This window comes from Carcharodon carcharias, chromosome 9 (genome assembly GCF_017639515.1).
Source record: "Carcharodon carcharias isolate sCarCar2 chromosome 9, sCarCar2.pri, whole genome shotgun sequence".
Lineage (NCBI taxonomy): Eukaryota > Metazoa > Chordata > Chondrichthyes > Lamniformes > Lamnidae > Carcharodon > Carcharodon carcharias.
Window position 1 is genome coordinate 104,066,411 of NC_054475.1, and position 72,089 is coordinate 104,138,499.

General features: G+C 42.7%; 2 protein-coding genes across 7 annotated transcripts; one reads left to right on the forward strand and one right to left on the reverse strand.

Moving 5' to 3' along the window:
* Positions 1-21,382: 21,382 nt before the first annotated feature.
* Positions 21,383-50,454, reverse strand: pla2g12a (phospholipase A2, group XIIA). Of its 5 annotated transcripts, none has more exons than XM_041195028.1 (6): positions 50,320-50,454; positions 44,927-45,050; positions 44,511-44,754; positions 29,969-30,045; positions 24,708-24,873; positions 21,383-21,707 (listed from the first exon to the last, which is right to left on the reverse strand). In XM_041195028.1, exons 3-6 carry the CDS (start codon positions 44,707-44,709, stop codon positions 21,589-21,591), a joined length of 561 nt encoding a protein of 186 aa, XP_041050962.1. In that variant the 5' UTR covers positions 44,710-44,754; positions 44,927-45,050; positions 50,320-50,454; the 3' UTR covers positions 21,383-21,588. The 5 variants fall into 5 exon arrangements, with proteins under 5 accessions (XP_041050962.1, XP_041050960.1, XP_041050964.1 ...); XM_041195026.1 differs by having other exon boundaries at positions 44,511-44,776; XM_041195030.1 differs by having other exon boundaries at positions 50,221-50,353.
* pin4 (protein (peptidylprolyl cis/trans isomerase) NIMA-interacting, 4 (parvulin)) lies at positions 49,046-57,559 on the forward strand. Of its 2 annotated transcripts, none has more exons than XM_041195031.1 (4): positions 49,046-49,371; positions 54,244-54,311; positions 56,102-56,221; positions 57,079-57,559. In XM_041195031.1, exons 1-4 carry the CDS (start codon positions 49,320-49,322, stop codon positions 57,235-57,237), a joined length of 399 nt encoding a protein of 132 aa, XP_041050965.1. In that variant the 5' UTR covers positions 49,046-49,319; the 3' UTR covers positions 57,238-57,559. The 2 variants fall into 2 exon arrangements, with proteins under 2 accessions (XP_041050965.1, XP_041050966.1); XM_041195032.1 differs by lacking the exon at positions 49,046-49,371 and adding an exon at positions 50,510-50,646.
* Positions 57,560-72,089: the final 14,530 nt, after the last annotated feature.

The following is a 72,089-nucleotide window of genomic DNA, read 5'->3' on the forward strand; positions in this document are numbered from 1 at the left end:
GGAAAAAGTGTAAGGATGGGGGAGGATGGGTGGAAAAGTGGGAGGATGGGGGGAAAAGTGGGAGGATGGGGGAGGATGGGGGGAAAAGTGGGAGGATGGGGGAGGATGGGGGGAAAAGTGGGAGGATGGGGGGAAAAGTGGGAGGATGGGGGGAAAAGGGAGAGGATGGGGGGGAGGGGGGAGTGGGGGAAAGGGAGAGGATGGGGGAGAGAGGGGAGTGGGGGGAGTTGGGGGAGGATGGGGGGAAAAGTGGGAGGATGGGGGGAAAAGTGGGAGGATGGGGGAGGATGGGGGGAAAGGTGGGAGGATGGGGGGAGGATGGGGGGAAAGGTGGGAGGATGGGGGGAGGATGGGGGGAAAGGTGGGAGGATGGGGGGAGGATGGGGGGAAAGGTGGGAGGATGGGGGGAAAGGTGGGAGGATGGGGGAGGATAGGGGGAAAAGTAGGAGGATGGGGGGAAAAGTGGGAGGCTGGGGGCAGAAGTGGGAGGATGGGGGGAAAAGTGGGAGGATGGGGGAGGATGGGGGGAAAGTGGGAGGATGGGGGAAAAGTGGGAGGATGGGGGGGAAAGTGGGAGAATGGGGGGAAAAGTGGGAGGATGGGGGAGGATGGGGGGAAAAGTGGGAGGATGGGGGGAAAAGTGGGAGGATGGGGGAGGATGGGGGGAAAAGTGGGAGGATGGGGGGAAAAGTGGGAGGATGGGGGGAAAAGTGGGAGGATGGGGGGGAAAGTGGGAGGATGGGGGGGAAAGTGGGAGGATGGGGGGAAAAGTGGGAGGATGGGGGAGGATGGGGGGAAAAGTGGGAGGATGGGGCGAAAAGTGGGAGGATGGGGGGAAAAGTGGGAGGATGGGGGAGGATGGGGGGAAAAGTGGGAGGATGGGGGGAAAAGGGAGAGGATGGGGGGAGAGGGGGGAAAAGGGGGAGGCTGGGGGGAAAAGGGGAGGATGGGGGGAATGGGGGAGGATGGGGTGAGGGGGAGGATATGGGGGAGAAGGGGAGGATATGGGGGGTGAAGGGGGAGGATGGGGTGAGGGGGAGGATATGGGGGTTAAGGGGGAGGATATGGGAGGAGAAGGGGGAGGATATGGGGGAGGATGGGGGAGAAGGGGGAGGATATGGCGTGAGGATATAGGGAGGATGGGGGGAGGATATGGGGAGGATGGGGGGAGAGGGGGGAGGATGGGGGGAGAGGGGGAGGATGGGGGAGTGGGGAGGATGGGGGGAGAGGGGGGAGGATGGGGGAGAGGGGGGAGGATGGAGGGAGTGGGGGAGGATGGGGGGAAAAGGGGGAGGATGGGGGAGAAGGGGAGGATATGGGGGGAGAAGGGGCCGGATATGGGGGTGAAGGGGGAGGATGGGGGAAGGGGGAGGATGGGGGGTGAAGGGGGAGGATATGGGGGTGAAGGGGGAGGATATGGGGGGAGAAGGGGGAGGATATGGAAGGAGAAGGGGTAGGATACGGGGAGGATGGGGGAGAAGGAGGAGGATATGGGGGGAGAAGGGGGAGGATGGGGGGAGAAGGGGGAGGATGGGTGGAGTATGGGGGGAGAAGGGGCAGGTTGGAGGGTGAAGGGGGAGGATGGGGGTAGAAGGGGGAGGATGGGGGGAGAAGGGGGAGGATGGGTGGAGGATGGGGGGAGAAGGGGCAGGTTGGAAGGAGAAGGGGGAGATGGGGGCAGGATGGGGGGAGATGGGGGGGAGTGGGGATGAAGGGAGAGATGGGTGAGAAGGAGGAAATGGGGGCAGGATAGGGGGAGATGGGGGCATGATGGGGGAGAAGGGGGCAGGATGGGGGGAGAAGGGGAAGATGGGGGCAGGATGGGGGGCGAAGGGGTAGGATGGGTGGAGAAGGGGGAGGATGGGTGGAGAAGGGGGAGATGGGAGAGCAGGGGGAGATGGGGGGATTGGTGGAGATGGGGGGAGAGGGCAAGATGGGGCAGGGGGGTGGGCAGGGGGGTTGAGATGGGGGAGTTGGGGGGAGGGAGAGCGGGGGAGATGGAGGGAGGTGGAGGGGGAGGAGATGAAGGGAGAGATGGGTGAGAAGGGGGAAATGGGGGCAGGCTGGGGGGAGATGGGGGCAGGATAGGGGGAGATGGGGGCATGATGGGGGGAGAAGGGGGCAGGATGGGGGGAGAAGGGGGAGATGGGGGCAAGATGGGGGGATAAGGGGGAGATGGGGGGAGATGGGGGGAGAAGGGGGAGGATGGGGGGAGATGGGGGAGATAGGGGCAGGATGGGGCGAGAAGGGGCAGGATGGGGGGAGATGGGGATGGGGGGATTGGGGGAGATGGGGGAAGAGGGCAAGATGGGGGAGGGGGGTGGGGGAGGGGGGTTGAGATGGGGGAGTTGGGGGGGAGGGGGAGCGGGGGAGATGGAGGGAGGTGGAGGGGGAGGAGATGGGGAAGGGGGAGGAGATGGGGGAGAGTGGAGGGGGAGGAGATGGTGGAGATTGGAGGGGGGAGAAAGGGGAAAGAGGAGGGGAGGGAGAAGGGGTAGTGAGAAGGAGGGTGGGAGAAGGGGAGATGGGGAAGAGGGAGGGGAGGGAAAAGGGGGGCGGGATAAGGGGGAGAAGGGGGAAGGGAGAAGGGGATGGAGAAGGCAAGGGAGAAGGAGGGAGGGAAAGGGGCAGAGTGGGGAGGGATAAAGTGGAGGGATAAGGCGGGAGGGAAAGGGGGAGTTGGGTGGGAGATGGGGAGGGATAAGGGGTGGATGGAGAAGGGGGGAGAAGGGGTGAGGGAGGGGTGGTGGAGAAGAGGGGAGGGAGGAGGTGGAAGGGAGGGGGAGGGGGTGAGGGAGAGGGGCTGGAAGGGGAGGGGAGGGGGTGAGGGAGAAGGGGGAGCAGAGGGGGTGAGGGAGAAGGGAGGGGAAGGGGTGAGGAAGAAGGGGAGCGGAGGTGAGGGAGTAGGGGTGGAGAGGGGGTGAAGGAGAAGGGAGGGGGAGAGGGGGTGAGGGAGAAGGGGGAGGGGAGGGGTAAGGGGGGAGGGGGTGAGGGAGAAGGGTGGAGAGAGGATGAGGGAGAAGGGAGGGGAGGAGAGAGGGTGAGGGAGAAGGGGGAGAGTGGGTGAGGGAGAAGGGGGTGAGGGGGGAGGGAGAAGGGGGGAGAAGGAGTGAGGGAGAAGCGGTGGGGAGAATGGTGACGGAGAAAAGGGGAGGGAGGAGGGGGAAGGGAGGGGTTGAGGGAGAAGTGGGGAGGGGGGTGAGGGAGAAGGGGGACAGGGGTGAGGGAGAAGGGGGAGTGGGTGGGGGAGAAGGGGTGGGGGAGAAGAGGGGAGGGAGAAGGGGGAGAAGGGGGAAGGGGTGAGGGCGGAGGGGAGGGGTTGAGGGAGAAGGGGGAGGGGAGGGGGTGAGGGACAAGGGAGGAGAGGGGGTGAGGGTGGGGGAGAGGGTTGAGGGAGAAGGGGGAGAGGGGGTGAGGGAGAAGGTGGGAGGGGTTGAGGGAGAGGGGGTGGGGGTGAGGGAGAAGTGGGGAGAGGGGGTGAGAGCGAAGGGGGAGAGGGGGTGAGGGCGAAGGGGGAGGGGGGTGAGGGAGCAGGTGGGATGGGGTGAGGGAGATGGGGAAGGGGGTGAGGGCAAAGGGGGAGAGGGGGTGAGGGCGAAGGGGGAGGGGGGTGAGGGAGCAGGTGGGATGGGGTGAGGGAGATGGGGAAGGGGGTGAGGGCAAAGGGGGAGAGGGGGTGAGGGAGAAGGGGGAGGGGGGTGAGGGAGCAGGTGGGATGGGGTGAGGGAGATGGGGAAGGGGGTGAGGGCAAAGGGGGAGAGGGGGTGAGGGAGAAGGGGGGAGGGGGTGAGGGAGAAGGGGGGAGATGGGTAAGGGACAATGGGGGAGAGGGGGTAAGGGAGAATGGGGGCGAGGGGGTGAAGGAGAAGGGGGGAGAAGGGGTGAGGGAGAAGGGGAGCGAGGGTGTGAGGGAGAAGGGTGCGGGAGAAGGGGCAGGGAGAAGGGGGGAGGGGAGGGAGAGGGAGGGAGAAGAGGGGAGGGAGAGGGAAGGATAGAGGGGGAGGGGAGGGAGAGAGGGTAGGGAAAGTGTGGGAGGGGGAGGGGAGGGGAGGGAGAGGGGGAAGAGGAGGAGGGGAGGGAGAGGGGGAGTTAGAGGGGGAGGGGAGGGTGAGGGGGAGGGGAGGGGGGAAGGGGGAGGGAGAGGTGGAAGGAGAACGGGGTTGGAGAGATAATTGGGGAGGGGGGGAGGGACTGAAAAGTGAAACAAGTGGCATGGTGGGCAAAATCACATGCTCTATGGGAGTGTGATCTTTGGGTGGACAGAGATGCAGCTCAGCTCAGATGGACAACTGAAAGTGAACTTCAGCAGGCAGCATTCAAAATGCTCAGGACATTGAGATGAGTGTGAAACGTGAAGGATCCGCCTGCCTGGGAGAGTGCTTGCACAAGGCTCCGAAAGGCCCTACCACATTCACTTTTCCCTCCAGAATCATTTGCGGGCCAGCTACCCCCTCTGTGGTGACATGTCTTCAGGGCTGCTTATTTCCACTTCTTCACTGGAGGCGGAGTCCTCTTGGCTGCAGATGAGGGCATGGATGAAGTTGAGGAACTGGCTGGCTGAGGGTGTCGGTCTCTTGGCAGAGTTCCCTGTGAACCAAAGTAGAGAAAAGTAGTGAATGGCAGCAGAGTCAAAAGCAGGAGAGAGAGCACTCATAGTTGTGTAGAGGGAGGGATGATGTGGTGCAGGATCCTCAGGAGGCTGTTCACTGCTTACCTCACTGTTACCACAGACAGGGTCTACATCCTCACCAGTCAGCAAGATGGCATGCTCCTCAAAGTGAGTGAGTGAGGGGCCTAATCTGGGCCACTTCATTCCCGGTCTGGGATCTTTCCCTGCTGATGTGAGCAAGCTTCTTCTGCAATAAAACAGATGGGTGGAAACAGATGGAGAGAGTGTGAGCAGGACGCATGGCACTGCATGGAATGTTTGTAAGGTGTGCAGAGCCATGGACTGAAATGAGGATGTGAGTTCGAGAGGATATGAGTCTGATGGAGATATGAGGGTGTGTATGAGAGTTAATGGTGTTGTCCCTTGAGGTGTGAGATCCCTGTGGATGTGTGATGGGTTTGTGAGTGTGAGAGTTGAAAGTGATGAGTGAGTTAACCTGGCGAAACAAATAATTAATCCTGTAGCAGCACTGGGTGGCTGTGCTCTTTTGCAGGGCATTGGTGCTGACCACCGCCTCACAAGCCTGATTAATAACGTCGCTGTCCATCCTGAGGCCAGAACGGGGTAAGATGACATCGCTGCGGGCCTCCACTGCATCCAAAACGCGTTCCAGTGACGTAATTAAACCTGGGGGCTGCAGTCTTTTTGCCTTTCATGGACATCTTCCCTGCAGTAGTCGTGGGCTGGAAACACTGAGATGTGTGTGTGTGGCAGGACTTTAAATATGGCACCCATTGCTCGCTCGCCATCAAAACTGCGTGTTCCCCGGGAATGCGTAAATAACGTGGAGGGATTAGGATGATTCAGCATGAAAACCCGCCATCGCAGCCGGCATGTAAAACATCATTTTACCCACCCGCTGCCGCACAGTGCAAATCTGGGACGATTCCGCCCTCTACTGGCTCCCCTTTATCCACTGCACATGTTACTCCTGTAAAGAATTCCATATTTAACCAATTTATTGATTTCCCTATCACAAAATCATGCTGACTCTTCCTGATCACCTTGTGTTTTTCTAAATGCCCAGCTATAACCTCTTTAATGGTTGACTCTTAACACCTTCCCCACGACAGACGTCAGTTAACTGGCCTATAGTTTCCTGTTTTCTCCCTCCCTCCTTTCTTGAATAGAGGGTTTATATTTGCTAATTTCCAAACTGATGGAACCTTTCCACTAACTAGGGAATTTCGGAAAATTAACACCAATGCCTCTACTACCTCATTAGCCACCTCTTTTAAGACCCTAGGATGAAGTCCTTAAGGACCTGGAGACTTGTCAGCTTGCAGCTCCAACAGTTTCCACAGTACCACTTCCCTCCTGTAATTTCACCAAGTTCCTCTCTTCCCTCTACCTCCTGATTTATAGTTATTACTAGAGTGTTTTTTTTATATTCTCTATAGTGAACTTGGTAACAAAATATTTGTTGATTTCATCTGCCATTTTATTATTATCTACTAGTAATTCCCCATTTTCACTCTCTAGAGGACTAACACTCTATTTATCTACTCTTTTCCTGTTAAATACCTGTAGAAAGTCTTGCTATCCATTTTTACTTTTCTAGCTAGCTTCCTCTCGTACTCTAGTTTCTTTCTCCTGATTAACCTTTTTGTCATTCTCTGCTGTTCATCTGACCTGCCATTCATCTTTGTGCACTTATATGCTTTTTCCTTAAGTTTAGAGCTTTCCCTAACTTCTTTAGTTAACGATGGATGGTGGGTCCTCCTTTTAGAATTTTTATTTATAGTAGGAATATAATTATTCTGAGTATTCTGAAAAATTCCCTTAAATGGCTGACACTGCTTCTCTATTGATCCACCTCTTAGTCTAGTGTCCCAGTTAACTTCAGCTACCTCAGCTTTCATGTCCTCATAGTTGTCCTTATTTAGGTTTAAAATACTAGACTTAGACCCGCTCTTCTCCCTTTCATACTGGATATAAAATTCAATTATGTTGAGATCACTGCTACCTAGGGATGCCTTTAACCTGAGGTAATTGATTAACCCTGTCACATTACATAATACCAAGTCTGCTCTCTGGTTGGTTCCAAAATGTGCTGCTCTAAGAAACTACCTTGAAAGCATTCCATGAACTCCTCATCCAGGCTACGTGGACCTTCACAGACCTGAGTGAAGTTGTACTACATAGCGATCCAAAAATGAAGCCCTCAAAATTAAGGTTGAAGCTCTATGATGGCACTATGGGAGAACAAATTTGCCTGAAAGCCCAATACAATGGCAAGAAGGAAGATCTAGAGTTCTAGATCATAGATGAGATGCAATGGCCACTCACCTGAAGCAAATCTAAAACTTGGACTGGTAACCCTGAACACGCTAGCAGGGTAGCAAAAGACCCCAGAGAAAGGGCAGCAAAAGACACCAGAGACAGGGGAACAGAAAACTCCAGAGAGAGGAAAACAAAAGACTCCAGAGTGAGGGAGACAGAAGATCCCAGAGAGAGGGAGGCAATATTCAAGTAAACCACAAGATGGTTGCCGACCATGTCAGCGCAATGAAATGGACGAGCCGAAGGTAAATGAAGCAGTTCTGCAGGAAAATGTTCACATTAGAGTTGAACTGGAAGCTTTGAAGCACAAGATTCAAGCTGAGTATTGTTACGACCCACTCCCATGTGACGTTCCATAAAGTTGTTGATCGAGGTGAGACCCCTGAATTTGTCACCATCTGGCTGGGGCACCCCAAAATTGTTATTCCCTGGGCAAGGGGGGAATGAACTGGCTCAATGTCATTATTCAGCACCCCCCCGCCCCCCCCCCCCCCCCCCCCCCCCCCCCCCCCCCCCCCCCCCCCCCCCCCCCCCCGCCCCCCACCCCCTGCCTCCGGCCCTTGTTAATCTAAAAACGATTCTTTTAGCAGATACCTTTTCCCAGACCCAATAGTTCTGGTTTTGAAGGAGCAAATTTGATCAGACTTTCTTGAGTTAAAAGTTAAGAGTAAGTTTATTAACTACTAAAGGCAAGAAAGGATAAAACACATGCATATACTGGTTAAAAGTAAGAATTTAGCTCAAAGTAAGTGAATATATATTTTATATATATATATATACATGTACATATAAGGTATACGGAACAGTCCTTGACTTGTGGGGTGTTGGTGATTAAGTGTTGCAGCCATTGCGATTCGAGATTCCAGTAGAATTGACTCTGGTAGGCAAATAGTCAGTATTGAGGTTCCAGTAGTGTTGAATTTGGTAGAGAGGAAGAAAGATCAGGATACCTGCAAAATGGCGACTTGCAGGGGTAGTGTGTGTGGCTGTTAGTTCTGAGTCAAACCTCTAGCACTTGCTCTCTCTCAGAACACCCACCATCAGGCAGACACTTGGGTAGCTTTTCAGCTCACTTTTAACTCCTTCTTTGTATATTCCAAGTGGGAAACAAATTCACAAACCTGTCTGGGCATTGCTCACAGGATTTCTTGATGAAATGATACTCATCTCTCATTATCTCTACCTTGTCTGGCAACAGGGTGGCGTTCCATTACCTTTTAGGGAGTCACCCTACAGCGTTCCAGCCAGTGGCTTGTGTGCATTTTAAAACTCAAGTCTTATTTTTAAAGTCCAATATTTCCAGACATAATTCGGTATTCTTCTTTCATTATCATGACAGTATATACCGTCGAAAACGCACGATAAACTGAAGTCTTCAATGAGGCAAGCTGTGCAAGATCGGAACAAACAAATTTCAGAGACAGCACAAAGGTACTAGGAGGAAATAATGATTCTCAATTCCACAGTTGGCAAAACAAAGTGGGAGTTGGAAAAACTCAACCACGTGTACAGCCAGGCAGGCAGCAACGGCACACAAAGAAGTTGCGATCCTGAAAGATTCCTTGAAAAATTTATATGTAGCTATGGAAAAAATGAGGAGCTAAAAAGGATGTTGAAAATGTGAAATCTTCCAGATTCAACAAGAAGCAGCAGTCCGACATGATCTGAAAGTCATCAAACCAGCAGAGACTGACTAGTAGAACAAACAGTTGTTACTGCCTGAGAACAGTGGGTGTATAGTGGGTACCTTGGGTAACTCTTAGTTGCAAATTTGTCTTGTTTGTTAGGAAAAAAGGGGATGTTTGTATCTTTGTTTGGAATGAAAAGGGGGATGCTTGGGTTAGAAATGCAATCCGTTCTACATGTCCTACCTGGCTTGCCATTGTCATGTGACCTCTACGATGAGGCAGCTCTCTGGAGGCTTGAGCTTAGTTCAATAAAGACCTACAATGAGAAAGCACTGAGCTCTGCTGTATTTAATTACAAAACAGGCCTCACCAATTCCCTGTAAGACTTCTTCACCTACATATATGCCAAACAACATTAACAAAAGCTAACATTTGCTTAACTATTTGCCTTGCTAATTGCTTGCTGAACCTGCATGTTAACTTTCTGTGATTCATGTACGAGGATATCCAGAAACCTCTGAATGCAAACATTTTCCAATCCCTCACCATTCAAAAAATATGCTGCTTTTTCAATTTTTCCTCCCAAAAAGTGTATAACTTTACACTTTGCCACATTGCATTCCATCTGCCATGTTCTTGCCCACTCATCCAACCTGTCTATATCCCTCTGCAGCCTCTGCGCATCCTCCTTTCGGCTTACTTATCCACCTAACTTTGTATTGGCAGCAAACTTGGATACGTTACACTCAGTCCCCTCATCCTAAGTCATCAATATAACTTACAAATAGCTGAGGCCCAAGCATTGATCTTTGCATATGCTACTAGTTACAACTAGTTCATTGCATCATATTGTGAATTTTTTTTGTCTTAATTTCTGATTTTAAGCAATTAAGGCGCTTACAGTTGTTCCTTTGAGAATGTTTTAGTTTGAGGCCTACTTTTAACTAAGCTTGATAGCAGACAGAACTGAGAGGTATATCCTGGAGTTCATGGCCTGAATTATCAGCTTGACAGGCGGGCACGATCAGCAGGCCGTGAAACGGACCGCGATCGGCCCACGACTACAATTTCACGCTAGCTGGCAAATTAATGACCCACTGGTGTGAAATGCATGCTGAAAAGTTCAGCGCTGCTGGGGTGGAGGTGGGAAGAGGGTGGGTGATGACATCAATGCTGGCATTGGCCAGTGTTGACAGAAAGCTCCCTGAAGGCAGAGAACTGCCTCAGGGAGCTGAAGACCTGAAAAAGCAAAAATAAAGGTTTCAGAAACTGAAAAAGTGTCCATGCATCATAAGCAATCACCTCAAAATTTAGCTAATGAAAATGTTGTCCATAGAAATTTATATATATCTTATTTCCTCACGGAAATCTAATCCCGCTTGTGGATAAGGCTTGATGAAAAATGCAAAAGCCGCCTGGCCAATTCACCCATCTGCCACTGTAAGGTTGGACAGGCAAAGGAAGATCGGAGTCAATTGTGCCATTAATGGGCTTAATTGCCCTCTTAATTATCGACTGGTGCACTTCCAATTTTTGGGCACACCCGCCAACCGAAAATATCGCGTGAGTGCAGGATGACATTGGGACATTCGTCCAATGTCATCTTGTGTTACTTTATGCCCGATCAGGTCGGGTGCATGCGTGCCCATGAGGCGTAAAATTCAGTTCCATATCCTCACTTCCTCCACCCTCAACTTCCTCTCAACCAGTAACCTACTCTGAGGTAGCCCTGTATGTTCTTCCAGAAGGCACTCAATCCTGACTGTTTCCCCCACTCATTTTATACCATGAACACTGAAGTTGGCTGTGATATCCTTCCTTAGTGTTGCCCGTGCAGTTTAGGAATCTCAACACAGACAACAGATGGAACTGAGGGCTTCTTGTGTGGCTGAATCATACTCAAAAGTGCATTTATTTACTGGCCTTCTTACTCATTGTTAAAAATTGCATATTTTTGCACCTCCCATATTGCATTCCTAATTGTAGCCATCCACTGTAGATGCTTCCCCACGAGGAAAAAGCAAGGACTCTTTTGTAGTAAATTGAGACTAGCCAATACTATACTATCAGTAAGCTGAAAATCAAGCTAATTGCTTTAGATTCTGATGATTTATGTTAACTTTGTCAACTTTAGAAACTATTAATAACAAGAGTTGCTGACACAAGCCTTCTAAATCATAAAAAGCACAATTTATAAAACTAATTAAATTGATTTTTGAATTCTCATAATAATTTGGTAAATGCATTTTGGAATATGAAATTTCCTCTCATTTTTTGAATCATCCACTTACTGCAAACAAGAACTTCTGTTAAACTGCCTAGTGGGTAAACTCATGTAATCGAAAATGGTATTTCAGCAAAACCAGAGCTTGTTAAGAACTGGACTCCCACTAAAATGGTCCAAAAGGTGAATCTTTTTTAAACTTGTGTTTCATGCCGCAATATCAGGTACTGTTCAAAATGACTTAGCCAATAGGATTTTACACATGGGGTGTGTAGTATATTTAAACTAGACAGATTTATTATTGAAATATAGCATAGAAAAAGCACTTAATGGGTAAATGTAGGATTATGCTGTGCTTGGCAATAAGCTAAAAACTGAAAGGAGAATTTTAAAAAATAACAAAATTTAATAACATCAATCCTTTATTATTTGGTTGTGTACAATAAACGTGTGCATATGCCTACTTCAATGCCAGCTTCCTTCCAATCTGAAATAGTCATTAATACTCAATTTCAGAGCTCTTTTCTATAACTACTTTAGTGGAACAGATAATCCGCTGCAAACCATTTCTCCTTTAGTACATCTGCTACACAATACTTGATGGGCCAGGAATTGCTGGGAATGTAACGACAAGTTTAATCCGCACACCATTATTAGTGTGTAAATAACCCAACAATTTCCGGCAAAGTAGGGATACCTTGTATGTTGCAAATCAAGAGCCTTGTCACAAATTGCTGGATAATTTGTACCGCTACTCCGTTAGCCTCATAAAAATAGCAGCGCACCATTGACATCCAAGAGTTTTTTTTAAATATTGCATTTGTGCTGTTGGAACAAATTCACCAAAAAAAGTTAATCCTGATACTTCACAGAATTGCTATGGCACAAGAAAGAAGCCATTTAGCCCATTTTGTCTGCACCGACTCTCTGAATGAGTAACCTAATGTTGGCATTCCCCTGCGTTCTCCACGTAACGCAGCACATTCTTCCTTTTCAGCTAACTATTAATACCCTTTTGAATGTCTTGCACTGTACTCTTGCAGCGTATTCCAGATCGTACACACTCACGTGAGTTTTTCCTCATGTCGCCATTGTTTCTTTTGCCAATTTCCTTAAATCTGTGCTCTCTCATTCTCGATCTTTTCACGAGTCGGAGCAGTTTTTCTCTCTATATTCTGTCCAGACCCCTCATGGTTTTGAATACCCCTATCAAATCTCCACTCAGTCTTCTCTTCTCCAAGGAAAATAGTCCCAACTTCTCCAGCCTATCTTTGTAACTCAAAAAAAAAATTTTTTTTACATCTTTTATGCTCTCCCCACCCCCACTAGAGCTATACCTTGAGTGCCCTACCATCCATTCTTAATTAGCACATTCGTTTAGATAATATCACCAACTTTAACTTTAACACCTATGTGTTCTTTTGTATTATTGTTGTTGACATCTTTTGATGATCTGCTTCTATCACTGCTTGTTTGTCCCTACAACCACACCCTCACTCCACTTCTCTCTCTCTCTCCCCCACCCCCCCAACACACACCTTAAACCAGCTTATATTTCAACTCTTTCTTGGACTCGAACTCAAGTTCTGTCGAAGGGTCATGAGGACTCGAAACATCAACTCTTTTCTTCTCCGCCGATGCTGCCAGACCTGCTGAGTTTTTCCAGGTAATTCTGTTTTTGTTTTTGTTTTGTAACTCAAGTTCCTCATCCCTGGAACAATTCTTATGAATCTCTTCTGCATTCTCTCCAATGCCTTCACATCTTTCCTAACTTGTGGCACCCAAACTGGAGGCAATACTCCATTTCAGGCAGAACCAATATTTTATACAAGTTTAACATAACCTCCTTGCTCTTGTACTCTATGCCCCAAATAATAAAGCCTAGGATACTGTATGCTTTATTAACCACATTCTCAACCTGTCCTGCTGCATTCAATGACTTTTGCACGCATATAACTTGGTCTCTCTGCTCCTGCACCTCCTTTAGAACTGCACCCTTTATTTTATATTGACTCTCCACCTTCTTCCTACCAAAATGAATCAGTGCACTTATCTGCTTTGAATTTCATCTGCCACTTGTCCACCCTTTCCAGCAACTATGTAATTTGAAGTTCAACACTACCCACCTCACAGTTAGAACCATAGGAAAGTTACAGCACAGAAGGAGGCCATTTCGCCCATCTTGTCCATGCCAGCCCGAGTACACCCAGGTGCCCTTTCTAATCCCACCTTCCTGCATCCGGCCCATAGCCCTGCTGCTTACAGCACTTAAGGTGCAGATCCAGGTACTTTTTTAAAAGAGTTTAGAGATTCTGCCTCTACCCCACCAACTTGGGCAGCGAATTCCAGACACCCACTACCCTCTGCGTAAAAAAGTTCTTCCTCATGTCCCCCCTACACCTTCTGCCACTTATCTTGAATCTATGTCCCCTGGTTCTAGAATTCTCCAGCAAGGGAAACAATTTTATCCTGTCCACTCTATCTATTCCCCTCATAATTTTGTACACCTCAATCAAGTCACCTCTCAGCCTTTGTTCTAAGGAAAATAACTCCAACCTATCCAATCTCTCCTTGTAGCTACACTTTTCTAACCCTGGCAACATTCTTGTAAACCTCCTGTGCACTCTCTCCAGAGCTATTAAGTCCTTCCTGTAATGTGGTGACCAGAACTGCACACAATACTCCAGTTGTAGCCTCACCAGTGTTTTATACAATTCCAATATTATAGCCTTACTTTTATATTCTATACCTCTGCCAATGAAGGAGAGCATTCCAAATGCTTTCTTTACAACCTTGTCTGCTTGAACTGCTGCCTTCAGGGACCTGTGTACACAATGCTTTCAAGTTTCATATCATTGCAAACTTTGGAGTGTGTTCTATACACCAAGGTCCAGGTCATTAATATATATCAGTAAGATTAAAGTCTCAACACTGATCCCTGGGGACTCCAGTACAAACCTTCCTCTGATCTGAAAATCATCCATTAACCACTACACTCCTGTTTCCTATCACTCTAATTTCATTTCCATGTTGCTACTGTCACTTTTATTCCAACAGCTCTAACTTTGCTCACAAGTCTGTTGTGCAGCACTGTATAAAATGCCTTTTGAGAGTCCATGTAAACCACATCTACAACTTTACCCTCAGCAACCTTCACTGCTACCCCTTCAACAAACTCCAGCAAGTTGGTTAAACATGATTTTCCCTTAACTCCGTGCTGGCTTTCCTTAATTAACCTACATGAGTCCAAGTCACTATTAATTTTGTCCCAAATGATTGTTTCCAGAAGCTCCACTATCATCGAGTTAAACTGACAGAGCTGTAGTTACTGAGCTTATCTTTCCACACTTTTTTGAACAAGGGTGTAACATTGACAATTGCTAGTTGTCTGGCACCATCCCTGAGTTTAAAAACGACTGGAAAATTACAGTCAGTGCCGCCACAATTTCCACTCTCACTTCCTTCAGTGTTCTTGGATGCATCTCATCCAGTCCTGGTACTTTAAAAAAATTATTCTTCCATGAGATGGCAAGGCCAGTATTTGTTGCCCATCCCTAATTGTCCTCAAACTGAGTGGCTTGTTATACAACTACAGAGAGCAGTTATGAGTAAACCACATGGCTATGGACCTGGAGTCACATGTAGGCCAGATCAGGTAAGGATGGCAGATTTCCTTCCCTAAAGGACATTAGTGAATCAGATGGGTTTTTACAACAATCAGTAATAGTTTCATGGTCACCATTACTGGAACTAGCTTTCAGTTCCAAATTTACTAATTGAATTTAAATTGCATCAGTTCCAATGGTGGGATTTTAACCCGTGCCCCACAGCATTAGCCTGGACTTCTGGATTATTAGTTCAGTAACATTACCACTATGCCACTATCTCCCCTTTAAGTACAGACAGCCTATCCAATACATCCTCCTTAATATTTTTAAATCTTTCTAGTGTATTAATTACCTCCTCTTTCATCATGACCTGTGCAGCATCTTCTTCAGTAAAGACAGATGCTTCACCTCTTTGGCACATTTGTGTAATTCATAAGGCTTAAATTACCAAATTGTACTGTACATAAACTTAGTGATAAAAAGTCTTAATTTTAATTTGTATGTATGTTTAAGATGATTCGTGAATTTTAAGGTATGTTGTTAAGAAAGTCTTAAAGTTGGCATCTCATTAAGTGCCAAATACCGTGACGTAACTTTACGAAAGAATACATGGGTTCTTTGGGGTTGAACTGAAGTTATAGCTAGGACACATTTGCATATTTGGGTACCAGTGAGTCTAGCTTAGCAATAAAGAAAAGTCAAACTTACAATGTGGATTGGCCAGGAAGATGGCCTGAGGGCTAGATGTTCCAGGGCCTCTAGTAAAAGATACAAGTTATAGTTTAGCATTTTGCAGTAAGAAGAGACGTCAAGACTGCAAAGCTGATTGGCTAGAAGCATAGCCTTGGGCCTAGAATGTTCTGAAGACTGCTGGTTAGATTTATGTGATGAAAGTATAATCATTTTCATAATATTTTATGGTTTATTGTGAAGTAGGTTTATGGGGGTAAGTAGAGTTGGGTCTGTCTGTGTGATTTAATTATATTTGGAGTCAAGTAGACTGCAAGTTTGAAATTATCAAAAGAAGCTATATGCTTGACATGCTAATGAGTAAACATGGATGCTGGCTTAGCATGTAAGGTGTAAAGGGAATTTGCAATTTTAGATAAATGAAGGGACTTTGATTTCAAAGGGACCTTAGTTTGTTTACAACTAGCCAGATAAACAAGGCTAAAGTGTGTGTTTATTTTTCTCAAAGGTTACTGACAATATTGGCAAAATGAAAGTTTTATATTATGGGAAAGATAGTTTCAAAGACATATGAAACAATAGAATTTACATATTAAAAAGAGAAACAAATATAAAGGAGAATGAAATGCTATATGTAAGGAAGGCCATGTAAGATCTAACAGGAGTGTGTGAAATAGTCTTAATGAAGCCTCCAGCCACATGTGCATAAGTCTGCTATATAACAGAACTGAAGTTGGGCAAAAGCCATTTGGAATTCCATTGTCAAGTGGGTACTATGTTAACTTGATAGTTCTGTTTTAAATCCAAAATCTATTTGGGACCATTGCCTTAAAGTGGGTGTAACTGGGGGTCAGGTTAATTAGGTATTTTAGGAGTTACTATAGCAGTAATTGTGGTCTTATGTGCTTGAAATCTTTTGTTAAAAAATACTTTAATTTATTTTTTTAAATCTCTAAAGGTCTTGGTGGACTTATTACTTCTGAATTCAATGCCCACATCTTCTCGTTATAAATACCAATTGCAAAACCGTTGTGATAGTGCAACCAAGTTTCCCTTGTGGATTTGGTCTGCCTAGTACAAATCATCTGCCATGTCATAACAGATACAAATTAAGGTTAGATTGTTGTGGGGACGTTAGGAGTGCTCTTCCCATTGGTCAAAAATTGCAAAAAAGTTAGAAGTTAGTTGCGTTGATCCAGGTGCACATACTTGGGCTAAATGTTGCAAAGCTACCTGCCAAAAGAGTATAAAAATAGGGATGCTAAGGTCTTTATACCTGCCAAGGGTTAGCATTTGTCACAGGACACTTGTTGGGGGGCATTTATCACGAGATAGGATTAGGGCATTTGCTAGTAAGTTAGCATTTATGTAGGGCATTGCCAGTTGATAGGAATTCGTCATGGGCTGAGGGGTTGCCTTAAGAAACCAGTATTAAGCTTAGTTAGTAGTTAAACCAACTGACACAGGGCTGAGGATTGCTTTCAGAATCCAGTATTAAAGATCAGTTAATCCAGTATAGATGGGATGCCAGGGTTAAAGTAATTGCAGACAGAGCATGTGAGTGAGAGCGCGAGCAAGAGCATGAGAGAACACACTCAACAGCCAGCTGTGAAGTATGTAGGTTCAGCAGTTCAGACAGACAAGCAACTTTAGCTGTTGAAGTAAACTGGGAAGTTATGGGCTGGAAAAAGATCCATTAATGTTGAAGCTTGTATCTATATTAGAGCTGAGTTGGCTAAACTGGAATCTCGAAGGACACGGTGAGTCAACAGACCAGGTTCAATGAACTAAGAGAAGACTCCAGAAGTCTTAGGATCTATGGGAAACAGAACAACACATATTGAATTTGTGTATCATGCCATGCCTTGAATAATGAAAAGTATCAATCTTTATTAACCAATAAATCTTGTTAATTTGAATTCTAAATTAGAAAATGTCCTTTTTGCCAATATTATTATTCCTCAACAAGAACTTTCTTACCCTGGGGTTAAGTATAGAGTCCAAATCCCTAACCAAGTAATTCATTTAATAGTTTAGCGATGCCCCTTGCCTCCACATGTAAATCCCCTTTTGGACCCTAATCAATCTTACTCCACCTTTTACAACCCTTTTAATATTTAAATGCATATAGAAGACTTTGGGATTTTTTTATGTTAGCTGCTAGTCTCTTCTCATGCTCTTTGTTCTTATTTGCTTTTTCACTTCCCCTCTGAACCTTCTGTATTCAGCCTGCTTCTCAGTTGTATTAGCCACCTGACATGTGTCATAGGCACACTCATTCAACTTTATCTTAATCTCTTTATCTTTCATCATTCAGGAAGCTCTGGATTTGTTTCCCCTTCCTTTCCATGGGAATATACCTTGACTGTGCCTGAATTCTCTCTTCTTTGGAATCATAGGCTGGCAGGAAAAACGGTACCTGAACAGTGGACTACCTTCAAAGTAATGACATAAGGACCTTTTTAAATGAAAAGATTTATGCTTGTGCAATGCCAGTGAACCTACCCAACCAGAAAGACAATATAAACTATAGCATCTCATTCCTGCAGGCATTTAAAAAAAAAACTTCTTTAGACTTCTCTGTTCCAATATTTCTTTTTCTCTCTTTCTGTATCTGATTTGACTCTAATGCAACCCATTTCCTTCTCCATCACTACTGTTTCTTTCTCTATCCTTAAATCTCATTGGTTAAGGCGGCAGTCTGTTAATTACATTATTCACAAAGGTCCTAGATGCCCTATCAACCTCACATGCCATTATTAGCTTGCACTTTAGAAATTTTCAGGGCAACAAATTTTCAGATTGAAAGGTGAGAAAAAAAATGACATGTCGCAAAATTTCCCTGTTCAGCAAATTTTCAACTAATATTTCCATGCTTGGTAAACCCAAATAGTGCAAAGAAATGCACTCTAATATTGAGGCATATGCAGCAGAACAATTTGAATCAAACTGTAGAGTAACATAAACTCAGGTAGGGAAATGTAAGATTCTACAACTGGCCTCAGAATCTCTCAAAACAGTAAGTATAAAAATCATTGGACATTGTGGGAAAATAATCTGTGCAATGGATTGTAAGAAGTTGCCTTGAAGTGTTATCTGAATAATAAGATTACTTAAAAACTCCCATGATATTAAAAAAACATTGCATCTTTTTGAACTATTTCTTTATAAATGTTAATATTTGATACACAAAATAGAAATGCTACCATTTCAGAATTATATTTAAAGAACAAATAAACAGAAGTCTATTAATAAATTAAGTACATTCCTCATGACTTTCAACATCTTCCCAGAACACAATTTCACCTTCTATCCTGCACCCCACAATTGCCCACTTTGCTGAGACATCATGCGCTCCCAGTTCTCTCATATCACAGGTCAGATGGTGGGCAAAATGGCCTTCACACAAAACAAACAATGGGCTTGAACCACAAACCCAGAATAGAATTCTCTATTGCACTGCTGTAACATTGCCATTTATCACACCAGCTATCTTTGTTGTCTGAATGGAATCATTACTTTAGTATAAATTGATGTCAACTTGTGGACAGTTTTGAGCTGTAAACTTATGGCCACTGGAAACTGGGTTGAGACTACCTGAGTTTCTGTTACAAAAGATACTTGTAGTTAGTTGACTTCTGCACTGGAGTTAAACCCAAGTGCAAAAAGTAAAAGAACAGCAAGTAAACTAACAACACCCAATCCCTGAATTTCAGGCACCTGCAACCTCTTTCCAGTTATCCCTGGTCTTTACTTTCCTTGTTACAGATATCACTGTAAAGATAGGACTTGTGCATGGAGGTTGAGAGCAGACTTCAGTAAAGAAATATTTCTTATTTCAACCTGCCATTTTCCAGTGCAACATCAAAGTAACATGGCACATTTTTAAGACTGGTTAATTTTCAATGCAGAATGTCAACTGTAGCTCCCAGCTCACTAAGCAGCAAAAGGGGAGAGAACATATTTCTGGTGAGAAAGAAAGCCATTTGTTTGTGCCACAGAGGTTGAAGAGGAGGGTTCTTTAAATGCTGCAATTCTTTAAACGCTGCAGCATTCAATAGGATCAGTTACTCAGTTAGCTAGATGGCTATCCTGTGGTTCAGAATTAACACCAACAGCATGGGTTTGATTCCCATTCCAGCTCAAGTAGACTTAGGACCTGCCTCCTTGTCCTGCCCCGACAGTGGAAGCCATCATTTACAAAATTAGATTGTCCTACGAGGAACAATTAAATAGACTGGCCCTTCATTCTCTCGAATTCAGAAGAATGAGAGGTGATCTCAGTCAAACATACAAAATTCTTACAGGGCTCGACAGGGTAAATGCTAGAAGGATGTTTCCCCTGGCTGGGGTGTCTAGAAGCAGGGGATAGAGTCTCAAAATAAGGGGCAGTCATTTAGGACTGAGATGAGGAGGAATTTCTTCAGAGGGTGGTGAATCTTTGAAATTCTCTGCCCCAGAGGGCTGTGGAGGCTCAGTCGTTGAGTATGTTCAAGACTGGCGATCGATACATTTTTTACGTATTAAAAACATCAAGGGATGTGGGCATAGTGCAGGAAAATGGTGTTGAAGTAGATGATCAGCCATTATCTCATTGAATGGTGGAACGGACTCAAAGGGCTGAGTGGCCTACTCCTGCTCTTATTGCTTACATTATGTTCTTAAAAACTGCCAAAAACTCAAGATGGAGCATCAGAAGGTAATCAGCCACGAGAACTCAATATTCAAAAGCAGTAACGTATCAACCAAGATTTAACTTCTCAAAAGGCCAGTTAGAAAAGATAGTCTGTTTCAAGATAAATTTGTGTAACAAAATAAAAATCTATAAGAATTCAGCTGGGCTGGTGCTTCAGTGTATCACTGAAAACAGCAAATGTTCTAGGTACTGTCTTTCCATTGAGGCCAAGGCTCCTACCACCAGTCCACATGGCTGTAAAGATTCCATGGTTCTTTTTGAACAGCAATGGAATTCTCCTGGTGTCCTGGTCAAAATTCATCCCTCTCATTGAAAACTGATTAACTGCTGATCTATCTTATTGCTGTTTGTGGGATAGGAAGGACTGTGTGCCAAAGCTCCCATATTTGCCTATGTAAAAAGTGACTTCCAAAATAATTACTTCATTGTGAAATATTTTGTCCTGAAAATGTGAAAGATAATATATTATTTAAAGTTCTTTAATACAAATTCTTCATTAAAAAAATGGAAATTTGAGGCTCTCAATCTATCAAATGTAAAGTTAAAATTGCAATTACCCGCTGGGGCAAGGAACATGGGAACAGTTAGCAAGATAGTTCTAAACCTGCATTAGATATGTAAACATATTAAATTCAGATAATGTTTCCTTTAAAGATGCATTTTTCTCAGTTCCGATTTCCAGCAGTATGCTCACCAGCATTCACTTGATGATCTGAGCTGCTTACCAATGTCTATTCTTCCTAATGTCACAATTTATTTCACAGCTAGTTAGAATACTAGTCTTCAAATGCTTGGGATACCAAGCCAACACAGAAAATACTGAAAATACCCAGCAGGTCAAACAAAATCTGAGAAGAGAGAAAAACAGTTAACATTTCAGGTCATTGGTCCAATGTCAGGTCAACAACTTGAAACATTAACTATTTTCTCTATCTCCACAGATGCTGCCTGACCTGCTGAGTGTCTCTGACATTTTCTGTTTTTATTCCAGATTTCCAGTAAACTGCAGTACCAAGCCATGTTTGTCAGCCTGGTAACAGTTCCACTTATATGATAAAATAAAAGCAAAATACTGCTGCTGGAAATCTGAAATTAAAACAGAATGTGCTGGAAATACTCAGCAGGTCTGGAAGCATCTGTGGAGAGAAAAACAAGAGTTGAATATGACTCTTCTTCAGAACTGAAGACTCATTAACTCTGTTTCTCTCTCTACTTGATTTAAATGTGCCTTACATCATACAAGATTAACTGGATCTATGATCCCATTTAAAATAAATTAAATCAATCTATTTGTAATTTCTGCACTTCTTTGGGCACCACAGCCCAGCGTCATTTCTAATTAAGTCATGTGACAGCTGTCACTCAGTAACCTGCCACTAGGTGGTGCATGAGCATGGTCAGTTAACTCATTTGATTTTTCTTCACTAATGGTTTGGCATGGGTGGGACAGAGAAAATTCTTCTTTACCATTTTTGCTGAGCTCCATGTCTGAAAAGAAAATGGAATTCAGTGCATGAGCATGAACCTAGAGCCTTTAAAAACACAGCATAGTAACTGGGGCTTAAATCAACATGTCAGACAATGTGCAATAATTCACATCTCAATTTATGTAAATAGTTAGAAGAACATAGAAAATCATATGAAAATCTTCGAAACAGAATCTGTTAGAGAATTTTATACATGTTATGCATTACTCCATAATTAAAAGTCCCTTGAGAAAACTAGAAATTTTCAGCTCCATAGGGAAAGGCACTTCTTCTATAAAAGATTTGTTTTTCTTAATCTTCACATCAGAGGTCAATTTTTTCCTCATATGCGCACTTGCATGAGGCCCGCTGGCTCTCCAGGTAGGGTTTACATCCCAAATGCATAACTGCATTGAAAAGCAATTCTACAGCATGATCACAAGCTACAAAAAAAAAAGAAAAATAAAGTTAGGTTTATTCCTTAGAAGCAACTAACATTAAATAAAAACAAATTTTTAAATGGGCAAAAAGCAGTGGATTCTACTGTCATTGTATAATCAGGATTTTAAATAATTATATCTAGTTACAGCTCAAAGTTCTCATGTGGACTTAGTCTTGGCATAACTTTCCAAATTTTAGCACAGTAATATAATTGGTTAAAAAAACCAAATATATTGTGCTGCATATTGTAATATCTTAATGAAAAGAATATTCTGCTTTTTCACTCTGAAATTACTACACTGCCTGCTGTGCTACTGTAAAGCACCTGGACCAAAAGTCTTGATGCTCTTGACCCATAGGCCACACTTGCGAAAATAACGTTTCAACCACCCCACAAAACTGAATTAATTCAATATCAAAGACAACATTTCTTCTCATGATTGCCTTGTCTCTATCTGACAGATGAATCTGCCCCATTAATTTGAATTCAGCGAACACAGCTGTACTGCCTGATACATTGTGAAATTCAGCATACACAGACTTTGATGTACCTCACTAAACCTTACTTGAGCATACATTGTGTAACATCTTTTAAACTTCTTCATCTTCATCTGTTGTGAAACCATGTTTTATATCAAAAAACTATTTTTGAATTTACTGACTGGAAATCCCTTATTGAATTTTTTTTAAAGGCTAAAGCCACATTCCAGTGACTTGGGTTCACAGTTAAAGATGGCTTCACACTTGCATCACTGTACCTACTGCACTCCAAAACCACTGTCTGCAAAGCTGCACCAGGAACAATGGCCTTGGAGTTGCATGAATGAAGGCCATCACCTATCCAATTAGCAAAGCATCCAGATATTCAAACTGGGTACTCAAACTGGGTGGAGACAGACCATTAGACATAATCACTTGAACAAATGGACCCTGGCTGAGATGGATTCTGAGATGATTTAATTAAGTTACAGCTAGAATACACAAGGCAGGATCATATTTGGAACATTGGGCACCTTGAGAGAGGATCATGTGACAAGCCAGCCCTATGTGTGTTTAATCAATTTTTTTTCTGCAGAACAGGACAAGCAACTGAGATGCTGAAGGAACAAGACCCTGAGTGAGTTCTGTCTCTCTCAATTTCCATCTAACGTGCAAGTTTCAAACCCTGTCTGCTTTTGACTCACCAAGTACCTCAGGCAAAGATTTTTAAAAACTCAACCCGCAGCTATCTTCAGAAGAACAGATAAATTATCCTTCTACAGCTTTAAACTGCCTTGATGCTAAAACCAGCAGGACCACCAAGTTCAGCCTGAAGCCAGCCAAGTCACCAACTTCAAGATCCTTATAACCCTTTAATTTTACTGGACTTTAAATTGCTTAATCTATCCTCATATTCTATAATTTATTTGCGTGTGTGCACACACCTGTGCGTGTGTGTTTAAGCTGAAGCATTTTTATTATTTTTCTTAGCCCGGGTTAACTAAAATAAAGACCATCCTATCTTCTTTTCAAAAGCAGAAGGAAACCTGTCTGATTGTGTCTTTCATGGTCACAGCGTGTAACAGCTAAGCACTCTCAGAATTGGCAAACGTATCCTTTTTTTAAAAAAAAAAACCTGTTACGGTCAAACGAGGAGTGGGAAATGAGGAGAGCCATTTGAACCCTCCTCACCTGGCCATATCATCCCTGGTGTAAACAATTCATAGATGACTCCTTAAGACTCATTTTAAATTATGGTCTCTTTTCTTTGCATTCCATTGTCAAAAGGATGCATAAGGCACTCTCCTGAAAACTGAATTCTTAAGGACCATCGTCAATATCACCCTGTAACCAATTACTAGAATGAAAGTGACAGAAGATCTGCTCTTCAATGTTCTTCCCTCTAGTCTAAAGTCCAGAGGTCTGACTGAGATTAGGAGTATAGTAAATGGATTCACAAGAGAAAACCAATGCCTCCCCCAGGAATGTTATTGTTACTAAACTATATTTTAAGAGTATATCATTCCTCCCTCACACCAAAGCCAGGGGGACGTCAAAAAACAAGTCAATTCTATTAAAGGAAAAGCTTGTCTAGGAAATCATTAATTCACTTTCTTTACTGATTGACAGCAACACTATTCTCACCTGCTGTATACAAATCAGCGCAATTGTTGTCATTACATCAACAAGTACTGCAACCATAGGACTATTTTATTGAGTTATATTATTTTTAAAATTGTTAGACACAAAGATATTAATTTTATAGCACAGTATCTAAATTGCAGTAAGCTCTCAAGTTAATTCACAGAGGGTTTCAACTTTGTGATATTAAAGCAAAACAGCCTGAGGAGTGAGATTTCAATCTGGGAAACCCTCCCCAGAGATAAAGATTTGGCAGAAGGATCGCCTACCCAATAATGTATTTTCCTTATTTTTTGTGTTGCAACATGACAGCTTTGTGCAGTTCCATGCTGGGTGCCATGGTTGGAAAAGACTCACTGTGATCATGGTGGTGTGATCTGGTCAGGCCACATCTTGAATACTTCATTCAGTTCCATTTTGCACGAAATAAGGGATTGTTTTTCTCCCTCTCTCGAAACACTGGCATCAATGCAGAGAAAAGCCACGAGGCTGATCAGAGGGCAGGGGGAGGGAATGCATTCAGACTAAAACAGTCATTTTGGGACTGATGTTAGGAAATTCTCCACATTACAAATTGAACAGTGTATATAAGATTGCCAAATAAAGTAGCAGAGAAATCACCTTGGACATCAATCCTCATGCTGATATGCAAATATAAAGTACAGTATGAGCAAGGAATGAGTCCCGGCCCAAGTCAGGAAGTTACCAGCACTGCATGGAGGGGAACACCAGACAAACCACAGTTCCATAAAATTGCAGTTGATGCTTCAATGTACAGCACCAAAGCATTTGCAGCCCTTTGCTGGGATTCCATATGAATGATGTAAACACATCATAACCACCTGAAAACAGTGAACATCAAATGTTTTACCTGGACTTACCTTGTACAGTTGAATCCATTCCTAATGTTTTCTGTACATTTCTGCAGATTGTGGACAAGCAATGCTGAAACACTTCATCGCAGTCCTGTTTAGTATTACCACAAGTATCATAACAACGATCATGTTGATTGCAGCATTTCGTCATAGAAGGGATTCCCACGTCCAGCTATTTACAAAAATAGACATAAATGTGATTGCGAGCTGGGTAGCAATCTCATGATAAAATTTGCAGTCAATACTAAAAATGGAGAGTGTTGGCCTTCATTATGTTCTGGTACCGTGATGCTCCAAAAGCTGATCATAGGCAGTGCCTGATGGTTAGAAGCACTATACATGCCAGACAACTGTTGTGAAATAAAAAGATAGCACAGACAAATTTATATATTTTTTTATTTATTTAGCTGATGCAGCCATTAGACCCTCATGCCTCTTAATTTCTGCTCCACCCATGGGCCTGGCCTACACAGTTTTTGTGCTGCTGGCCTGGACAGAGTGCCCACATGGCCAGGAAGTGGAGCCAGAGCATTTTGTGCAAGTACAAAGCTGTGTTGTAAGCCAATGCAAAGCACTCTGGGTGAGAACAGAAGGCCAAGAGTCTGTCCTGGAAAGGAGGGATATGCTAATCTAGCTGGGGGCTGAGTAGAATAAAGCTAATTGGTCAGCAAGACACAGAAGCAGGACAGAATTCTCAGCCTGTGTGTAACTTGTGTTGAATCCCTGGAGCCAGGAACTAGAGAGAGATCAGAGAGAGAGAGAGAGAGATCAGAGAGAGAGTGAGAGCAACAGCCTGATTTTTGCATCGGCAGTACCAGGGTGGTGAATTTGCAGCGCAATGTGAAAACCAATTTCATCATCTGCTACATGGCTGCCACGGACCCATTGGTTTTCTGGAAGAGGAATGGAAGCATGGTCAAGAAATATGAACAATAAAAGGCAATAGGCGAATGGGCCATACAGAGGGGCAGAAGATGATGGATGTAGATAGATAGATGCGGCAATTTTCTCTGTTCCTCAGTGCAGCCTCTTGTTAGCATTTGGTTCTATGGATACCAGAAATCCTTCAACATATTGCCCATGCACTCATTCTTTATGTATGAGCCCTGTCAGTTATACAACCAGGGAGGGATGACAGCTGACTTCGATCCCCAATTCTATTCTCCCCATTTTCAAGTAAAGTTACTAAACAGTAATCAGAAACTGGAGCCTTGGCTTCTCAGAACCCATTTCTTGCTCCACAAGCTCCAAGTTCAATTGTAGCAAATTCAGCAGAAATGCAAACCTTAAATCGTGTATGGATCAGGGTGATGCTTTTTTTATAGGGGCCTTCCTTAACGTTTTATTTATGGAAATGTCAGACATGATTTTTGTGTGATCCTTTTCTTAAGCATGTTCCTTTAATTGATCTTTGTCTTTCCTCACAGCTTAACTTTAATACCTTGCCATTCTTTCTCTTCCCCTTCCACATGTCAGGGTTTCATTCCTCCCTTTCCATACTCTCCTCCACACCCCCACCATCCAAAAACAAGTAAAGTTGGCAATCTTGCCATCTCTAACTAAAACATTTTATAACCATCCGAGTTGCCTTCTTCCCCCATTCTCTATTGATTCCTATGAGGAAGAAGTTTGCCCAGATAACTTGGTCAAGGCTTTGAACTTCACTTTACAACAAACTGTCATTATGTAGTAACTTTAACATAACCAAATAACCAGGGCTTTCACATGACAGCAGGAATAGAAAAATTAGGAAAGTTGACTAACAGCACGGAAAGATAAATTTGAAGAGGCCTTTAATGGTCAAGAAAGTTGTAGGCAGAGATTTAATGAGGGAAGACCAAGAGACAACAAAAATGTTATCAAAGAACAGAAGTGTTATCAAATAAAGAATGTGGACTGATGGAGGGAATAGAGGATACTAATGGCCTAGAGCTGGATGACCACAGTCCATTCAATGGAACACAGAAACTAGAGGAAGCCCCATGGAAGAATCTATACAGGAGCATAAGAAGTTTAACTTAGATGCACTGGGAAACAGGGAGCTGATGGAGCAAAGTAGAGATAGAGCGATGAGTAATGTGGCAGCACACGAGCAGCTGAGCTATGGGCCAGGGGGGCAGATATTCAATAAGAACAAAACAAAAACAGAATTACCTGGAAAAACACAGCAGGTCTGGCAGCATCAGCGGAGAAGAACAAAGTTGACGTTTTGAATCCTCATGACGCTTCAACAGAACTAAGTAAAAATAGGAGAGGGGTGAAATATAAGCTGGTTTAAGGTGGGGGGGTGGTAGTTGTAGGGGCAAGCAACCAGTGATAGGAGCAGATAATCAAAAGATGTCACAGACAAAAGAACAAAGAGGTGTTGAAGGTGGTGATATTATCTAAAAGAATGTGCTAATTAAGAATGGATGGCAGGACACGCAAGGTACAGCTCTAGTGGGGTTGGGGTGAAATAAGACATAAATAAGGCATAAAAGGTATAGATTTAAAAATAATGGAAATAGGTGGGAAAAGAAAAATCAATATAAATTATTGGAAAAAACAAAAGGGAGGGGGAAGAAACAGAAAGGGAGCGGGGATGGAGGATGGAGTTCAAGATCTATATTCAATATTCAGTCCAGAAGGCTGTAAAGTGCCTAGTCGGAAGATGAGGTGCTGCTCCTCCAGTTTGCGTTGAGCTTCACTGGAACAATGCAGCAAGCCAAGGGCAGACATGTGGGCAAGAGAGCAGGGTGGAGTGTTAAAATGGCAAGCGACAGGGAGGTCTGGTCATTCTTGTGGACAGACGAAGGTGTTCTACAAAGCAGTCGCACAGTCTGCGTTTGGTCTCTCCAATGTACAGGAGACCACATTGGGAGCAATGAATGCAGTAGACTAAGTTGGGGGAAATGCAAGTGAAATGCTGCTTCACTTGAAAGGAGTGTTTGGGCCCTTGGACGGTGAGGAGAGAGGAAGTGAAGGGGCAGGTGTTGCATATTTTGCGTATGCATGGAGAGGTGCCGTAGGTGGGGGTTGAGGAATAAGGGGTGATGGAGGAGTGGACCAGGATGTTACAGGAGGGAACGATCCCTACAGAATGCCGCCAGGGGGGGTGAAGGGAAGATGTGTTTGGTGGTGGCGTCATGCTGGAGTTGGCGGAAATGGCGGAGGATGATCCTTTGAATGTGGAGGCCGGTGGGGTGATAAGTGAAGACAAGGGGGACCCTATCATGTTTCTGGGAGGGAGGAGAAGGCGTGAGGGGGGATGCGCGGGAGATGGGCCAGATACGGTTGAGGGCGCTGTCAACTACCGTGGGTGGAAAACCTCAGTTAAGGAAGGAGGAGGACATGTCAGAGGAACTGTTTTTGAAGGTAGCATCTTCAGACATGTCCTCCTCCTTCCTTAACTGAGGTTTTCCACCCACGGTAGTTGACAGCGCCCTCAACCGTATCTGGTCCATCTCCCGCGCATCCCCCCTCATGCGTTCTCCTCCCTCCCAGAAACATGATAGGGTCCCCCTTGTCCTCACTTATCACCCCACCGGCCTCCACATTCAAAGAATCATCCTCCGCCATTTCCGCCAACTCCAGCATGACGCCACCACCAAACACATCTTCCCTTCACACCCCTGGCGGCATCAGTAGGGATCGTTCCCTCCGTGACACCCTGGTCCACTCCTCCATCACCCCCTATTCCTCAACCCCCACCATGGCACCTCCCCTTGCATACGCAAAATATGCAACACCTGCCCCTTCACTTCCTCTCTCCTCACCATCCAAGGGCCCAAACACTCCTGTCAAGTGAAGCAGCATTTCACTTGCATTTCCCCCAACTTAGTCTACTGCATTCATTGCTCCCAATACGGTCTCCTCTACATTGGAAGAGACCAAACACAGACTGTGCGACCGCTTTGTAGAACACCTTCGGTCTGTCTGCAAGAATGACCCAGACCTCCCTGTCGCTTGCCATTTTAACACTCCACCCTGCTCTCTTGCCCACATGTCTGCCCTTGGCTTGCTGCATTGTTCCAGTGAAGCTCAACGCAAATGGGAGGAAGAGCACCTCATCTTCTGCCTAGGCACTTTATAGCCTTCTGGATTGAATATTGAATTCAACAATTTTAGATCTTGAACTCCCTCCTCCATCCTCCCCCCCTTTCCATTTCTTCCCCCTTCCTTTTGTTTTTTCCAATAATTTATATAGATTTTTCTTTTCCCACCTATTTCCATTAATTTTAAATGTATTTCCACCCATCGTTTATCTATACCTTTTATGCCCTTTTAGTCTTATTTCACCCCACCTCCACTAGAGCTATCTGTACCTTGCTTATCCTGCTCTCCACTCTTAATTAGCACATTCCTTTAGATAACACCACCATCTTCAACACCTCTTTGCTTTTTTGTCTGTGACATATTTTGATTATCTGCTCCTATCACTGCTTGCTTGTCCCTACAACCTCCCCCCACCCCGACTTCTCTACCCCCACCTTAAACCAGCTTATATTTCACCCCTCTCCTATTTTTACTTAGTTCTGTTGAAGGGTCAAGAGGACTCGAAACGTCAACTTTGTTCTTCTCCACCAATGCTGCCAGACCTGCTGAGTTTTTCCAGGCAATTCTGTTTTTGTTTTGGATGTCCAGCATCCGCAATTTTTTGTTTTTATTTCAATAAGAACAAGCCTGATGACACAAAAACATACATAAAGGTTTCAGCAATAGGTTAAAAACAACTGACAATGAAGATGTGTTGGTTTAAGGCAAATCTGATATTTTCACTTAGTCAAAACATGAACAGGAAAATCCACTTGGATGATAGCACCATGCTGGAGTATGTATCAAAATCACTAAGAAATTGGAAATCTCAAATTAATTTACTTTTATTCCCAGGTATCTTGTCTTAAAGACAAAATTATTTCCTTTAAATCAAGTACTGTAAATAAAAAACACTCCCAATATTTAGCATGCATAATAACTAATGACTGTCAGTAACACTGAGCAACAGAGGCTTAAGGGAAAAATGAATTTGCAATCATGACCTTTAGCAAACTGAATATTGTGCTGATCTTTAAATTTCAACCCAAAAGATATACAGCTGTTTTCAACCTACAGACTTTGCAGTTATGCAACACTCCCCTGCCTATCATGGGAATAATTAAGGAAATATTCTGTTCAGCCAATTTATATTGTTTATTAGCAAAGCTCCTGCAGCATTTCATTTAATATTGCAGAACTTTAATGAAGTTGGTAAGACACAAGATGCAAATGTTTGACAAAGTATTCCTTACATGAACTCCAAACATAGGGGAGCCACATCCATTGGGTGGTGGGGGCTTATACGCGGAACGAGGAACTGGCTTGGATCCTGCAAAGAAAAGTAAAAGTTTAATGCGTTCAATTCCCTCCAGACAGCCAAAAGCAACAGTCCTTGCTGACCGCTATAACGCCTTGATTATAGGAGTGGCACCAAAGGATTGCAAATGTTACATCCTGTTCAAAAAAGGGGAAGGGATAAAACTGGTCACTGATCAATAAATCTGGCATGAGTGGTTGAAAAAAATATTCATTGTCAAGGAGAAAATTAATTCTCACATGGAGAAGCATGGTTTAATAAGGAACAGCTAGTACCAGTTCATTAAAAGCAAATTGTGTCTGACTAAGATTATTGAGTTAATTGATGAAGTAACAGAGAGATGCCTAATGAGGCTAGTGCAGTAGATGTTGTATGTATGGACTTTCAAAATGCTTCTAACAAAATATCACATAACAGACTTATTCAGGGAACAGAAGCACAAGGCATTGAAGGGACTGTGGTAACTTCGTATATAATTGAAGCACAGAATAGTGAAGAACAAAGGTTTTTCTGATTGAAGTATGGGGTGAGGCCCCCAAGGATCCGCATTAGGACCAAAGTTTTGCTTGCTCTATATAAATGATCTGGACTTGGGTGTAAGGAGTACAATTTTGAAGCTTGTAGATGATACAAAACTTGGCAACATAATAAATAGTGTCAAAGATAACAGATTTCCGACAGATATAGACATGTGAAATGGGTAGACAAATGGTGGGTGCAATTTACTGCAGAATAAATGTGAAGTGATGCACTTTGGGAGGAAAATGGACAGGCAGTATGACCTATTTGGAGCTGGAGCAAGAGCAGAGTGACCTGGAGCTGCATATTCACAAATCTTTGAGGACAAGTTGAGAAGAAGGTTAAGGAAGTATATGGGATTTTTGGATTTGTAAACGGGCATCAAATACAAATAAGTCATTCTAAACCTTAGCATACCAGTTGAGGTCTAACCAGTGGTGTGCAGTGTACAATTCTGGGCATCACTATTTAGGAAGGACACCATAGCCCTGGAAAGGGTGCAAAGAAGGTTTACTAGAATGTTCCCAGGGATGAGGAACTTTTGTCATGTGGACAAGTTAGAGAAGCTGGGATTGTTCTTCGTATACACACGCACACAGACAGAGACAGAGACAGAGACGGTATCTAGAACGTAGTGCCTGAAAGAGTGATAGAATCAGATAGGAATTTTTAAAAAGGCAATTGGACATGTGCTTGGAAGGGAACTAATTTGCAGGACTAAGTTGGAGTATGCAGGAATATCAATGTTTTTACATTACATTTTTTGTCTCCGATAAAACCTACAGAAACGTGGAAAGCAAGTTGCTTAGTGTTCTCAAAAACTTGTCTTTTCCTTTCATATTCTCCAAAACCATTCTTACTACTGCTGATTAAGAAGTTTCTGAAACACAGCAGGGGTGCTCAGAGTGCATACATCGAAAGGATTGTTTAAAACAGGGCCATAGTTTAGGAGAGCAATAATAAATAATAATAGAAAACTAACAAACTAGCATGAAACATAGGATTTTTCATCTGTTTGACGAGCACTTTGAAACAACTGGGCAGTTGAAAAATATAAAGCATTGCATCCAGCAAGAACAAAACCACAAGAGAGAAAGGTGCAAGACCAATGCCGTGTTTCCACTTCATTGGAAGGTAAGGAGCAACATTTGAAACCCTGGTGTGTGAACAGGCTTTGAGAAGTCACCTTCACAATTTCACAATAAATCCACGCACAGTAACTTTTAGGATGCAGGTCTGAAGTGCACTAGCGTGAACGGTTGGCTAAGGTATTTAAGTTTAGCATATTTGTCAATAGTAAATGAAGCGAATTATCAAACATATTACAGTGTCTAGTTGTACAAATCTATTCAAAAAGGATAAGGAGGGAATTATCCAACAGGGTGTGGAACTAAATAATTCTTTCAAAGATCCTGAACAAGATTGATAGGCCAAATGGCCCCCTTCTGTGCTGGAAGATTTCAATCTCCATAATCCTACAGCTACAAAGAGTGATTTGACAATATTATTTTTGTTTCATGGCTTCTTGTTGCACATTGCAACCTAAGAATTAACAGAAACAATTAGAGTACATCCAAATATATTGGTGTAAATTGTAGAGCACTGCATGTAGCATCAATGCCACCTTTTTCAAGCACTCCCTGTTAACTGTATTTCATAAAGTTGTCACAGTTCCAAAAATAAAAATGAAACAATGGGAACTTTGCAGAGTATAAAACTGGGTTTGCACAAAGACTAGAAAATTCCATTTGTCAAGGTTCTGGGGAAAGTGTTATTTTGCAACTCAAGTACCTATGAGTTAATACATATGCATTTATCCTCAATTTATTTTACTTTTCAACAGTTCAAATGGACATGCACACACCCACACTGATTACTGGATAGTGATTAGGAGTAAGAACGTAGGCTGCATTCTCCCCTCTAACCAGGGTTGCTGAGAGTAATTGTAGCACACCACACCCACCAATCCCAGCCCCATTTATAGTGTACACCAAGGCCTCTCACCTTAGTGAGACATTAGATGGTACCGTTAACAATGGGGAAGTGTGGAAGACCTCTTATTTCTCTGCTTTCCTGATACATCTCCACTATTATACTGCATTGAAGCTTTCCTCATTGTAATCTCCAACTCTTAGTCCATATCAAAAAGTTAACTCTATTTTCTTTAGGGCTTCATCCTCTGGGTAAAAAAAAAGTAGCCGAAAAAGCAGGGATTTAATTCCCTACTTTACTCAGGCTCCATGAACAGTTTGAGTTTTCCTCTTCCATGTAAAAATGCCTTGCCTTCAACCAGAGTACTTCCTCTTGACAGTACAGTTGAGATTGGAGATTCTGTGCCAAGAATTAGGAGGACAAACCACTTCATGAGGTTTCAATTAACTGCACAACCATGTTTTGTTTCCCCTTTGTTAGAGGTAAACATGCAAATTAGTATTCACTTTTGAGCAATAACAGACACATGGATATTAAGATAATGCTGATAATCTGCAGTGAAGATGATGTGCAGAGAATGCAAAACTGGTTCAGACAGGAATGAACACAAGCCAGACCATTTAGAGCAGCAGCATATTTTAAGATGAGGACAGTGAGCAAATCTATATATTAAAAAGTTTTGCACCTGCCTGTTTCACAGCATGTCAATTTTCTTGCATTTTATTGATAGATGTAAGAGTTCCTCCACCAGTTAGGACGTCACAAATCCTTAGGATGTCACAAATCCCAATGGAAAAGGTGGAATGGTTGCCAAAAAGAGTTTCTCAACAGCCGATTTATTTTTCAACTTAGTGCCGCTATATCTAATCTTTACTCCCTTCAACTGTTTCTCTTCCAGATTCTCCCTATAAACTTCTCCCCCTCCCATCCTCTTCCTGAACCTCTGCTTCACAGCACTGAGAAAATGCATATCATCAGTTGGCTCATCCTAATTTTATTCCCATTCCAAAGTATAGAAAACAACCCAGGGTAACTGAACTTCCAATTGTCTTCATTTCATCAGTGTTCTAGCCAAAGCAGCACAGATCAAGAGGTGGGGGTAAGAAAAGACACAGAGACTGGGATGAATAATAAGAGCCAGACACAGGCAGAATCACAGGGTAGCCCATTACTGAGAAATATTTAATTCTCGGACTAGAAGTTATATCAGGTTTAAGGTCTACAGGAAAGTCAAGGAAAATTAGGGAGGGGGAGCAGTGGCCTTAATGATTAAGGATAAAATTATTTCAATATGACAGGATATAAAGAGAGGCAAACAGGCAGACTTTATGGGTAGAATTAAAAAATGGAAAAAGGATTCAAGACTGCAGTGGGAACTGTGCATAGGATTCATGGTAGCTTGAAAAAGCGCTAAGATTAGACAAGCATGTAGAAAAAGCAAAAGTGTTTTTAATGGGAGATTTTAACTTTCATACAGATTGGGATAAAGAAATCATCATGTCAGAAAGGTAGCTACTATTTTTGTGCATCCAGCATATTGTTGTAAAAAAAAGTATGTCCTAGAACCAATAAGGGCACATGACGTATCAGGTTTAGTAACGAGCCAAATTTACCTTAACAGCCTGATGGTACATGAACATTTATCAAATAACGATCATAAAATGATCAAGCAAGGCTTGATCACGTTTCTTGATGTGGTCACTCACAACTTAAGAGAGCGCAAGGAGAAAAGGAATGGGTGAACATCAGCGGATCAGACAAGGAGCACCAGGCAGGTAGTACAAGAGTCCCCAAAGTGCCCTCCGCTTCCGAATACTGGTGAGAGTGATAGCTCCTCTGAGGAGCCCAGCCACAGCAAAGTTTACGGCACCACAGGCAGCTGAGCTATACAATTTGGGGGGAGGGAAGGAGGAAGGTTGGGAAAGCAATTGCAATGGGAGATTCTATAGTTAGGGGAACAGACAGGCGTTGCTGCAGATGTGAATCCAGGATGGAATGTTGGACCCCTGCTGCTAGGGTCAAGGATGTCACTGAGCAGCTGCAGAACAGAAGTTGGGGGAGGCTAAACAGCCAGTGGTCATGAAAGCATGATACTGAGAAATAGTAAGGTATTCGGTGGAGCCAGACTAGGATGGAATACAATAAGGTCTAAATTAGAAATAAAAATAGAAAATGCTGGAAAAACTCAGCAGGTCTGTCAGCAGCTGTGAAGAGAGAGACAGAGTTAACATTTTGAATCCAATATGACTCTTCTTCAGTTCCAAAGGACTGAAGCAGTCCGTGCCCATATGCAGCATGACCTGGAGAACATCCAGGCTTGGGCTGATAAGTGGCAAGTAACATTCACGCCATACAAGTGCCAGGCAATGACATCACCAGCAAAAGAGGACGCAACCATCTCTCCTTGAGAGATGGTTGGGTCCTTGCATTAACAGCGCCGAATCGCACACTTAGCAGCATCCTGCAGGGTTACACCACTGACCAGAAACTGAACTGGACCAGCTATATACAGTGGCTAAAAGTGATCACGGGATGAGAATGATGCAGCACGTAACTCACCTCCTGACTCCCCAAAGCCATATAAATATTGTGGCTGTGAGAGCAGGTCAGAGGATAGGAATCCTGCAACAAGTAACTCACCTCCTGACTCCCTAAAGCCTGTCTCCCATCCACAAGGCACAAGTCAGGAGTGTGATGGAATACTTTTCATTTGCTAGTGAGTGCAGCTCCAACAATACTCAAGAGGCTTGACACCTTCCAGGACAAAGCAGCCTGCTTGATTGGTACCATATCCACTGCCTTCAACATTCACTCCCTCCACCACGGACACACAGTGGCAGCAGTGTGAACAATCTACAAGATGCACTGCAGCAACTCACCAAGGCTCCTTCGACAGCACCTTCCAAACCCACAACTTCTACCAATAAGGATGACAAGGGTAGCAGATACAGCATCTGCAAGTTCCCCTCCAAGTCACATGCCACCCTCAATTGGCGCTGTATCGCCCTTCCTTCACTGTCTCTTGGTCTAAATGCTGGAAATCAGCCTTCTAACAACACTCTGGGTGTACCTATACCACATGGACTGCAGTATTCAAGCCACCACCTTCTCAAGGGCATTAGGAGATGGGCAACAAATGCTGGCAACACCCATATTCCGTGAAAGAATAAAAAATTTGTCTGATCTGTCTTCTTGTTGTGCAAGAGCACTGAAGAATTGCAAATATTACACCCTTATTCAAAAAGGATAACTACAGACCAACTAGTTTAACCTTGGCAGTAGATTACAGGTTCTAAAAGCTTTCCTATGAGAAAATTAACATTCACTTGGGCAAGTGTGGATTAATTAAGGAAAGCCAGCACAGATTTGTTAAGGGCAAATCATTCTGAACTAATTTGTTTGAGCTTTTGATGAGCAACAGAGAGGGTTATATTCTCTGGAATTAAGGGGTGGTTGGTTCAAACTTTCATGATATTAAAGGGGAAGAAATAGTTTTTCCCTATTTCCACTGATTGTAGAGTCTAAGAATGGGGGGAATAGTCAAAAATTTGGAGCCAGACCTTTCAGGGGTGAAATTAGAAAACACCTCTTCACACCAAGGATGGTTGAAGTTTGGAACTTACTTCTCCAAATAACAATTGATGTTAGATGAATTGTTATTTTTAAAACTAAGATTGATAGATTTCTGTTTCCCAAAGATTTGAAGGGATATGGGACAAAGGTGAGTACATAGAGTTAGGTCATAAATCACCATGATCTCATTGATTAATGAACAGTCTTGAGGGACTAAATTGCCTACTCCTGTTCCTATGTTTCTAGAGTGACCCTCTTGCAAGCAGACTCACCGCCAGAACTGTGAACAGCACTATTTGTCAGAGCTTTACTTGGGTCTCACTGTAATATAGCATATTTCCCGACTCAACACAATAGGAGAGAACTACTGATATTATTAAAATTAATCTAATCAAAACTGACAGTCTGATGACTCACAAGGGTTACAAACTGATCCAGTATATACATTACATTTGGGATTTTTAAACTGAAGAGCATACTCTTTCCCAGTCAGCGATCAACAGAAGAGATTCAGCAGTGGCAAAATGGAAAGCGAAGGCCAGAACACATTCATTTAAGTTGACACAAAAAGGATAAGAAAACACAAGCAAAAGCCAATGTTGGTTCTAGGAATCATAAATTAAAGCAGTGCATTTTCTTATTTTTTAAAAATGCCTATTTTATAGCATTCACATTCATTATCTTTTCCTGATGCCTGAACAAATTTAACAATAAAATAGTGCAACAGAATCAGGTTACCGTAGGCTTCATATCACCCATTAAACATTACTATGAACAAGTAAACTTGTAACTGTCACTCAGACAGTTAAAATTCCACATCTTTAGCACAAAACCTGCACATTCATCAAGCAGGGGCAATGCCTCCCAAATACACACCAACTTCTACCTACGCAATGGTTTTTTCATAAAGACAACAAGCTGTGTGGGCGAGGTGCTTTCAATCTCTCAGTCTCCTGGGTTTGAATTCATTATTTTTACACAACTAAGCAGGTAGGAAATCCTGACCAGCACAGCATTTCTTTATTGCCTGGCAACAACAGCTGCAGGCACTGGCAGTTAGCTAGCAGTTGAGAGAGGAGTACAACAATGGGAAAGCAGGAATTTATTTTTCAAGTTGCCAGTTAGATAGGTTGATTTCCTACAAAATGTGTTTATTCCAGACAAATAAAAATGTTCACTAATACAATAGAAATCAAATCTTGTTCATGGACATTGGGTAAAATATATACTGAGCTCTAATATATTTCTTAAAACTGTACACTATCAGCACCAATGCTTTACAAAATATTGCAAGCATTATGTTTATGCAATACATGTCATAAATAGCACAAATTGAAGCTGTACTTTTTACCTCAGTTAATTATTCGATCCTTGACCAGGTCACATTCTGTGTTAGTGACCAGCTTGGCTGAAGACAGGTGATTTTGAAACAACTTTAGGGCAAGAGTGAGACAAGATAACAGAACTGCAACTGATTAGTGCATCAAAAACAACAGGAATTGGTTCTCATGGCTATGTGTCCATTGTATGCTGGCTAACCAGAATCTCTCATAATTTCAATCTTCAAAAGATAGTTGATATTATCACTGTCTAATCAATCAATCAGGTACAACTGCAACCAACACAGTGGGTAAGTTGAGTTCAATCAGAGTTCTAAGGACAGAATATAACACACTAGTTATAGGGCAAAAACATACGATCATGACACACAACTCTATGTATCTACCTTTGTCCCAAATCCCTTAAAATCTTTGGGAAACAGAAATCTATCAATCTTAGTTTTAAAAATAACAATTCATCTAACATCAATTGTTATTTGGAGAAGTAAGTTCCAAACTTCAACCCTCCTTGGTGTGAAGAAGTGTTTTCTAATTTCACCCCTGAAAGGTGTGGCTCCAAATTTTTGACTATTCCCCCATTCCTAGACTCTACAACCAGTGGAAATAGGTATCAATCCAAATCAGGCAGGATAGCTGGCAAGCATGAACAGTTTTCTTTCTTCTCTTTTCTTCTCAGTCCCTCACATCTTCATGACTTCTCAAAATATCCAGGAGTGTTAGCATGGAGTTTCTCTCCACCGCCTCCAGCACTGAGGTCTCCCAAAGTCTCTTACTTTATATTGTTTTTTTGCTCCCAGAGGTGAACCTGGAGGTATTACTGACTAGGCCTTTTCCCCCTATAAAGATTTACTTTATCAATAAATTCCCTATAAAACATCAATTTATATGTCTAAGCTATTAGGATGCAAATACTGTTTTTAATGCCATCTCTCTGCCATTAGCTTCTTGAGCTTTCTGTCCTTCATCAATCAGGCCTAGGTCATCATTTTTTAAATCAAATCAAATCTAAAGCCTCTCTATCTGACCACTTTCATCTTCCCAAGAAATATTTAATCTTTGGCATAAAAGTTTCATTATCCATATCTGTCTCATCACCATTTACTTATGCTCAAAACTGTTCATAAGACCTATTAATGAACTGTACATAATGGCTATCCAATCCAGTAACCTTATTTCTTATAAAAATGTGAATCATGGGATAATTCACCCACTAAAGAAAACTTCCAATCTACTTTTACACATTAATTAATGGACATTCCAACAGAGTCCTAATTAGCAAGGTTGGTTGAAAATCTTTGTTTTGTACTATGGTTATCTATTCAAGCATTTATCCGGCTATGGTTCCTTGTTCAGGCTGGCTATCATTATCTAAGAACATTAGCTTTGTTTCCAGGGAAACAAACCCTTTATCTATATACACCAAGCATTTCTCTAATTTCTAACAAATCTTAGCCTTTACGATTCTAAATCAGCCACATGGTGAAGGATAAAACTGGAGCCTAAATATCTTTACACGTTTAAAAGCTGTTATTTAGAGGCACACATTAAGAACATTAATCTCCACAGCCAAAAATCAGTTTGTCTTCTCTTATATATGGAAGCACAATTTAATCCCCAAGAAAATGCCCACCACTTATATACTGTACAATTAAACACTCAATTACTATACAATTAACAGCCTACCTTCTCCCTCCTTAAATAAAAATTATACTTAATGACAACAAAATTTAAGAAACTAAATCACAACTTCCATATTCTTTATTACATTGCGAGGCGCCCCTCCTCTGGGATGCCTAAAAATGATTTCATACATGCATTTCTTTTATTGAAAAAAACTGACAGTTGGTGGCATTTTAATTACAGAAATTATCTTTCTCTACAGCATCTTACAAGCTGGCAAGGTCAATCGGTAACCTTTTCCCACTCACTTTGCGTAGAGTGTACATTATCCCACAATGAACCATTATCTACATTACATTCAGAGGGTATACTGTCTTTAGTACACCCACTGTACAGAATATCACTTAAAATATTTGGCAAATAAATTTCCACATCCACTGCCTCCACAACGGCCAGTGTTTCATCAACTGAAGTACTTTTAACCATTAAAAAAATTTTCTTAGCTTCCTGAGCTAAGAGACAACATCATTTTCGATTCACACAGATTAGAAATTCTCTGAAACCAAATCAGCTACATCTGAATACCCTTTAGGAAGATTAGCACGTGAAGCATTGCTAAAAATGACTAGCTTCATATTTTTCGGGTCACCTAAGAATGAGAATTTAAGTACGCATTTATCAAGATTTAATTATCTTGATGTTTTATTTGCCCTTAAAAACATTCTCTACTTTAGGATGTTTCATTGTAGTACTTAACTCCAGTACCTCAAAACTAGCATCTGGTCTTGTCTGAGCACACAACCAGTTCAACTGATCAATCAAGCCTTGCAATTGCTCTAACTCTTTAGATATCACATCATCTTTCTGTGATGACCTAGTAACTGGGATGGGAGTAACATCTTTAAACAGGATTGTTGATTTAAAGTTTAGGCACAGCTACTTGCTTAATATCTAAACCAGCAGATTTCAAAGCACCACAGGCCTGACTCCAATTTTAAATTCTGTTCTCATTTTATTAATAACACATTTCTCAAATTGCACAGTAGCACCCAAAAGGATCCCATCTGCAAGGATTTTTCAGTGCAAATCCACTCATGCAACAAACCTGAGTAACCCTTATTCAGTACCTCAGAATAAACGAAATTCTCTAAACCATCTAAATTCTTTGGTGTTGCCTCACTTGTAAGTTTATCCGCAAGTTTATTGACAGCCAGCAAAACTTCACGTTATTGAGGACTTCTACTTCTAGTTATTTTACATGATTGTACTGTGGTCTTTATTTCATTGTTTAATCTATTGGAGCTATAACCTCTACCTCCATGTTCATGTCTGCAGGGAATACCACCATGAGATTTCCCTCTTATACTATCAGAGGTCCTTTCTTCAGTCTGTGATCATTTTCTGTCATAAGACTTACTTCCGGACTCAATATCAGTGCCTGCACAGTGTTTTCTTACTTTCCACTTTTATCCCATTCTGCCAGTCCAGGGCCCTTGCTTCTTGGCTATCATCCTGGACATTCATTCAATATTTAAACTCGTTAGGAGCTTTTCCTGCATGTCACACAATTGTCATATCCCTCCAGTCTTTATACACTTCTGGATCATATGTTATCCAAGTACCAGTCTGAGTAATTGTCCTGTGGATGCAACAGCCCTGATCACTGTCATTAGCACCATCCACCTCTTATAGCATTGTGCCTCAGGACCCTCACTTTAAAATACATGAGCATTTGAGGCATTAGGTGCCTTGTTTATTTCTACCATCTGTGCACAGTCTGGGATTTTGTAACCAATTCCAATTAATTGTGATGAATGTACCATAGCAGTTTGATAAGTACTGTCTTGCCATCACAATCTTATCAGAACATTCCTATTCCTTAAGAACTTCTATAGTATCAAATCTCCTGATTTGAATTCTGATTCAGGATGGTCTAATTCCATGCCTCAGTACTCCATGAATTTTCTTTGAGAGTGCAGGTTTGATGAAAAGCCCTTCTCCCTTCATGCATTCAAATGTTCAGGGACTATCGCAGTGAACTGAAAGCAATTTGGGATTTCACCCACAGCCTAGTTGATAAGGACTAGATTATACAACCAACTGGAGAGAATACTTTGAATAAACCACCCTTGCAAGGGCAGTTACCAATTTACAGCCTGGTTAATCAGCACCATTTCCTTGATCACAGCATAATTCCTTTCACAAAGACTAACGGACTCTCCCTGTTGTATTCATGACAATATTCATGCTTTCACACACAACTCTGAATTTGACATTAGCAAATTCACCTCTGATGTCAGTCAGAAACTTTGCTTGTGTCCTAAATCCAGTCCCTATTCATTTTTCCATTATTCTGTCTATAATAGCCCTCGTGTCCTTACTTTACATTAATGTGGCCAAGTCAAATGTAGAATGAAGATATTTCTGTCTTTGTCCCATATCTTTCAATCCATAGCAACTACCCTGTTAAAGCCAATGGAAGGCTTACGATAGGATGTGGCAGGGTTCTTCAGGACTTCTTACAAATTTCACGATACTCATTAAACTCTAAGAGCCTCATCCTCTTGATCAACTATATCTGCATCTTTTCACAGGGTTTTTAACCATTAACAATTTGCTTACCCTACATGGCAATGTAACTTTAAGATAATTTTTTTTTTAGGAACATGGGGAATAGGGCCAGGACCAGGCCATCTGACCCCTCAAGCCTGCTCTGTCATTCATGAAGGCCAGATTTCCTTCCTCCAAGTATATTAGTGAACCAGATGGGTTTTTTGTGACAATCAATGATAGTTTCATGATCACCGATCACTGAGACTAGCTTTCAATTCCAGATTTGTTAACTGAATTCAAATTCCACTAGCATCATGGCAGGATTTGAACCCATGTCCCTAAAGCATTAGCATGGGCCCCTGGGTTATTAGTGCAGTGACATTACCACTACGCCATTGTCTCCCCCACTCCACTCAGGTGAGATATAAGCTCAGTCTCCTCAATCTCTCATCAAAGGACAATCCCACCATTCCAGGAATCAGTCTGGTGAACCTTTTGTCCTTGGCTTGCTGCATTGTTCCAGTGAAGCCCAATGCAAACTGGAGGAACAACACCTCATCTTCCGACTAGGCACTTTACAGCCTTCCGGACTGAATATTGAATTCAACAACTTTAGGTTGTGAGCTCCCTCCCCCATCCCCACCCCCTTTCTGTTTCCCCCTTCCTTTTTTTTTCCAATAAATTATATAGATTTTTCTTTTCCCACCTATTTCCATTATTTTTAAATATCTTAAAATCTTTTATGCTCTCCCCACCCCCACTAGAGCTATACCTTGAGTGCCCTACCATCCATTCTTAATTAGCACATTCGTTTAGATAATATCATCAACTTTAACACCTATGTGTTCTTTTGTTCTACTGTTGTTGACATCTTTTGATGATCTGCTTCTATCACTGCTTGTTTGTCCCTACAACTACACTCCCCCCTCCACTTCTCCCACTCTCTCTCCGCCCCCCCAACACACCTTAAACCAGCTTATATTTCAACTCTTTCTTGGACTCGAACTCAAGTTCTGTCGAAGGGTCATGAGGACTCGAAACATCAACTCTTTTCTTCTCCGCCGATGCTGCCAGACCTGCTGAATTTTTCCAGGTAATTCTGTTTTTGTTCTGGTGAACCTTCGTTGCATTCCCTCGATGGCAAGTACACAGTCCTGGTGCAATCTAACCAAAATAACCCTATACAACTGCAGCAAGGCATCTTTACTCCTGTACTCAAATCCTCTTGCTATAAAGGCCACGATACTATTTGTCTTCCTAATTGCTTGCTGCACCTGCACGTTAGTTTTCAATGACTCATAAACAAGGACACTCAGGTCTCTTTGGACATCAACACTTCCCAATGCCTCACCACAAGAAATACTCTGCATTTCTATTTTTTCCTACCAAAGTGGATAACTTCACATGTTTCCACATTATATTCCATCTGCTGTATTCATGCCCATTCACGTGGCCTGTCTAAATCCCCTTGAAGCTTCTTTGCATCCTGCTCACAACTTGCTTTGTGTCATCAGCAAATTTGGAAATATTACATTTGCTCCAAGCATTCAAATCATTGACATAGATTGTGAATAACTGGGGCCAAGCACTGGTCCTTGTGGTATCCCACTAGTCATGGCCTGCCAACCTGAAAATGACCTGTTTATTTCCACTCTATTTTCTGTCTGTTAACCAATTCAGAATTAATGCCAGTATATTAACCCCAATTCCATGTGCTCTAACTATGTTTACTAACCTCATGTGGCACCTTATCAAGAGCTTTCTGAAAATCCAAATACACTACAGTCACTGGTTCTCCTTATCTATTCCATTAGTTACATCTTCACAAAATTCCAACATGTTTGCCAAACATTATTTCCCTTTCATAAATCCATGTTGACTCTGCCCAATCCTATCATTATTCTAAGTGTCCAGTTACCACATCCTTTATAAAAGATTCTCACATTTTCCCTACTACTGATGTTAGGCTAATAGGGTTGTAGTTTCCTGTTTCTCTTTTCCTCCTTCCTTAAATAGTGGCATTACATTTGCTATTGTGCAACCTGCAGGAACCATTCCAGAATCTATACAATTTTGGATGATGACCAACAATGCATCCGCTATCTCTACAGCCACCTCTTTCAACTCTCATGGATAATGATCATCAGGTTCAGAGTACTTACCAACTTTCGGTCCCATTAATTTCTCCAGTACTACTTTTTTTACTAATACTAATTTCTTTCAGTTCCTGGTTCTCGCTAGTCCCTTGGTTCTCTAGTATTTCTGGGAGGATTTTTATATCTTCCTCCAGGAAGACAGACAGAAATTATTTGTTTAGTTTCTCTGCCATTTCCTTACGCCCCATTATAAATTTTCCTATCTCTGCCTGTAACTTGTCTTTGCTAATCTTTTCTCTTTTACGCACCTACAAAAACTTTTACATTACATTTGTATGTTTCTCATTATTTATTTTCATATTCTATTTTCCCTTTCTTTACCAGTTTTTGATCCTCCTTTCCTGAGTTCTAAAATTCTCCCAATCCTCAGGTTTTTTTTGACTACTTTATAAGCCTCTTTTTTCTGCTCTAAAAATATTTAACTTCTCTTGTTGCGACGGTTGGGTTTTTGTGCCTCAAAAGGAATGTATATTTGTTGTAAAACTTTTTTATCCTTACCACTTCCTGTCATTAACATTTATCTAACATTGACATAACCTAATGGCATATCAGAATGGCCTGACTGGTTAAACTGCACATCAACTGATTTCTCAAAAGTAACTGCCTTATTGTGCTTCATGTCAAGTTTTCTTTGTGCCTTTTTCATAGAAAGCTTCCTTAACAGCATAGATATCTCACAAGAGAGTCCATTAGTATTTCCAAAATGGCTTACCCAACCAATTTTCACAGAATTACAATCCCCTAGTGACTTCAAGGTGTTGTAATTACTGAGCATTTTACTCACCATCATTGCATTTGTATTTGCAGAGCCCGTCCTCTCCACCTAGTAAATCCAGTGCAGCATTCAGATACATGTCAATTTTATGGATTCCATTCCGAATTGTTTTCAGCTTCCCCAGCCAATCTTTGTAGTGTGTCTCTTCTGCATGGCACCCACGACTCATCAAAATAATTCCCACAAATACACAGATCAGCAAATGCATGCTCAAAGACTCTGCACTGAACCACTTTTCACTTCAGGCTTTCAGCTGTAAGGCACAAAGCTATTTGCTGTGTTTTTTTAAAAAAATAATACAATGTAAAGTATTACTGCAAGTGTTCATTGGCATCACATATCAAAAATTAAAAATGTTCAGCAAGTGGTGTGCATGTTAGTGTAATTTAGTGCAGTCAGACTTTACTGGTTACTAAACTACTGACTTTTGTTGCAAACAGTTTTCCTCTGGCAACTGTTTCAGGACTGTCATGCTGTACAAGCATTACTGCTGGTCACATGGATGAGAACAGCAAGCCAAACTGGATGGAAGTGTCACATGTCGCATTCCTGTAAAATTAGAATGGGGGAAAAAAAAGGAGCGCCTATGAGATCAAAATTTATCCAAAATATATTTTAAATTCGAAATTCGAACTTTACAACTACAAATTCTTACTTAGTTCATAACAGAAGTGAATGCCCCTGAAGCTGAATGGATAAAATATTTTTGTTATGTAATCTGCCATTCTAAAAGTATAGATAATAAGTTTGAAAAAATTAAGATAGAAATCATACAAAGACCGTTCTGTACAACATTTGTCTGAGGTGCTACAATTACTGAAAAGAACATAAGAAATAGGAACAGGAGTAAACCATCTGGCCCCTCGAGCCTGCTCCGACATTCAATAAGATCATGGCTGATGATCTTGTATTTCGATTTCCACATCCCCATCTAACACCGATAACCTTTGATTCCCTTGCCTATCAACAATCTACCTAACTCTGCCTTAAAAATATTCAATGACCCCGCCTCCACCACCTTCTGAGGCAGAGAATTCCAAAGTTGCACAAGCCTCTGAGACAAAAAATTTCTCCTCATCTTAGTCCTAAAAGGGCGACCCCTCATTTTAAAACAATGCCCCCCTAGTTCTGGACTCACCCACAAGAGAAAACATCCTTTCGAAGTCCATCTTGTCAAGGCCATTCAGGATCTTCAATCAAATCACCCCTCACTCTTCTAAACTCCAGTGGAAACAAGCCCAGTCTGTCCAACCTATCTTCATAACACAACCCACTCATTCCAGGTATCAATCTAATAAACCTCCTTTGAGCCACTTCTAATCCTTCCTTAAATAAGGAGACCAAAACTGCACACAGTGTTTGAGGTGCGTAACATCCTTAATTTTATGTTCAATATCTCTCGTAATAAAGGATAGCATTCCATTAGCCTTAAGTACTTATTGTCCTTGCATACTAACTTTTTGTGACTCATGTACTAGAACACCTAGGTCCCTCTGCCCTCAGAATTATGCAACCGTTCTCCAATTAAGTAATACTTTGCTTTTATGTTCTTCCTGCCAAAGTGAACAACTTCATATTTTCCCACTTTAAACTGTATTTGTCAGATCTTACCCACTCAACCTATCCATATCCAACTGCAACCTCTTCATGCCCTCTTCACAACATACTTTCCTACCTATTTTGTGTCATCTGCAAATTTAGCTACTATGTCTTCACTCCCCTCATCTAAGTCATTGATGTAAATCGTAAAAAGTTGAGGCCCCAGAACAGACCCCTATGGGATGCCACTCGTTACATCATGCCAATCAGAAAAAGACCCATTTATGCATACTGTCTGCTTTCTGCCAGCCAATCTTCTATCTATGCTAATATGTTATCCATGCACTTTTATTTTTCGTAATAATCTTTGATGTGGCACCTTATCAAATGCCTTCTGGAAATCTAAGTACACTATGTCAATAAGCTCCCCTTTATCCACTGTGCATGTTACTCCTTCAAAAAAACTCCAATTAATTGGTTAAACATGATTTTCCTTTCACAAAACTGTGCTGACTTTTGATAATGATAATGCATAATATACTGGAGCATATGTAGGTACAAAAGAAGTAGGCCATTCAGTCTGTTCCGTCATTCTGAGAGATTATGGTCTAACTCCATGCACCAGGCTTGGCTCCGTATCCCTTAACATCCCTTGGCTGGCAAAAGCCTAGCCATCTCAGATTTAAAATTAATTCAGCTAACATTTACTGCTTTTTGAGGGAAAGAATTCCATACTTCTACCATCCTGTGTGTGAAGAAGTGATTTTGAACTTCTTTCCTGAAATAACATGCCTCTGGTTTTAAAGTTATGCCCTCTATCCTGGACAGCTACCCCCAAGCAGAAAAAGTTTCCTTCCATTTTTCCTATCAATTACTTTCAAAATCCTAAAAACCTCACTTAAATTCTATTATCCAGGGAATATAAGCCTAGTCTATTTAATCTTGCCCCATAATCTAATTCATGGAGTCCTGGTAACATTCTGAAGAATCTACATTGTGTTCTTTCCAAGGCCAATACATGCTTTCTAAGTTGCAGTGCCCAGAACTGTACTCAAGATGTGATCCAACCAGAGCTAGCTATAACAAAACTTACACCCCTTTATACTCTAGTTCTCTATGTATAAAGGCTAACATTCCATTAGCTTTTTAAATTATTTTTGAACCTGATCACTACATTTTAATGATCTATGGACTGCTTTTTTTTAAACCTATACTATTCTCATCCTTCCACCATTAAAAAAAAAGTACTCAAATCCAGCCTTTGATGTGGATATAAATTTTACAACAATCATAGGTAATTTCACAATAAATATATAGCAATGATACATCAAGGATTGCTAACCATCTAGTTTTCGATTAAATGGTACACTAAAAAACGTCTAGCAATGTCTATAAAGCCAGACACCGGAAGTTTTGAAATAGGAGTGAGTTAATCCCCCAAGTTAATTTTATGGTGTGAAATGTTCATTTTAACATTCAAGAGTACCACAACTCAAATTATGGTTCCACCAAGTCCTAGTTTGCCTCATGTTTAATGAAAGAGTTGGAATAAAATGGTTATCCTAACATTATTATAGAAAAAGGACATGAAACAAATGAGCAGGCAATAAAACAAAAAAAATGGTTTCCACATCCATTCTGCTAGCTCTATCCTGATCTGTATTTCCCCTTTTTTCTCTTTCTACTGTGTGTGTCAGGGCCTTCAAAGATCTCACCCCCACAATGTGGGCCTCTGTACTTAAATTCATTTGATTTACAACACTTCGGCTCATCTTCAAATTACTCCTTAAAGTCTATTTGTGTTTTTGTTGACTTGTACCTCCTAATTCTTCTCTGGAGTGACACTTAACCATGAAACATCTTGGGACATTTCACTATGTTGGAAATACAATAATTCCTCTTTCTTCCTCTTGCTCTCTCCCATTTTGTTTCAAAAGTATCGGTGGGAGTAGCCTCACCACTTAATCAGAAGGCTTTGGGTTCAAGACTTGAGCATGTAAACGAAACTGACACTTCAGTGTCATACTTAAAGTACTATACTGTTGGAGGTACTGTTTTTGGGTTAGTAGCTACAATTGAGATTTGCCACCGCAGGTGGGTGTAAAAAAATCCCAACGCATAAAAGAGGTGCAGGGGAGTTCTCCCAATGTCTGGAAAACATTAAGCCCTCAACCAACATTTCATCAATATATTAAAACATATCTGGTCTCTTATCCATTCACGTTTGAGAGACAGTGCCATGCTCAAATCTGCTGCTCTATTTCCTACAACTATGAATACACTCCGAAAGCACTTCATTGACTAACTGGAACGTCTGAGATCCTGAAAGGGGCTATATAAATGCAGGTTTCTTCGTACTCCAAATCTTACTCAAAATTAACATTATAATGTATGATGGATAAGGTAAGGACTGATTCGAAGGCCGGGATGTGGTCTCGGGTGTGTGTTGGAACAATTGCAAACAATCAAAACTTGAGATAACAAGATAAAAACAAAAAAACTGCGGATGCTGGAAATCCAAAACAAAACAGAATTACCTGGAAAAACTCAGCAGGTCTGGCAGCATCGGCGGAGAAGAAAAGAGTTGACGTTTCGAGTCCTCATGACCCTGTCGAAGGGTCATGAGGACTCGAAACGTCAACTCTTTTCTTCTCCGCCGATGCTGCCAGACCTGCTGAGTTTTTCCAGGTAATTCTGTTTTTGTTTGAGATAACAAGAGTTGAGTTCTTCACCTCGTTGCTGTAGGACACTGGCCGAGATATCTCAAACCTAAAAAAACAAAGTACGTGCGTGGCCGCGAACATGTCGGGCGGCGATTCAAAAAATATTACGTCGTCTGTCTCCTCTGGCACGGACAGCCACACCTTCACCTGCATCCAATGAGCAATACACGCTGTGTTGACGTGGCCAGGACTACCTTTCCCCACGCATCGAAATTATTACAACAGCCAAGTATACTGCCCCCTGTTCTGGATGAGAGACAAACCTCCCACATTTCATTCCATTGCCTCCTCAAATTTTGAGAGGAGGGTCGCTCATGCCTTTTCCCACAGATTCCAGTCAACTTCCATACTTTACCCAAATCACCTTGGGAGATGCTTTTAACAGGAAGTGGTTGAGCCAGCCATCAATGCATCTTGTAAGGGAAATAACTTAAATATTTGAAGACCACGAAAGTTATGAGGAGAGAACAGGGCAGTTGGATTACTTGTGTTTTTGCTGGAGCAACCATAATGGACCCGGCAACTTACTTCTGTGCCAGCGCTTTACTTTAGTTCCATGACAGCAAGTTTAGGGGACTATTCAGTTTTTGGAAGCATCAAAAGAACAAGTGAGTACAACTAATTTTGTTGAGAGCTAAATTATACCATATTTAAGACCACATTTCCAATAGTTTACTCATGGTGGTCTTTCAATAAATATAACCTAGGTTAATATAGCGCAATAGTTTTACAAACATTTATAACTAATTCCATGAAAATACAAAGTCCTTAAGGTTATCATGTTCACATATTGCTCAAGTTGAAAAATAATCTATCCGTCACCTGTTTATAACATTTTTTCTTGATTTTCTCAACCACCTCTTTTCCACTACTCTTGATTCTGTCCAATCTCGTCTTTCTCACCTCTTTACTTATCTCATTTCAATTTTCTCTTTCCTATCCACCTCTATCTTCCCTTCTCCGTCTACCCCTGTCTCCTTGGTTCATCTGTGAGAAATTTGTGGGTTTAAATCTTATCACAGGCTTCATCGCAACTGACACTCAGGTGTAGAGATAAAACATTAAACTAAGTCTAAGTCTATCTGCCCCATCAGCGCGGAACGCTGCAGCCCAATATTCCACCCTCAACTATTATCACCAAAGCAGATTATTTGATTGTTCACTCACTCATTTACCATTTGTGGGGCATTTCTGTAAGCAAATTACACACAGCATTTGCCTAAATAGCAAGTGATTGCACTTCAAAAGTAATCCATCGCTTGTCAAAGTGCTTTGCGACGTTTTGATGATTCGAAAGGCACCGTATAAATCGAGTTTATTTCTTTCCCCTCCCCCTCTCGATGTATTCTACTGTGTCTTTGCAATTTTCCTTTCCTGGTTAATTTTTCTTTCACTCTTTCCTAAGTCTGAAACATTGACGGAAATTGCCACAGAAAGCCACCAGACCCAGCACTTACCTCTTCCCAAAGAGAAAAGCAACGTTTCGAGCCGAAACAACTAAAACGTTCTCTTATTCTCTGTCACTCTGCTTTACGATACCCGCCTTCCTTACTCACCCTCTGCTCTTATTGTCCAATGTTCACACCAACCCCGATGGGAGATTGTTTTGTCGCCACGGGTCCTTCATCTTTTGGGCGCTGCGTGATGACGACAGGAGCTGCCTCCCCCCACCCCGCTTGTACAGAATGTTTTAAGGAATCAAGCCGCCGCAAACCTCACAAGGTGAAAATCTGGACACCGCAACCTCGCTAGGTGTTAATTAAATAGCCCGCCTGGTTATTTGGCAGCTTGTGTTCGACAGGAATTTGTCAGGCGGCTGGTGTCTGGCTTTTTTTCTCCGCAGGGTAACATGCCTCCGAAAGGGAAGTCAAAGGGTGGTAAAGGTGTGTTTGGTTTAAACTGTCTAATCGTATCAGTACTCAGATTCAAGTTGTGAAAGTATAGATGGAAGAGGATATACATATTAATTGTTGCTATGCGTTCCCGCCCCCAGAAAAAAAACAAGTATTTGGAGTGCTTTTCACGTAAAATGGAGAGGTGGATATCGAGTAATAAAAGTGGGGAGGCGAGATTCATGAAAAATTTTGGGGTTGGGATTAAACGTGGGCTCAGATGAAACAGTGCATGGTGATAATGGATATTAATTAAGTGATATTTATATAATTCTTGTTGGATGTGAATACTTAGTTGGTCTAGGTAACAGCATAGTTAGCAAAAACAGAAAGAGAAATACCTGGAAAAACTCAGCAGGTCTGGCAGCATCGGCGGAGAAGAGCACAGTTGACGTTTTGAGTCCTCATGACCCTTCAACAGAACTAAGTAAAAATAGGAAAGGGGTGAAATATAAACTGGTTTAAGGGGGGGAGGGGGTGGGGGTGGTTGGGACAAGCAGCTAGTGATAGGAGATAACCAAAAGATGTCACAGACAAAAGAACAAAGAGGTGTTGAAGGTGGTGATATTATCTAAATGAATGTGCTAATTAAGAATGGAGAGCAGGACAAGCAAGGTACAGATAGCTCTAGTGGGGTTGGGGTGAAATAAGACTAAAAGGGCATAAAAGTTATAGATAAACAATGGGTGGAAATACATTTAAAATTAATGGAAAGAGGTGGAAAAAGAAAAATCTATATAAATTATTGGAAAAAACAAAAAAGAGGGGGAAGAAATGGAAAGGGGGTGGGGATGAAGGAGGGAGTTCAAGATCTAAAATTGTTGATCTCAATATTCAGTCCGGAAGGCTGTAAAGTGCCTAGTCGGAAGATGAGGTGCTGTTCCTCCAGTATGCGTTGAGCTTCACTGGAACAATGCAGCAAGCCAAGGACAGACATGTGGGCAAGAGAACAGGGTGGAGTGTTAAAATGGCAAGCGACAGGGAGGTCTGGGTAATGCTTGCGTACAGACCGAAGGTGTTCTGCAAAGTGGTCACCCAGTCTGCGTTTGGTCTCTCCAATGTAGAGGAAACCACATTGGGAGCAACGAATGCAGTAGACTAAGTTGAGGGAAGTGCAAGAGAAATGCTGCTTCACTTGAAAGGAGTGTTTGGGCCCTTGGATGGTGAGGAGAGAGGAAGTGAAGGGGCAGGTGTTGCATATTCTGTGTTTGCATGGGGAGGTGCCGTAGGAGGGGTTTGAGGAGTAGGGGGTGATGGAGGAGTGGACCAGGGTGTCACAGAGGGAACGTTCCCTACAGAATGCCACCTGGTGGGGGGGTGAAGGGAAGATGTGTTTGGTGGTGGCTTCATGCTGGAGTTGGCGGAAATGGCGGAGGATGATCCTTTGAATGCAGAGGCTGGTGGGGTGATAAGTGAGGACAAGGGGGACCCTATCATGTTTCTGGGAGGGAGGAGTAGGCGTGAGGACGGATGCGCGGGATGGGCCGGACACGGTTGAGGGCCTTATCAACTACCGTGTATGGAAACCCTCGGTTAAGGAAGAAGGAAGACATGTCAGAGGAACTGTTTTTGAAGGTAGCATCATCAGAACAGATGCGACGGAGGCGAAGGAACTGAGAGAATGGGATGGAGTCCTTACAGGAAGCAGGATGTGAGGAGCTGTAGTCGAGGTAGCTGTGGGAGTCAGTAGGTTTGTAATGGATATTGGTGGACAGTCTATCACCAGAGATTGAGACAGAGAGGTCAAGGAAGGGAAGGGAAGTGTCAGAGATGGACCACGTGAAAATGATGGATGGGTGGAGATTGGAAGCAACATTAATAAATTTTTCCAAGTCCCGATGAGAGCATGAAGTAATCATCGATGTACTGGAGAAAGAGTTGTGGAAGGGAGCCGGAGTAGGACTGGAACAAGGAATGTTCCACATACCCCATAAAGAGACAGGCATAACTGGGGCCCATGCGGGTACCCATAGCCACACCTTTTATTTGGAGGAAGTGAGAGGAGTTGAAGGAGAAATTGTTCAGTGTGAGAACAAGTTCAGCCAGACGGAGAAGAGTAGTGGTGGATGGGGATTGTTCGGGCCTCTGTTCGAGGAAGAAGCTAAGGGCCCTCAGACCATCCTGGTGGGGGATGGAGGTGTAGAGGGATTGGACGTCCATGGTGAAGAGGAAGCGGTTGGGGCCAGGAAACTGGAAATTGTTGATGTGACGTAAGGTGTCAGAGGAATCACAGATGTAGGTGGGCAGGGACTGGACAAGGGGAGAGAGAAGTGAGTCAAGATAACGAGAAATGAGTTCTGTGGGGCATAAGCAAGCTGACACGATCGGTCTACCGGGACAGTTCTGTTTGTGGATTTTGGGTAGGAGGTAGAAGCGGGCCGTCCGAGATTGGGTGACTATCAGGTTGGAAGCTGTGGGAGGAAGATCCCCAGAGGAGATGAGGTCAGTGACAGTCCTGGAAACAATGGCTTGATGTTCAGTGGTGGGGTCACGGTCCAGGGAGAGGTAGGAGGAAGTGTCTGTGAGTTGACGCTCAGCCTCTGCGAGGTAGAGGTCAGTGCGCCAGACAACAACAGCACCACCCTTGTCAGCGGGTTTGATGACAATGTCAGGGTTGGACCTGAGAGAATGGAGTGCAGTAAGTTCAGAGAGAGAGAGATTAGAATGGGTGAGAGGAGCAGAGAAATTGAGACGACTAATGTCGCGCTGACAGTTCTCAATGAAAAGATCAAGAGAAGGTAAGAATCCAGAGGGAGGGGTCCAGGTGGAGGGAGAATATTGGAAGTGGGTGAAAGGATCCGTTGAACGGGGAGCGAACTCCTGCCCAAAGAAGTGAGCCCGGAGACGAAGACGGCAGAAGAAGAGTTCAGCATCATGCCGAGCCCGAAATTCTTTGAGGTGATGGCCTAGGGGTATGAAACTAAGTCCTTTGCTGAGCACTGAACATTCAGCATCGGAGAGGGGAAGGTCAGGGGGTGTAGTGAATACACGGCTGGGGCTGGGATTGGAAGATGGGTGGGGACGGAGGGACACGCAGGGGTGGAGGGTCCTAAATGGGTGTTGGTGTCGATGAGTTGTTGGAGCTTGCGTTCCTTCGCACTTGAGAGAAAGAGAAAAAGTTTCTTGTTGAGGCGTCGGATGAAACGAAGAATAAAATGAAACTGGGGGCACGCGGTCCATCTCTGACACTTCCCTTCAGTGGGTTATTTTGCTTGGCTTAAGCAAAATAATTCCTAACTACCATCCTGAATTCTCCTTCTGAGCCTTCTGAAGGCTTACTTTTACAGCTTTGTTTAAAGACCTGAATGACAGCCTGAACCTGTGTGTCTAACATTTTATTCCTGTGCTCGCAATGCAAAAGGAAGCACAATGCCAAGTACTAACATTCATGGACGTATAGTCAATGAGGTGTTCATCTATTAGATAGACAAGCAATTTATTTTTAGCTTATTAATAGTCAAAAACTGGAAAAACAAGCTGACTGTAGCTCTGGATCATACAACCATTGGCTGAATTCCTGTGAATTATGAGTTACCAATTCATTTGCTTTAAAGACAAAGAAACATATTCCATTTGTGTATGTTTAAGGTGGTGCGGCTGGTGTTGATAATACTGATAAGAAAGATAAAGGATCCAAAGGAGGTAATGCAGTGAAGGTAAGAGATCAGAGCCTCATCTGACTTATTTGATAATACCCTTACCTTTGAGTTGTAGGTTATTGGTTCAAAGGCTTCAAGAGTAACAATAAAACCTAGGCTAATATTCCAGTGCAGCACTGAGGGCTTTCTGCATTGGCAGAGGTTGAATCAGACATTGAAAAAAAAATTGAGTAAGAGTGGAAAACTGCACTGATATCCAGGCAAAGATTATTCTCTCAACCAGTACCAACTTAAAAAAATAATAAACATGTGTGTTTTTGGCAGAATAGTTCCTCCGTTTGACTACAAAACAGCTTTACGAAAAGTGATTTATGTATTATTATGTAAAATCCTTTAATGTGGTAGCTATTATATAAATGCATGCATTATCTTACATTATTGCTTTAATAAGAGTGCAATCTGTTTTTAATAGAAATATCTTATAATTTCAATTTGTGAGCACTAAATTCCCACTTTCTTGTGTTATTAATGTTGCTTAGTTCAAACTGTTAGATAATTAGAAATTTCTAATACAAGAACAACTTTGAAGGATCAATGGTATAATATATTATTTAATGTACGTAATAGTGCAGTGAATTAGTGTAAAAATACTCTACAATTAGAATTTTGTATTACTGTACCATCAGAAAGCTATGCTGATGTCAAAGATGTTGAACAAAGCCCCAGGAAACTAAGTACTTATGTGACTTTTTGGTCACACAATGTACAGCTGAGACTGGCCACAATGAAAAATGAGTTGGATAAGATTTCTACATATTTTCATGCATCTTGCTAAAAATTTTGTTTGATCCAATCTTATGAGGCTCAGTCGTAATACTCTCACCCAGAGTCAAAGTTTGTAGGCTCAAGTCCCACTCCAGGATTTGAGCTCAACAGTCTAGGCTAACAGTTCAGTGCAGTACTGAGAGTGCTGCACAGTCAGAGGTATCCTCTTTCAGATGAGATATTAAAGCGAGGTCCCATTTGCCCCCTCAGGTGGACATAAAATTCCCCATATTATTTTGAAGAAGAACAGAGGAGTTATTCCCATTGTTCTGACCAATAATTATCCTTCATTATTACATTTGCTGTTGTGGGAGCTTGCTGTGTGCAAATTGGCTGCAATGTCTCCTACATTATAACAGTGAATACACCTCCCAAAAACGAACTTCATTAGCTGGAAAGTGCTTTTGAGACATCTGGTGGTCATGAAAGGTGTAATATAAATGTAAGCCTTTCTTCCAACTCTAATCCTTAATGCAATCTGTGATGTCTATTGGGTTTAGCTTTGCAGCTATAATGCTATTTTCTGCTCAGCTATCCTAAAGATATTGACCTTTGAAAGGGTACACAAGATCTCGATGGCTAACTCAAGTGACTGTTCTTAATGTGTCTGTCTAATGCGGATTATTAACTATTCAATGGTCGGGGCATAACTGTCTAGCCAATTGTTTTCTGTTCTCATCCAACATCTCCACACATGTACTTACTGCTAAAGGTTATGGGATAGTGATCAGAAACTGGAACCTTGGCTAATATTTTTTCGTACTTAACCTCGGGGCACTGAGGACATCTATGGCACTCTTACTGCTGCCCTGGAGATGATCAGCTAACTTGGTACAAATCAGATTTCAAATCTCAACCTTCCTGTGCTGTGAGCCTCAGTACCACATCAAATGATGTGTTTACCCATTATCGCATCAAGGAAGTTCTGGTCTCTTTTTTTTAGTTTAAAAATTCAAGCATGTTTCAAAAAATCCTGATAAGCAACATCTATTTGACAGCATTCATCCTGAACACTGTTGCAGGTGAGACACATTCTCTGTGAAAAACACGGCAAAATCATGGAAGCTATGGAGAAGTTGAAATCTGGCATGAAATTTAACGAAGTGGCTAGCCAACACAGTGAAGACAAAGCCAGACAAGGAGTAAGTAGAACTGAAAACGTGTGGAAATAGTTATCATAATGCATCTGATTCCTAGTGGTAATACTTAGTGCAATTGTTATACTGCAAATGTTTCTGCACTCTGACTTATTGCTAAATGCAATATGGCTGCAATTTTTATCTGCTTGACACTAGTTCCTCTGGCATTTCATTGAACCTATATGATTTCACGATAAAAGTACTCTGAGAACATTTCAGCATAGATTTATTGTAGTATAGATGCCTGGATTCACTACATGATTATCTTGGGCCAGGTTGGCAGTGCTAACACTGCCATTGAAAGAGCAGATATGTGTTCACTACAACTGCTTGAGGATTAGTTTATCAGAGTTATACGGTCATTGTATTCCATGTTTTGATTAGGTTAGTAAGATTTACATTCTTTCATTGAACAATGCTTTTACTTGTGTTTATTTGTTGATTTATTATCTTTTAAGGTTATCCTACAAATTTTCCCAGATAGACTGTGCTGTCATATTTTGCCAGTTTCCAGTGGTATCATTCTGTTATCACGATGTGCTAAACTTGTTGGACAAATGCAATGGCACTTTATTCAAAATCTGTCATGAAAGCTGACATAATCCCATCCAAGAACAACTTCTGGTTGTGGAGCTCCACTCAAACCAATTTATTACAGCCCATTCAGTAATTTAATATTGTGTAATATTAGGCCAATAAATATAATTTAGTAAAAGCTGGAGCCAGGCTATTTGGATAACTTTACTGCATGCAAGACTTAAACACAAATTGTATACAAATGCACATATACAAAAACTGTACATAAACATTTTCTTTCTACACTATTCAAACAAATTGAAAATGACTGTTTTCCCTCTTAGGGCGATCTGGGATGGATGACCAGAGGTTCAATGGTGGGACCCTTCCAGGAAGCTGCTTTTGCTCTGTCCAACAGCACAACAGACAAACCCATTTACACTGACCCCCCTGTCAAAACTAAATTTGGTTATCACATTATCATGGTTGAGGGAAAAAAGTAAAATTTATTTATTTTCAGCTCTTGGTAAAACCATACTTATTGATAAGAAATGGAACCATTTCTCCTTTCTGCAGACCCACTCAGATTGCCACAAAGAATGGGCAGTCTGGTTTCAGGGCTCTAGTAGTATTAGTTTCACTGACTGCAAAGAAGCATGTGAATATTTCAGGAATTTCTCCTTTTTTGGTGTCCTGTCCTTCCTGTAAAAGTGACTATGATATACCATTACTTTTCATCCAGAGAAAAACCATTGCAAGTTGTACTAATTTTTTTCAAATTTTGATTTGTTGGTGGAACATGTCAAAATAAACAGTATGAAGTTACACCATTCCTGCATTGTAAAATTTATTTAAAGGATAATCTATTTCTTGTCAGTCTTTGTTTTATGAGATGAAAATCTACAAAAGGTTTTGGTAATCTTCCTGCTACCTTAGTGAGTAACTGACCATTCTGTGATACAGAACTGCACAGAAGAAGGCGGCGAGTTTAACCAGCAAGCCTGTTTTGAGTTAACAATTACCTCATCTCAGTTGAGGCAGCTGTTAAGACCTCTTGAACAGTCCTTCTGGGCAACCAAGTATCTTAATAATACACATTTGCACTTTAATTACACCAATGAAACTGTCTTGCAGCTAAAGCAGAGAGCATAATCACAGATTGCAATGTTAGTGCATTGTAAACAGAGTGGGAAGTTTAGAATTTGCTAAGTAATCAGCCTAAAATTTAGTCTTAACATTGAGGGGAAGAAACTTGTATGCATGGCGTTGCACAGAGTTCTTCATTGAAATCAATGAGGAAATCTGCATAGGTGTTAGCACCATGCGAGTGAGCACATAGGCCATGTGAACTAATTTCTCCCATTAGAATTTAGCTTAGAATTTTAAAAAGTGCAAGTCAGGTTAGCAGCAAACAGTCAATCAGCAGTACATCTTGATTGCCTGAATAGAGGGTATTTACTGTGACCCGGAAGCTGACTGAGCAGTTGTAACTTGGATTTTTTTTTTATTTGTTCATGGGATGTGGGCTTCACTGGCTAGGCCACTGTTTATTGCCCACCCCTAATTGCCCTTGAGATGGTGATGGTCAGCTGCCTGCTTGAACCGCTGCAGACCATGTGGTGTGGGTACACCCACTGTTCTGTTAGGGAGGTAGTTGCAGGATTTTGTCCCTGTGACAATGAAGGAACGGTGATATATTTCCAGGTCAGGATGGTGAGTGACTTAGAGGGAAACTTCCAGGTGGTGGTGTTCCCATGTGTCTGCCCTTGTCCTTTTAGATGGTAGCAGTCGTGAGTTTATCCTGTCTAAGGAGCTTTGGTGAGTTCCTGCAGTACACCTTGTAGATGGTACACACTGCTACCACTGTGCGTCAGTGGTAGAGGGAGTGAAATGTTTGTGGATGGGGTGCCAATCAAGCAGGCTATGTTGTCCTGACTGGTATCAAGCTTCCTGAGTGTTGTTAGAGCTGCACTCATCCTGACAAGTGGAGAGTATTCTATCGCACCCTGACTTGTGCCATGATGGTGGACAGGTTTTGGGCAGCCAGGAGGTGAGCTGCTCACTGCAGGATTCCTTGCCTCTGACCTGCTCTTGTAGCCACAGTATTTACGTGGTTGGTCCAGGTCAGTTTCTGATTATTGGTAACCCCCAGGATATTGCAAGTGGGGGATTCAGCGATGGTAATACCATTGAATGTCAAGGGACGATGGTTAGATTCTGTCTTGTTGGAGATAGTAATTGCCTGTGTGGCGTATGTGTTACTTGTTACTTGTCTGCCCAATCCTGTATATTGTCCAAGTTTTGCTGCATTTGGACATGGACTCCTTCAGTATCTGAGGAGTTGCGAATGATGTTGAATATTGTGCAATCATCAGCGAACATCCCCACTCCTGACATTGTGATGGAAGGAAGCTCATTGATGAAGCAGCTGAAGGTGGTTGGGCCGAGGACACTACCCTGAGGAACCGCTGCAGTGATGTCCTGGAACTGAGATGATTGACCTCTAACAACCATTACCATCTTTCTTTGTGCTAGGTATGACTCCAAACAGTGGAGAGTTTTCCCCCTGATTCCCATTGACTCCAGTTTTGCCAGGGCTCCTTGATGCCACACTCAGTCAAATGTTGTCTTGATATCAAGGGCATTCACTCTCACCTCACCTCTGTAGTTCAGCTCTTTTATCCATGTTTGAACTCGGGCCGTATTAGGTCAGGAGCTGAGTGACCCTGGTGGAACCCAAACTAAGCGTCGGTGAACAGGTTATTGCTAAGCAAATGTCACTTGATAAACACTGTTGATGACCCCTTCAATCACTTTACTGATGATCAAGGGAAGACTGATGGGGTGGTAATTGGCCATGTTAGATTTGTCGTCCTCTTGTGTACCAGACATAGCTGGGCAATTTTCCATTTTGCTGGGTAGATGCCAGTGTTGTAACTGTACTGGAACAGCTTGGCTAGGGGCATGGCAAGCCCTGGAGCATAAGTCTTCGGTACTATTGCCAGAAAATTGTCAGGGCCCATTGTGTTTGCAGTATCCAGTGCCATAAGCCATTTCTTAATATCATGTGGAGTGAATCAAATTGGCTGAAGACTGGTTTCTTTGATGCTGGGGACTTAGGGAGGAGGCCGAGATGGATCATCCACTCAGCATTTCTGGCTGAAGATTGTAACAAATGCTTCAGCCTTATCTTTTGCACTGATGTGCTGGGCTCCACCATCATTAAGGATGGGGATATTTGTGGAGCCTCCTCCAATGAGTTGTTTAATTGTCCACCACCATTAACAACTGGACGTGGCAGGACTGCAGAGCTTTGACCTGACCCGTTGATTGTGGGATCGCTTAGCCCTGTCTATCACTTGCTGCTTATGCTGCTTGGCAGGCAAGTAGTCCTGTATGATAGCTTCACCAGATTGACACCTCATTTTTAGGTATGCCTGGTGCTGCTCCTGGCTTGTCCTCCTGCAGTCTTCATTGAACCAGGGTTGATCCTCTGGCTTGATGGTAATGGCAGAGTGGGGGATATGCTGGGCCATTAGTTACAGATTGTTGGTTGAGTACAATTTTACTGCTGCTGATGGCCTCATTGTTGCCAATCTTGAGTTGCTAGATCTGTTCGAAATCTATCCTATTTAGCATTTCATAGTGCCACACAACATGATGGAGGATATCCTTAGTGTGAAGATGGAACTTTGTCTCCACAAGGACTGTGCGGTGGTCACTCCTTCCGATACTGTCATGGCCAGATGCATCTACAGCAGGTAGATTGGTGAGGCTGAGGTTATGTATGTTTTTCCCTCTTGTTGGTTCCCTCGCCACCTGCCGCAGACCAAGTTTAATGGCTGTGTCCTTTAGGACTTGGCCAGCTCATCAGTAGTGATGTTACTGAGTCACTTTTAATGATGGATATTGAAGTTCCCCACCCAGACTAAATTCTGTGCCCTTGCAACCCTCAGTGCTTCCTCCAGTTGGTGTTCAACATGGAGGAGTACTGATTCATCAGTGGACAGAGCATGGTTTGTGGTAATCAGCAGGAGCTTTCTTTGACCATGTTTGACCTGATGCCATGAGGCTTCATGGAGATACAGAGTCGATGTTGAGGATTCCCAAGGGAACTCCCTCCTGACTGTCTACCACTGTGCTGTCACTTCTGCTGGGTCTGTCTTGCCGGTGGGATAGGACATAGCCAGGGATAGGGAACGTGGTGTCTGGGACATTATCTGTAAGTATGTATCTGTGAGTATGACTATGTCAGGCTGTTGATTGACTGGTCCCAATTTTGGCACAAGCCCTCAAATGTTAGTAAGGAGGACTTTGCAGAGTCAACAGGGTTGGGTTTGCCTTTGTCATTTCTGGTTCCTAAGTCTAAGCCGGGTGGTCCGTCCAGATTCATTCCTTATTGACATTTTAGACAACTGAGTGGCTTGCTAGCCCATTTTAGAAGGCATTTAAGAGTCGACCACATTGCTGTGGTCTGGAGTCATATGTAGGCCAGACCAGGTAAAGACAGCAGATTTCATTCCCTAACCGACATTAATGAACCAGATGGGTTTTTATGACAATCAATATTAGACTTTCAATTCCAGATTTTTTTTTTTATTGATTGAATTCAATTTCCACATTTGCTGTGGTGGGATCTGAATCTGGGTCCCAGAGCATTATCCTGGGTTTCTGGATTACTAGTCCAGTAACAATACCACTGCATCACCACCTTCCCAAAAGGTAGCTCCATAGGTGTATAAAAAGATTTATGTTGCAGCACAGAGTGTAACTGCAAATTTCGCTGTTAATTGATCATGAGCAAACTGGGAAGTGTAGAATTTGGTGAGAGTAAGTACTGAGAGGTATTAGATAAAAACAAAAAAACTGCGGATGCTGGAAATCCAAAACAAAAACAGAATTACCTGGAAAAACTCAGCAGGTCTGGCAGCATCGGCGGAGAAGAAAAGAGTTGACGTTTCGAGTCCTCATGACCCTTCGACAGAACTTGAGTTCGAGTCCAGGAAAGAGCTGAAATATAAGCTGGTTTAAGGTGTGTGTGTGGGGGGCGGAGAGATAGAGAGACAGAGAGGTGGAGGGGGTTGGTGTGGTTGTAGCGACAAACAAGCAGTGATAGAAGCAGATCATCAAAAGATGTCAACAACAATAGTACAATAGAACACATAGGTGTTAAAGTTGGTGATATTATCTAAACGAATGTGCTAATTAAGAATGGATGGTAGGGCACTCAAGGTATAGCTCTAGTGGGTTTTTTTTTATTTTATATAATGGAAATAGGTGGGAAAAGGAAAATCTTTATAATTTATTGGGAAAAAAAAAAGAGAAGGGGGAAACAGAAAGGGGGTGGGGATGGGGGAGGGGACTCACGACCTAAAGTTGTTGAATTCAATATTCAGTCCGGAAGGCTGTAAAGTCCCTAGTCGGAAGATGAGGTGTTGTTCCTCCAGTTTGCGTTGGGCTTCACTGGAACAATGCAGCAAGCCAAGGACAGACATGTGGGCAAGAGAGCAGGGTGGAGTGTTAAAATGGCAAGCGACAGGGAGGTTTGGGTCATTCTTGCGGACAGACCGCAGGTGTTCTGCAAAGCGGTCGCCCAGTTTACGTTTGGTCTCTCCAATGTAGAGGAGACCACATTGGGAGCAACGAATGCAGTAGACTAAGTTGGGGGAAATGCAAGTGAAATGCTGCTTCACTTGAAAGGAGTGTTTGGGTCCTTGGACGGTGAGGAGAGAGGAAGTGAAGGGGCAGGTGTTGCATCTTTTGCGTGGGCAAGGGGTTGTGCCATAGGAGGGGGTTGAGGAGTAGGGGGTGATGGAGGAGTGGACCAGGGTGTCCCGGAGGGAGCGATCCCTACGGAATGCCGATAAGGGGGGTGAAGGGAAGATGTGTTTGGTAGTGGCATCATGCTGGAGTTGGCGGAAATGGCGGAGGATGATCCTTTGAATGCGGAGGCTGGTGGGGTGATAAGTGAGGACAAGGGGGACCCTATCATGTTTCTGGGAGGGAGGAGAAGGAGTGAGGGCGGATGCGCGGGAGATGGGCCGGACACGGTTGAGGGCCCTGTCAACGACCGTGGGTGGAAAACCTCGGTTAAGGAAGAAGGAGGACATGTCAGAGGAACTGTTTTTGAATGTAGCATCATCGGAACAGATGCGACGGAGGCGAAGGAACTGAGAGAATGGGATGGAGTCCTTACAGGAAGTGGGGTGTGAGGAGCTGTAGTCGAGATAGCTGTGGGTGTCGGTGGGTTTGTAATGGATATTGGTGGACAGTCTATCACCAGAGATTGAGACAGAGAGGTCAAGGAAGGGAAGGGAAGTGTCAGAGATGGACCACGTGAAAATGATGGAGGGGTGGAGATTGGAAGCAAAATTAATAAATTTTTCCAAGTCCTGACGAGAGCATGAAGCAGCACCGAAATAATCATCGATGTACCGGAGAAAGAGTTGTGGAAGGGGGCCGGAGTAGGACTGCAACAAGGAATGTTCCACATACCCCATAAAGAGACAGGCATAGCTGGGGCCCATGCGGGTACCCATAGCCACACCTTTTATTTGGAGGAAGTGAGAGGAGTTGAAGGAGAAATTGTTCAGCGTGAGAACAAGTTCAGCCAGACGGAGGAGAGTAGTGGTGGATGGGGATTGTTCGGGCCTCTGTTCGAGGAAGAAGCTAAGGGCCCTCAGACCATCCTGGTGGGGGATGGAGGTGTAGAGGGATTGGACGTCCATGGTGAAGAGGAAGCGGTAGGGGCCAGGGAACTGGAAATTGTTGATGTGACGTAAGGTGTCAGAGGAATCACGGATGTAGGTGGGAAGGGACTGGACAAGGGGAGAGAGAAGGGAGTCAAGATAACGAGAAATGAGTTCTGTGGGGCAGGAGCAAGCTGAGTCGTCTCAATTTCTCTGCTCCTCTCACCCATTCTAACCTGTCTCTCTCTGAACTTACTGCACTCCATTCTCTCAGGTCCAACCCTGACATTGTCATCAAACCCGCTGACAAGGGTGGTGCTGTTGTTGTCTGGCGCACTGACCTCTACCACGCGGAGGCTGAGCGTCAACTCGCAGACACTTCCTCCTACCTCTCCCTGGACCATGACCCCACCACTGAACATCAAGCCATTGTTTCCAGGACTGTCACTGACCTCATCTCCTCTGGGGATCTCCCTCCCACAGCTTCCAACCTGATAGTTGCCCAACCTCGGACGGCCCGCTTCTATCTCCTACCCAAAATCCACAAACAGAACTGCCCCGGTAGACCGATCGTCTCAGCTTGCTCCTGCCCCACAGAACTCATTTCTCGTTATCTTGACTCCCTTCTCTCTCCCCTTGTCCAGTCCCTTCCCACCTACATCCGTGATTCCTCTGACACCTTACGTCACATCAACAATTTCCAGTTCCCTGGCCCCTACCGCTTCCTCTTCACCATGGACGTCCAATCCCTCTACACCTCCATCCCCCACCAGGATGGTCTGAGGGCCCTTAGCTTCTTCCTCGAACAGAGGCCCGAACAATCCCCATCCACCACTACTCTCCTCCGTCTGGCTGAACTTGTTCTCACGCTGAACAATTTCTCCTTCAACTCCTCTCACTTCCTCCAAATAAAAGGTGTGGCTATGGGTACCCGCATGGGCCCCAGCTATGCCTGTCTCTTTATGGGGTATGTGGAACATTCCTTGTTGCAGTCCTACTCCGGCCCCCTTCCACAACTCTTTCTCCGGTACATCGATGATTATTTCGGTGCTGCTTCGTGCTCTCGTCAGGACTTGGAAAAATTTATTAATTTTGCTTCCAATCTCCACCCCTCCATCATTTTCACGTGGTCCATCTCTGACACTTCCCTTCCCTTCCTTGACCTCTCTGTCTCAATCTCTGGTGATAGACTGTCCACCAATATCCATTACAAACCCACCGACACCCACAGCTATCTCGACTACAGCTCCTCACACCCCAGTTCCTGTAAGGACTCCATCCCATTCTCTCAGTTCCTTCGCCTCCGTCGCATCTGTTCCGATGATGCTACATTCAAAAACAGTTCCTCTGACATGTCCTCCTTCTTCCTTAACCGAGGTTTTCCACCCACGGTCGTTGACAGGGCCCTCAACCGTGTCCGGCCCATCTCCCGCGCATCCGCCCTCACTCCTTCTCCTCCCTCCCAGAAACATGATAGGGTCCCCCTTGTCCTCACTTATCACCCCACCAGCCTCCGCATTCAAAGGATCATCCTCCGCCATTTCCGCCAACTCCAGCATGATGCCACTACCAAACACATCTTCCCTTCACCCCCCTTATCGGCATTCCGTAGGGATCGCTCCCTCCGGGACACCCTGGTCCACTCCTCCATCACCCCCTACTCCTCAACCCCCTCCTATGGCACAACCCCTTGCCCACGCAAAAGATGCAACACCTGCCCCTTCACTTCCTCTCTCCTCACCGTCCAAGGACCCAAACACTCCTTTCAAGTGAAGCAGCATTTCACTTGCATTTCCCCCAACTTAGTCTACTGCATTCGTTGCTCCCAATGTGGTCTCCTCTACATTGGAGAGACCAAACGTAAACTGGGCGACCGCTTTGCAGAACACCTGCGGTCTGTCCGCAAGAATGACCCAAACCTCCCTGTCGCTTGCCATTTTAACACTCCACCCTGCTCTCTTGCCCACATGTCTGTCCTTGGCTTGCTGCATTGTTCCAGTGAAGCCCAACGCAAACTGGAGGAACAACACCTCATCTTCCGACTAGGGACTTTACAGCCTTCCGGACTGAATATTGAATTCAACAACTTTAGGTCGTGAGTCCCCTCCCCCATCCCCACCCCCTTTCTGTTTCCCCCTTCTCTTTTTTTTTTCCCAATAAATTATAAAGATTTTCCTTTTCCCACCTATTTCCATTATATAAAATAAAAAAAAAAACCCACTAGAGCTATACCTTGAGTGCCCTACCATCCATTCTTAATTAGCACATTCGTTTAGATAATATCACCAACTTTAACTTTAACACCTATGTGTTCTATTGTACTATTGTTGTTGACATCTTTTGATGATCTGCTTCTATCACTGCTTGTTTGTCGCTACAACCACACCAACCCCCTCCACCTCTCTGTCTCTCTATCTCTCCGCCCCCCACACACACACCTTAAACCAGCTTATATTTCAGCTCTTTCCTGGACTCGAACTCAAGTTCTGTCGAAGGGTCATGAGGACTCGAAACGTCAACTCTTTACTTCTCCGCCGATGCTGCCAGACCTGCTGAGTTTTTCCAGGTAATTCTGTTTTTGTTCTGAGAGGTATTAGGTTGGGGGAAGGAGGTGTTTCTTTTTACCTTTAATGCTTGTAGTGATTTATGTAAGCTTCAGGCAGTAAGTGGTTTAAATTTTGTCCAGTCACTTAGTACTTAGTTTAAGTTAGTATGTTTAAAGAAATAACTTGAAACAGACTGAAAAATAATTACCTCTAAATAAATATGGATTAAGATAAGGCAAGGACCAAAGATAAAGAACTAATGCCTACATCAGGTTTCAAAAATCATGAGATTTTCCAGTAGCAACCACTCGGCTCGGGGAATTCAACCTCGAGCTTATACAAGAAGCAGAGCAGCAGATTTAAACAGCGCACAAGAGATGCCAGAAGCAGCAGAGGCTATCGGGAGCCGAGCGACAAACACCAGACAAGTGGAGAGAAAACTCAAAATGTGATTTTATAGTGAGCAGAGAGTGTGGAACGTTGCATGTTAGTTACAGATAAGTAGTTTGTTAGTGTTTTTAGTGGTTTGTGTTTTCCTGTTCACTAAACAGTTAAGTAGCATTAAAACTAAAAAGAACGTATATTTTTATCTATAAATATAAGAGTGAGATATGGCAGAGCAGTTTGTGAGTCTGGACCGCAGTTATGTAGAAGCTTGTGTATGGCGAGACTTCCTGAGTGAAAACATATGCAGTTCATATCTCTGTCTTGAATATCTTGGGCTCACAGACATTGCGCTGGAGAGCGAGTTGGAAACACTTCGACACATAAGGGTGTGGCAGAGGGATCTGGACAATTTGCTCAGACCTCAGTCACACTTTGTGGAGAGTTGAATGAGCTTGGGGCGACTGTTCAATGTACCAAGTGAGGAGAACCAAGTGAAATAGAGAATGAGGATCTGCAGAAACTGATCCCATCCAACAGGTACAATATATTGCTGAAAAAAGATACATACTTTCGAAGCTTTTCGTCTTCCACTCATCAGGACAGCTATGCCAGATAAACCAACAGTAAAGGGAACAGCAATTTATAGTGCATGAGAAAAGAGTGCTGATTGGTAGGGGCGTTGCCATGGAGAATGCAGCAGAGAACAGTTAACTGTTAACTGCCAAGCCTTTGTTTCAAATTCAAACCAGAGATGTCAAATTTGAAATGAAAGCCTGGCAGATAACTTTATCTGTTCTCTGCTGCATTCTCCGTGACAACGCCTCTACCAATCAGAGTCCACTTGACAACCATTCAGCACACTCTTCTCATGCAGTATAAATTATTGTTCCCTTTACTGCTGGTTTATTTTGCATAGTTGTCCTGATGACAACAAGATAAAAAGCTTTGATAGTATGTCTCTTTTTTTCAGCGGTACTCAAGTTAGGTACAATATAACTGCTGTCTGAGAGGATAAGGATTAAGTCCGTCAGAAGGACAGCCAGAATGCTGACCATGGCACCTTAAAGAAGGAGGTTGAGCATAGAGGTGAGGAGAAGGAGGGTAAATGTAATGTGATAGTTATGGACAATTCAATAATTAGGCAGATGTATAGCATTCCTTATAGGTAGCATTGAGAATTCTACATGGCATGTTGCCTACCTGACACCAGGGTGAGGGACATCTCTTTTGGAAGGATATTAGAGGGGATAATTCAATCCTTGTGCTCAATGTTGGGATCAACAACATTGGAAAGAGTAGGTAAGAGATCCTACTCAGAGTAGCAGAAGCCAAAATAAAAATACAGGACCACAAGGGTTATAATCGCTGGATCATTATTTAAGCCATGTGCAAATTATAAAGCAGTACGTACATGAACACGTGGCAGAGGGAGTAGTGCAGGAAGGGGATGGTTCTATTTCTTGGGACATTGCCACCAGTACTGGGACAGAAAGGAACTGAACAATTGGGAAGGGCCCCACCTGAACTGGGCTGGAACCAGAGTCGAGTGGAAAGAATAAATTGGGCAATCACAAGGACTTTAAACTAATAAAGGGAGGGGTAAGTTCAGGTGGACAATGTAGTGTAAATAAGTTCTAAATCAAATGAAAAGAAAAGGAGTAGAGTAATGGACAAAAATTGTGCTTTAGGCAGTGCAAGTAAAAAGAAAACTAAAAAGTGTGAAGTAATTAAATCAGGAGAGAGAAATAGAATTGAGAGGGGAAAAAACATAGAGGACAGGTTAAGGTGTTTTTTAAAAAAAATATTCATTTATGGAATATAGGTATCGCTGGCTCGGCCAGCATTTATGGCCCATCCCTAATTGCCCTTGAGAAAGTGGTGGTGAGCTGCCTCCTTTGAACTGCTGCAGTCTCTGTGGTGTAGTTACACCCACAGTGCTGTTAGGTAGGGAGTTCCAGGATTTTGACCCAGGGTATGGCCCAAATATCTATTGGTTATACAAGTGTATGGGTATAAGGAACAAGTTGAATGAATTGCAAGCACAAATACACTCTAAATTGTATGGCATGTTTCAGGAAGTGTGTATAAACATTGTAAAGTGGCAAATGTGTTCATGCAAAGATTAGACAAGCAGAGTGAAAGCAGAATGATTTCAATGGGGGATTTTAACTTCTGCACAGATTAGGAATTGCAGACAAGCTCATGTCAAAAAGGTAGAAAACTTCCTGAGCACGTCTGGGATAGTTTTCTGCAACAATATGTTTTAGAACCAACAAGAGGGCATGCTGTTATTAGATTTTACAATGAGTAATGAGCCAGATTTAGTTAATAGTCTAGCAGTGTGTGAACATTTATCTAATAGTGATAGTAAAATGTTTCGTTCAACATTGGGTTTGAAATAGTGTAATGCAAAACAACTGCTAAGCTTCTAGATTTAGGTAAAGATTACATCAAGATGAAACAGAGACTGTTCCCAATCAAATTAATGGATAAAGTGACAAAAGATCAGTAATTTAATGTGATACAGAACAAGTTTAAACCCCAAAGGGGAAAGAACTTTATTTGTCAAAAAAGGGCTATAGGTAACTTTAAGAGGTGAGGGACACATCTCAAAAAGAAAAGGCACACACAAATACAAAAACCAGCACAGATCCTGACAAATGGGAGAAATAGAGAAATACAAAAGAACAGCAAGGACTGACAAAACAGACAAGTAAACTGAATATAAAAAGAAACATGCAAATAATCAAAATCAACTGAAAAAAACTTTTACAATTATATTAGATGAAAGGTCATTGACCTGAGATATTAACTCTGTTTCTTTCCACAGATGATGCCAAACTTGCTGAGTGTTTCTGGCATTTTTTGTTTTTATTTCAGGTTTTCAGCATCCGCATTATTTTGCTTTTGTATTTGTGATTAAAAGCAATGTAGGCCCCTTGAAAACTGAAAATATTGATGAATAAAATTAAAATAAGAAAATGGCACATATATTAAGTAATAACTTTGTCAGTTTTTACAGAAAAGGAAGTGCTGCATATCCTTAAGCTAATATTGATTAACGAACAGGAGCTCACTATAATTAATGGACACAAATTAACAGTAATGAAAATAATGGCACAGAACAAAAGATCAAAACATAAGAAATAGGAGCAAGAGTACACTCTTTAACCTTTTGAGTCTGCTCTGCCATTTGACAAGATCTGATCTTCTATCTCACCTCCATTTTTCTACACACTCACTATCCTTATATCCCTTGATTCCTTTTTGTATCCAAAAATCTAGCCATCTACACTCTGAATATGCCCAACGGTCAAGCATCCACAGCTCTTTGGTGTGAAAAATCCCCAGGACCAGGTGGTTTTCATCCCACTTTTTAAATGGAAGCAGATAGGAACGTTGCACAAGCCTTAACTACAAGTGGCCAAAGTTTTCTTGATTCAGGAACTGTACCTTTTAGATTGGAAAAGTGCGTGTCATTTTGCTATTTAAGAATGGTGAGAGGGGGAAAACCAGAAATTGTAGATCAGTTAGCCTCACAACTGTTGTCAGGAAATTACTACAATTAAGGATAGACTGACTGAACATCTTGCAATTTTCAGCTGTATGGATTAATGAAGGGTAGGTCATGCCAGGAAAACCTGATTGAATTTGAGTTGATTAAGTAGTGAGCAGGAGCATGTATATGGATGTTATTTTCATGGACTTCCAGAAGACGTTTGATAAAGTCCCTCATAAGAGATTGTTGCTAAAGTTGAAGTCCCCTAGGAATCTATTTTGGGGCCTCAAGTCTTCACTGTATTTATTAACAACTTATTTGATAGGAGCTACATATCCAGGATTGCCAATGATATAAAGATGGATGGCATCGTAAGCAGCGACTGGACAGAACAATGGCATATACATTTCAATACAGGGAGGTGAGACCTTAAAAGGATAGGTCAGATGTTCTAAATGGTGAAAAGCTAGAAGTAGTGGTGGTCCAAGTAGAATTAGGAATCCACGTAAAACAGAACATCACAATGTCATGAACAGGCACCAAAAATAATCAAAAAGACTAATGAAATGCTGGACTTTTATAACTAGAGTTGAGAATATAAAAAGAGGGTTAGAAGTAATGTTACTGCTTTTTTTTTTTAATTCTTTCATGGGCTGTGGTTGTTGCTGGCAAGGCCAGCATTTGTTCCTGAGAAAGTGATGGTGAGTCACTTTTTTGAACCATTGTAATCCATCAGGTGCAGGTACAAACTGCTCGGAAGGGAGTTCCAGGATTTTGATCCCTTGACAACGAATGGATGACAATATAGTTCCATGTCAGGGTGGTGTGTGGCTTGAAGGCAAACTTGCATGTCGTGGTGTTCCCGTGCGTCTGCTGCCCTAGATGGTAGAAGTTGCAGGAGTGGAAGGTGCTGTCTGAGGAGCCTTAGTGAGTTGCTGCAGTGCATCTTGTAGATGGCACATACTGTTGCCACTGTGCATTGGTGATGGGAGGAGTGAATGTTTAAGTTGGTGGATGGGGTGCAGAACAAGCAGGCTTCCTTGCTATGGATGGTGTTGAGCTTCCTGAGCGCTGTTGGAGCGGCACTCATTCGGGCAAGTGGAGAGTATTCCATCATACCTCCTGATTTGTACATGGTGGGCAGCTTTGGGGAATCAAGAGGAGAGTTACTTGCCTTAGAACTTCTAGCCTCTAACCTGCTATTGTAACCACAGTATTTATATAGCTGGTCCAGTTCAGTTTCTGGTCAGTGGAAACCCCCAGGATGTTGATAGTGGGAGATTCAGTGATGATATTGCCATTGAATGTCAAGGGGAGATGGTCATTGCATGGCACATGTGTGGCATGAATATTACTTGCCACATATAGGCTCAAGCCTGAATGTTGTCCAGGTTTTGCTTATTTTGGCAGGAACTGCTTCAGCCTCTGATGGGTTGTGAATGAACATTGTGCAATCAGCGAACATCCAGACTTCTGATCTTATGATGGAGGGGAGATCATTGATGAAGCAGCTGAAGATGATTGAGCCTAGGACATTACCCTGAGGAACTGCAGCAGTGATGTTCCGGGACTGACGTAATTGAACTGCAACAACCACAACCATCCTTCTTTGTGCTAGGTATGAATCCAACCGATGCAGAGTTTCCCCTGTGATTCCCATTGACTTCAATTTTGCCAGGGCACCTTAATGCCACACTGGTTTGAAGGTTGCCTCGTTGTCAAGGGCAGTCAAGCTCAACTCCCCTTTTGAGTTTAATTCTTTCGTCTATGTTTGGACCAAGGCTGTAATGAGGTCAGGAGTCAAATGGCCCTGGTAGAACCCAAACTAAGCATCAGTCAGCAGGCAATTGCTAAGTGCCATTGATAACACAGTTGATGACACTGTCCTTTACTTTTCTAATGATAAGATGGTAATTGGCCAGATTGGATTTGTCCTGCTTTTTGTGTACAGGACATATCTGGGCAATTTTACACTTTGCCGGGTAGATGCCAGAGTTGTAGCTATGCAAAGCCCTGGTTAGACCACACCTGAACTACTATATTCAGTTCTGGGCACCACACTTTACAAAGGATATTTGGTCTTGGAAGGAGTATATAGATAGATTTATGAAAATGATATCTGGACTTAAAGGGTTAAGCGAAAAAGGTTATTAAGTGATATGAGGCAAAGGCGGGTACATCTACAGAGGATGTCTACTTATATAACAGGACTGATGGAAAGCTGTTCAACCTTG

Coding starts and splice junctions, on each gene's coding strand:
- pla2g12a (XM_041195028.1), bottom strand. CDS start 44,709: ATGCATTTGCTGATCTGTGTATTTGTGGGAATTATTTTGATGAGTCGT. Junction 30,046..44,510: donor CAAATACAAATGCAATGATG/GTGAGTAAAATG, acceptor TTTTCTTTGCAG/GATCCAAGCCAGTTCCTCGT. Junction 24,874..29,968: donor CCCCTATGTTTGGAGTTCAT/GTAAGGAATACT, acceptor TTTTGTAAATAG/CTGGACGTGGGAATCCCTTC.
- pin4 (XM_041195031.1), top strand. CDS start 49,320: ATGACAGCAAGTTTAGGGGACTATTCAGTTTTTGGAAGCATCAAAAGA. Junction 54,312..56,101: donor AAGGAGGTAATGCAGTGAAG/GTAAGAGATCAG, acceptor ACACTGTTGCAG/GTGAGACACATTCTCTGTGA. Junction 56,222..57,078: donor AAGACAAAGCCAGACAAGGA/GTAAGTAGAACT, acceptor TTTCCCTCTTAG/GGCGATCTGGGATGGATGAC.